Below are 72089 nucleotides of genomic sequence, written 5' to 3'. Positions count from 1 at the left end.
TTCAATGTAGAGCAGTCCTTTAGCCGGATCTAGAGGAATGACTTTGCGGAGCGACTTCTTCTCAAAGATCATTGTCCACTTCTTTAAATTAATAACCCCATTCATGTTAGTGGCTCAGTCTATTCCTAACAACATAGGATAAGGGCTACTTTCATCCACGATTTCTATTACTTCAAAGTCTATCTGGGTGCTCGCACCTTCTATATCTACTGTAATTCCTTGTAGCCTTCCCATGGGCAGGATCTTCTGTTGGTTCGCCATCCGCAATTAAATAGGAGACCATTGTATTGTGGGCTTACCCATGCACTCCCAAGTTTGTTTAAGTAGTGCATTTACATCTGAGCCCAAATCCAAAATGATATGATCCATCTCATAGTCGCCAATCTACGCCGTTAATCGCATTTCCCACCCGTCTATGATGCGCGTTTTCCTAATTTTTGGATAACGCGAGGTTCTCTCATCCCCGCATACCTATTTATCAATTCTTGCAAACCCTTAACCACCCTATTGTCGTGAAGCAATTTTATGCATGTCTCTAAAAAGGTAGTCAGCATCGAGGGATACCTGTACGACTCAGGTTGATTCCTACTACCTGGGGTAGAGACCTCCACGAAGCTCTCCCTATCTTCTAGATATGTCTCTTTGCCAACCCCTGCGTCTTCCTTGGTTAGGTTCCCCTTATCTTCCCCTGTGACCATCCACTTATGAGTACCATGTTTACTTTTTGGTCTTCGTCGCGGGGTTTAGACCTCATCATTTGTGTTGGAAATAATATTGAGAGGGGGGGGGGGGTGAATCAGTATTATCAAATCAATATAATTTTTTCATTTCCATATTCAGATTCATATACGCTACTTCAGTTAAGGAAAACCACGTGTATACGCAACTGTGTTTAATGCAACAAGCGTATATCCAGTAAACTTATGATTCAGTTAGTTGATCCTTAATGAGTGCATCAGAACATTATTAATCATATGAACAGTAAACAGGAGCAGTAAAACAGAACAGATCATCACACATAAGGAGCACACATGAACACCATGATATAAGGTGGAAACCCAATGTGGGTGAAAACCACTTGTTGCAAGTCGTCTCTATCTCATTTTAATAAGAAAATTCTTTTTACAATATTTCTGTACTGGTGCAGTCTTATACCAGCACGCAGGCTTCAACCTGCAGAAGGCTGCAACCTTCTCTCGTTCTCCAGCTTCTCCTGGAAGGGAGCTACAACCCCCTTAGCTCTTGTACTAGCTGGGGTACTAGTACGTAGGTGCTGACCTACAGAAGGCTTCAACCTTCTCTTTTCTTCCAGGGACCACGTTTCATAAATTTTCAGACTAGATACTCCTGAAGCACAACACCATAATCTGAAAGGCCACCTTTCATCCAATTTTCATACTGGACCCATCAATATCATGAAGCACAAAATCAATCAACACTAGCATTATCAATCTTAGAATCACTCAATACTGAATCACTGAAACCTTGTCAACAAACTGCAACCACCAGAACACAGAGCATAACACAGAACTCTGCAACAATATTCAGAACCAACTATATCATTAGAAATCATGCATACGCTACTTGGAAGAGCTAAACCAACGTGTATACACAAATTCACCAAAGTAAACCAACGTATATGTCAACAATTACTTACTGATAACTTCGCTGCACTTCCTGACTTCGGACATACCCATATCATTACATATACAAGGATAATACATATGTTAGCAACCAAATCTAGTCCATCAGATCACATAAAGATAAGTCATTATGATCCTGATCCATTATAGATCTCATCCATCAAAACTGAAGCTAAACATAATCAACCAATCTGAATATGTAGAATATTGACACCAGTAAACAGTCACCAGAACTCAGACTTTGCATCAACAACTAAAACCACTTGTAACTTCAAACATCATAGTTCATATTGTATACGCTACTTAGATGTATCTAACCTGCGTATGTACGCACTTTTATCAAAGTCAACTAGCGTATACATCTGTAAATATTCATTCATGATTTGCAGCTATTTCAATCTTAAGTTATACCTAGATCAGAACATTACATGCATCAATATACAAATCTAGAACAAGCATGATCAAACCATATAGAGATGATTCATTCCAAACCATTTGATCCCGATCTATTCTTAGATCTTGTTCTCCATCAATTGCTGAGATTCCTCCTTAGCTCAGATCAAGCAAAGCATCATGAACCCATAACCTGCATACTAGATCTCATACATCATCAGATATTCAAGATTTTCTGAATGCCTTTGCCTAGTGATCTTCTACTCCTTTTATAGTCTTAGGCATTACTCAATACCATGGTCCAAAACCATTTAGAACCAATACTAGGGACCCAATACCTGGGTTCAACACTTCGGACGCAATACCAAGGTCCAAAACCATAGGTCTAAATACCACGGACCCAAAAATAAGCTTTCCCACATGTACGCACTTTTCTGTGCATGAAAGTGTGTGTATATGCATATGCGACTTTTGATCAGCAATCCCGTGTGTATACATGCCTTTGTATATAGTTAACCTGCGCGTATAACTTGCATGTATACACTACTTGGTATATAGCGAGCCTGCGTATATACGCGACTTGGTATATAGTGAACCTGCGTGTGTACACGACTTGGTATATAGTGAACCTGCATATATACTTTTCTTTCTTCATTCTTTGTAGTCTGATCATCAATTCTATGCTACTTACCTACTACACTATGATTTTTCATCTGTGTGAGTTGCCATCAAGGACAACACTTGTATCATAATGCCAAAAATTTGCACGTTTTGTGTCATTGTAGGTTGTGCTGCCCTTTTTTCACGAATTTGTGCTATCAATGTGGGGCAGTCTATCAGCTCATGATTGAATTGTTCACAGTAAGTGCATGAGATTCTGGTCGGGTTGGTATAGTCCCAGGCATAGTGTCCTGGTCCTCTATAGTTGTAACAGATTAGCTGCCCGCGACCCCTTCCTATCCCCATTCCATCCTGTCCTCATCCAAGTCCCGGGAACCCACCGCGCGCTATCGTTGTGGCTAGATTTTGACCTCGTGCCTTAGTCTGCATTGTGTAGGTAGGTGACTGGTCCATCAATAATTGGTAACTGCGGTAGTATCTTTCCTCATGGCCCACCGACCTACAAAAATTGCAAAATAGTTGCTGGGGGGTCTGGTTGAATTTTGGCAGTAGATGACAGTTGTCCGTGTTGTGATTTCCTCGCACCTGACAAATTGTGCACCAGAGCGAGGTTGTGGCACTTGGCCCTACTTGTGCCTCTGGTCTCAAGGGTGTTGGTCCCCCCGTTGCCACATAGTTTACAAAGACCAGACAATGATATTTATCATGCCCCTATCTTTGACACTTGACACACCATACTTCTTCTCGGTATTTTGGGCGAGGTGCTTGTTCTTGTTTTAACTTCTTCATTTCCAAACACAAGTTTTGTATTTGCGATTGGATTTGCTGAACTCCCAACCTTGGATCCTCTATCATAGTTTCATGCAACCTCATCATTGTCTCTAATGCTTTAGCCTGGGTTGAGATCTTTTGGTGCGACAAATCTATCCTCAGATGTGGCGTCAACGATGCCACAAACCAAGTGCAGTGCTGTGCATCCGACAATGTCATGTTCGCCTCGTGGATTGTACCTTTCAGTCTTTGATCTAGATCCCACAGGGTTTCACCAGGCATCATCGCGATCTCCTTGAACCCTATGATGGACTGCGTTTCTGACTTTAGCTGGCTAAATTATTTCTTCAATTCGGCCTGGATCTCTGCTGTCCCTACATTCGGGTGATCGCTTGAGTAATTTATATACCATGTCATGCTCGGTCCTGCAGCGCACTAACTAAGGTGGCCTTTTTTATGTTATCATCTGTAACTCCGTGTGCTTCCCATACTGCCATTACCATGAACCAAAATTGTTCTGGATCTTTGTTTCCTGCTCCTTTAAATACTGGCAACTGGATCACGCTCGTCATTTTTAACCTCTGGTTTGCGCATCGGTGTATTATGAACTAGTACCACTCTTGATCCCCTCAATCCTCAAATTCTTTCTCCTTACGATTCCAACATTCCAACATCAGACATCCCTTAGGTAGATCTCGGTCCTGGAAACAGATCCATTTGTTGGCTTATATGGGCCTGACCTAGGTTCGGAAGAAGTATTTAGCCAAGAAAATCCTGTAGCTACCAGCCCTTTTGGCAACAGCCCACGGAGCGTGGACTGAGGTCTCACCCGAGGTAGTAGGGGAGGGTGTTGGAACCCGGTTTCCGCATCCTTGGGATGTCTTGATGTGGTCTGGAGGGTTTGCGTGCCGTGCTGTGGCTTCACGTCACTTTGCTTCCACGCAGATCCAAAATAGGGCTATTCCTTAATGCTTATTACTTAATGAGTTATTATAGATCAGATCTACTTGTTACAGTCTTTAAGCAAACATTTAATAAAGCTACCTAGTGCATGCATTTAGAAGAGATACAGATTCACATAAACTTAAGATATAAGCATAAACATATAGATCAAACAGATAAATCAACCATAAATTAACCAGATCCACAATATCTTAGTTTCAACATAGTATCTTAAAATCATCTTATCTTTATTCAACTTTTCACCAATACATCCAGATCTACCCTTCGCACTCAGCTGCAGGGGTCTGTGCACACAGCTGCAGACTCTACCAGGCCTTTGCGCACATAGCTGCAGAGCCTCTATCTACCCACCAACACCCTTGAATTAGACTTACAGATGCAGAATATACTATCCTTACAGATCCATAGCACTACGATTCATTCAAACCCAAAAAAACTGCCTTCTACCCTTAGAGCCTCGCTTTATTTATGCATTCCCATGGTCCGCGGACCATGGGTAGGCCGACTTACTTCCTATTATTCTATATTATTTCTTGGGTAGACAACCCTTTGCCTGGACCTTTTACATTTAGCGCTCTGCATATTTTAGAGTTTTACAATATTTGTATCCTAAATTATAGGCTCTTAGCCCCAAAACTATTATGCGGGACCTCCGCTACCTGACACTTGTCAAGCCTTGAGGCATCAGAAGGTGGTTTCCCATACTGCCGATCGCTTAGATCAATGACAAAGAACCACTTTGGGAACACTGCCCTTAATACCATAACCCAAAATGGAGTCGTGTTGAGGTTAGTTTCTTGAACCCGACGATTTCTGAGACACGATGGGAAAAAAAGGCCTTAGGGACCCTTTCTCTCTTCTCTTTGAGAGTGGGACACACGGAAACATTTCATTGGCTCATAGAAGATGTTGATGGTTGTTAACGTCAACATGACGCAATAGTACAGGGGACATGTGGTGGGAAGATTTGAATGTTTTGGGTGCCCTAATGGGTCAAATCCAAGTGACACATGTCACCACTCAGGAGGCACCATATGGCATTGGTGATTTCAACATGATGTCATCCTGTAGGTTAGGGCCTAGAAGGTTTGATTGGTGTGCATAGAGAAACCAATAGGTTGACTGGGTGTTGGGAAGATGTTGTGGGGAAAAGTATCCGACTCGGAATGACCCTATCCCTACTCTAAGGGTGATAGTTCCTTAGCAACAACTGAAAGTAAAGCTTTGATATTTTTCCTTTATGAAAGTACAGAGAAGGAAGAAAAGATTGACCAACCGATGTCTTTCGCTTTTGTCGATCCTGTCTTCTCTCTTTGCCTCTTGTTCCCAGCTCCTTGCTCCCTTTGCCGGCCCAGCTACACAAAGATCCTGCAAAAACAAGAGAGGGAAACTACAAGAAACATGTACTCATCACTGATGCATGGATTAGAATGAATCAAATATACAGATAAAAACAATACATCATTGCAATACAAGTATATAGGAGAACATCAAAGCTTTATTGATAGAAGAAAAAGGTTCTGAGAAGGTTACAACCATAAATGGCTCCAATCCAGCAGCACCTCCCCAGCAGCAAGAAATCTCCTCTTCCCCTCTATAAAAGCAATCACCCAATAGCTCTAACTGTAAACCAACAACACTTCCTTACTTTGCACAAAATTCCAACCTGCCTAGATCTCATAGAAGAGCTCTATATATAGGAGATTTGGAGAAAGGATGAGTCAGCTTGAGACTGACATGAAGCTGCCTTGTGTCCTCTCTCTCTTCAGTTAAACTTCAGTTCTTGAGTCCACTTGGAGATCCTTGCTTCCACATGGAGATCAAGTACCTCTTACTCATCATAGGGCGAATTCCTTGAACCAAGTGTCAGTTTGGAAGCTTCCTGGGCAGTTGACACCTTGCAGAATGACTGTGCCACTTGGCCAATCTCGCCCAGCGCAGGTAGCCTTCATTGGTTTTGACTTTCAGCGCAGGTACAAGGAGGAGCAGTTGACATTCAGCGCAGATGCTCAGTGGAGCAGCTGACATGATCCAAAAATAGCCTGTTTTTGAGTGTTTTCAGGTGGAGAACTGATAGGAAGTGCTGTGGTTTGCTGACCTTGTTCCTCTAGGGGTAAGAACAACATGTTTAGGGACTGAGGATCCCTGTAATTATTGACATTTCATGCTCCATGCTGCGAGGCACAAAAATGTCTATAACAGTTGCCCCCTAAAGTATGAGGTCGTTTATCGGGTGAAATGCTTTATCCAGAGGGTCCGAAGTTCATTCAAGTGCTGAGAGGTGCCCTGTAATACAATACAATACAATACATTATTTTTTCATTATGTTTTCATGATCTAGCTGAGGCGGGCATTCCCATGCTCAGCTTTATAAATACATTTTGGTACATAGAATAGACGATCGTCTGATGGTAGACTGATAATTCTCTGCTGAAATTATCATCCTGTGAATAGGATGATCATCTGCTGCAATGATGTACATGACAAATGCTTTTATATTTCCTGAATATATATCGCAGCCCGGATGGATGAAACTAGATGCGGGGTCTTCAAACTCGTTCGATCTTCACTCTAAGTACAAGTCGATCCATGTGAGAATTGCGCTGAAGTCGAACATGGAAAGACATCGCTTGATTACCGGTCAATGATGAAAACCGTTAACAAGCGCGAGAAGAATCACCGATAATGATAATGACCCTCAAGGTACTGCAGTACAATTCACGTGGCGTGAATAAAGGACTTGGCGTCGAACGCCACGCAAAATCTTCTGGTCGAAGGTCATTGATGTATACCTGTCGCCGGAAGTGAGAAACTTGCCATTGAGGCATGCAAGCTTCAAAGTACTGATGGGGTTGTTCCTAGATCAACTTCTTGGATAATGAGCTGAAGTCGACAAGAAGTGATCCGTCAAAGGAGGGCCTTAATGAATCCCACATCAATGACACGGAACGGAGCTAATGATTTTAGTGGAGGTGAAAACAAACTGTGACATATGATTCAGGGTGGCGATCATGAATGGATGAAGGATAATGTATGGCAGTGGATGGGACACGGTTGACACTTTCAGAATGACCTCTCTTGAACATATAACGACACTGATGCGATGGATCGGTAGCATTACCCCAAAATGTGGATGGTTTGGCGAAGACCATGGTGATGAGACCGGTGAATGAAACAACCCAACCCGATGTGGTACGAAAGAAAAGTGTCATGTTCAAGAGCGACTTGCTACCATTAAGCTTCGATGTTCTCCCAATTTTTCCCCAGTCATTTCTGACCAGTACCTCTTTATTTTTGTCAAGCTTGAGGAGGATAACATATGTTTGTTCTATAACCTGCCCTTCGGGCAAGCCCATCGCCATGATTTAACGAGCTTAGCGATAGGGAAACTTGTTCTCGTCTAAAGACAAGTTTGTCGCTATTTAATCATTTTAACGAGTCTAACGACAAGGAAAACTCGGTCCTTTTCATTTTTAGAGAGTCTGAAAAGGTACAGAAAGTTAACTCCATAATTCCTTTTTCGTCATCTAATCCCTTAAGTCAGAAAAAGTATAAAACAATACAGAAGGGATGGGTGTTCGGTACTTTTAACGAGCCGAACAAGAAAAGCGCTCGATATTTTTGTGTAATAATCCCTCAGGTCCAAAAAGATTAAAGTCTAAAAGAGGGATAGCTCTTCCGGTCCCTTTAACGAGCTGGAAGGCCAGAACTCGGCAAACTTTTCATATTTTACGAGTCAGAAAAGAGCTCAAAGATGACTCGTCTTTTGAGGAATGAGTGATAAACAGGGATAGCAACTGATTCCAGGTACAAATTGGAATTTTCCAATCACGGTAGTGTCACAAGGATGGCTAGGTGAAATCACTCTTCGCAGCTGTTCCTCAAAATGGGTAAACAATCATATGGGGGTGAACGACCGGCCAAATGACGGTGGAGGTGATGGATGAAAACACGACCAAGGATTTTAAGGCTGGTAACTTTACGATCGCAATGGTTATTTACCGGGATAGGTTCATTTTTTAATGAGCTTGAACTCTGGTGGAAACTTTTGCTCACGCTTTTCTATTTTTTAACGAGCATAAATTCCGCGGTAAAACTGCTCGATTATAAGTTTGCATGCCCCCAACATAATAATGCAAATCGAGGTGCATGCCCCCCAAGCTTCATTGCATCCACCTTGGTGGTTGGAATGAAGGTTTACCTTTGAGAAAGGGGAATTGTTTCATTTTTTTAATGAGGTTGACACAAGATAAGAACCGTCCTCGGAGCCCACTGTATTTACAGTATTTCCATTAGGGCGATGATCCATGCTGACAAAGTGTTTAGGAATCTTCCGAATCCATTAGACATAGAAGATCTCATATTGTAGGTTTCCACTGTGGCCACTTCGGCCAGATTACTTGCAGGCGGTAGGGCAAAAGTACCCATTAAGGCAGGGTCTTTCAGGAGACCTACTCCAATATTTTGAAGCGAATGATCGCTTCCATGGATCATTGGAATGCTTCCCGTAACTTGTGAACTGTCGGGGAGGAAAGTTTGTTGGTCGACGACTGTAATCCCTCCTTGAAAGGGAAATGTAATTTTCCTGAAGTAGGTCGACACGACTGCGGCCATGGCATATATCCAGGGCCTTCCTAGTAGGATGTTGTAATCGAGGTTTCCATCAATTACTTCAATATCGACTTCTACTGTTTTGCCCCCCAGTTCAACTTGTAAGTTACTTAAAATCCCGTAGGGAGTGTATGATCGTCCATCAAATGCTTTTAAGGTCGTTGACGATTTCGACAAGGGTGGTGAGCCTAAATTTTTCCAGCAACTCATCGACATAAGACATGTAGATGCCCCCTCATCAATAATTGTTCGATGAACAGTTTTGTTGAGGGCTTTCACTTGAATAAGGAAACCTAGTTGAGCTGGTAACTTAGGGTCATATCCTTTATGATCAAAGGCCACAAGATTGGAATCCATTGGGCCAATCCCACCTATTGCTGATAATAAAGTTTGTTCTTGGGAGGGGAAATTTTGTGGTACCTCAAGTGTCGACATAGCGGACGACGATTGGGCCAGGTCCTCTATTATATTATAATTCTGTGCTATTTTTGCACGAGGATTAAATGTCGATTTGTGTACTACTCCCTTTGGCAACTTTATCATTGGTTCAGGAATGATGGGTGGCACAACTTTGGTCAAAGCTGTCGTCGAACTACTAGGTTGTTCATTAGCCTTGTTATTCGACAGCCATGGATTCCCGTAATCTTTATTCCTTGTCAAAGCATTATTCTGCTGCTTTGAGGTAGACAACATAAGCACTTGGGATCGGGAAGCATTTTGATTAGCAACCAGATTTTGACCTGGATTAGGAAACGGATCAGTCAACACAGCTGAGGTTTTCGAACTCTTAAAGAATCTTTTAAGCTCAGCTTTGTATGGACAATCTGCTGTCCAATGATCCTCATCGCATATATGACACCCCGAAGGGGGTTTCCCTTTTCTCCCTTTCTTTTTCTTCTTGCCCCCTGGTTGCTTCAGTTGTTTGCCCTTGTCGTCCGACACGTCACTTACTTCCGAGGCAAGAAGTTCTTCATTTGCATTTTGATTCGAAGTCTTACAGGCTTTCTTAGACGAATCCCGTGTTGACTTTGCATTTGCAGTATCAATCACACCATCGCCGGCATGAGAGTCACTATTTGATCTAGGAGGGGGAGGAATTGAAAATTCCGATCTAGGGGTGTCAGGTATCTTGTCATAGAGCGTGCCAGACTGAGTATATACTAAGTCTAAATACTGGGCACGAGCAATAACTTGCTCCTCTGTTACGACGCCTCCCTTGGCCACATCTTCTGTTATAGCAGGAAGAAGCGACTTTATAAACCACTCAGCTAAAAGCTGATCTGGAACATAAGTCTTTACCATTCTGCGACGACGACGCCACTCATGTATATGATCTGATATATGTGTGGCCGTTGTCTGCTTGAAATTGGTTAAGATCTCGGTTCCAGTTTCGTACCTTATAGGTAACTGAAAGTGTGTTAAGAAAGTCGTGGCTAGGGAACTAAAATTGTCGAAAGAGGCTCTAGGTAATTCAATATACCATTTAGCCGCCGGACCAGTCAATGTCCTCTGGAAAAGGCGAAGCCTTATCGAATCATCATTCAAGGTATTCGACGAACACCACAGATGGAATGTCATCACATGATTCGACGGGTCTTCGCCAGGATTTCCATTGAATTTAGGAATGTCCGAAGGAAGTTTGTGAGGAATCGCTGGCCACCAATGGGCATAGGTGATTGGATCGTTCGTCAATCGATGTAAATCTGGTAATTCTAGAGTTGCCACGAATGGCAACTGCTGATTCAGGTTTGGCGAGGCGTACCCAGGATACGATGGAATCGCCTGAGCAATAGGCCTTTGCATACCAGCATAATGCAACTGATGTTAATATGACTGATATGGCTGGTGTGCTTGGCCACTGTAAAGTGGTTGATTTAACCCGTTCTGAATATAGGGTTGCCCACTATTCGCAAAGATCTATTGTTCAGATCCCTGGTACACCTGTTGAAACTGAGGTTGTTGGTATTGCACCATCCATGGTTGCGAAGCCATGTTTTGCTGTGTGATATTAACCGACGGACCAAGATGCGGGGTTATGGTTCCCGTTTGTGTCTGTGTCGTCCCGGCAGTTGGTGATTGTGGTTGTGTTGCAGGTTCAATGGGCTGTTGCATTACAACTTGGGGTTGACATACAACAGGCATCGATTGAACTTGCGACACGGTTACAATTGCTGGCGTCGTCGGGATACTAGACATAGGTACACACTGTTGCATGGAATATACAACTCTTGGTTGTTGGGGTAACATAGGTACCCAACCACTCGTCGTTACTTTAGTCAAACCTGAATGTTGTTGAAAACTGCCGTATGGGTTCCCCCCAGAAGGGGAAGTGAAAGGGCATATTGCCCCCCATATGGTAACAATCCGGAACTCAAGGGTATAGATTGCCTTTGAGGACTGGATGGCCCAAACTGATTTCCAAAGGGATCAATTTGTCTAGTTTCAACATAAGAATTACCGGGTATTATACCGGAAGAACAAACTGGAACAGACCAAGTTGTCGTAATAGTCCCTGGGTGGACTCCTTCTAGCTGATGAGAGCTAGTCGGGACAGCTGGTATGCCGGCAAACATCGTTGGAGTGACAGCAGGAGTTTCTGCTGTCGCTATGTCATTTGGCACAGTCCTAGATGTCGACGGTTTCTCAGACATTTTAAGTCTATCCAATAAACTTCCTAACGATTCTACAGGAACTTCCAGTGGCGATGGACAAACTTCTGATGCAGAAGGAAAAAGAGTGGCGCCTACTCCAAAATGAGTTGGAGTATTTGCTTGCTGGTCCTCTACGATTTCCTCTATTGCAATCAGACCAGGAGGAAGAGGAAGACCGTCAGGTCCGTAAAAGATTTCTGGTGCCGAAGAAGGGGTTGCTTCGACAGCGACAGTTGTTTGAGCAACAAGACTCTGTGGACCGGTTTCATATGGAACTGGTTCAGTTATGCAAGTACTTGTCCTCAGACTAGGATCAGTACAACTGTCCCTCTGTTGCTGTTGAACTTCTTCAATAGAGGCAGGGATTCCAGAAATATTAGGAGTGACCAGAATCTCAGATGTTGTCGGAACTGTTGTTCTAACTTTAATGGGAGATTTTGACCCGGTCAAGCGAGTTCGCTTCGTCCGTACTATTCTCGATTCCGGAGACAAAGACGGTTGACTCGCGAGTCTCCTCGAACGACGGAGTTTTAATTGACTTTCCTCCACGGTTGCGGATTACTTGATCAACTAAAATACAAAAAGGGGAATTATGTTTTCGTATTGAATGAATTTTATTAGACGCTTTTAGACACAACTTTGCTTTTTCATGTTTTAAGAGTCGAGAAAAAGCTAAAGATGACTCTAGTCGCCTTCGATGTATTAACGAGCCCGAAGTGACAAATGCTCGGTTGGACTTTTTCAGTTATAGAGTTTGAAAAAGGCCAAAAGAAACTGCTCTGGAGATCTAGGTAGAGGGTGTGCCAAACCTTTCGCGAAACCACAGAATACGTTTTACGGTACGGGTGGTCGATCTTTGTGAATGCTGTGTTCACTGCATCGCGATCAGTAGGGCGGCCGACACAGCTTCCTAAGGATAAAGGATAAATGCCTATAGGGGTCTCCCAATATACGCGATGGTACGCGGGAGCACAAGTCCGTATTAGTGTTATCGTCCCTCAGGAGGAATCACCCACCTTCGTAGAGATCGACAGTCACTACGTTTAACGACGCCGGAACACGTCTCTACCTAGACCTCTATTGTGAGCGTTATGTTACAAAGCGTTTTTAGATTCATTCAATATATTTTAAGTTGATCTTGTTTAGCAGTTTGTCTTTCAGGATCACCACGAGATGTATTGGTACAAATTCCTAAATGCAGCTAAAATGATAAGCAAGCTTTACAATCTTTTTAGCTTTGAAAATCCTAACTACTGAGGGGAGAGAAAAACATTATCTTTCCACACAGAGCACAAAGCACAAACTAATGCACTTTCCCCTAGATCAATCACGCAAACTTATCAAAAAATGCAAATGCAAGATGCATGTATTTCTTTTCTTTTCCCTTAATGTTGATGTAGACAAAAGGAAACTGTCATATAATTTTCGAATTCAATTTGAAGTGTAAACAAACAAGTTTTGTCTAAAATCAAAAGACGCCTTACAGGTACTTGTTTCGACACTAAAAATGTATGAATTCAAACCATAAAATGAAAAACAAACAAACTCAAACAGCCATGAACAGTAATAAAACTAGCTCTTAAGATCACGACGACACTTTTACAGTTCAAGATCTAAGAGGCCACATCTATACTGGTTTGCTTTTCACAATGGGAAACTGTAACTGAAACAAGAAATACTGAAAGAACAATCACAGTTTCATCACACAACTGAGGCGGAATAATTTCAAGGAAAGTTGGTTTACAGCAAGTACAAATGACAAGCAATCAACAGCAAAACAACAGTGAAAACAGGGCCAAGACTCAGTAGGAAACCTCAGCAAGACACTGGCTAACTGGTCCAGCGCAGGCTCTGGTCTGTCAAACTGACTTTCAGCGCAGTTCCCGAAGGGAGTACCTGCGCTGAAATGCAGACTGCCTTTGGGGAGCCTGCACTGAGACACGAGAGTTGCGTTTACAAGGGTTTCCGGGTCATAAAAAGCTCAAAAATTCACTGTTTTTGCTGAAATAAAAAGCTATAGGTCAAGTACAAGCTAAGGGATGATCAAGAGGATGAAAAGCTATCACAAAGAGCACAAGAGTCCTTGTGGATTAGCTCTTCAAATCATAAACTTGCTCAGAAACTGAGCCAGAGCAGCTGCCCTCTACTTTGCAACTGAAGGACTCAATTGCAGTTCGATTTGGTGCTCTCCTTGTTTATGAGATGAATAGCAAGAAACACAATAAACCAACAAGATACTAGCTCCCCAGTGGAGTCGCCAGTTTGTTGTGGGGAAAAGTATCCGACTCGGAATGACCCTATCCCTACTCTAAGGGTGATAGTTCCTTAACAACAACTGAAAGTAAAGCTTTGATATTTTTCCTTTATGAAAGTACAGAGAAGGAAGAAAAGATTGACCAACCGATGTCTTTCGCTTTTGTCGATCCTGTCTTCTCTCTTTGCCTCTTGTTCCCAGCTCCTTGCTCCCTTTGCCGGCCCAGCTACACAAAGATCCTGCAAAAACAAGAGAGGGAAACTACAAGAAACATGTACTCATAACTGATGCATGGATTAGAATGAATCAAATATACAGATAAAAACAATACATCATTGCAATACAAGTATATAGGAGAACATCAAAGCTTTATTGATAGAAGAAAAAGGTTCTGAGAAGGTTACAACCATAAATGGCTCCAATCCAGCAGCACCTCCCCAGCAGCAAGAAATCTCCTCTTCCCCTCTATAAAAGCAATCACCCAATAGCTCTAACTGTAAACCAACAACACTTCCTTACTTTGCACAAAATTCCAGCCTGCCTAGACCTCATAGAAGAGCTCTATATATAGGAGATTTGGAGAAAGGATGAGTCAGCTTGAGACTGACATGAAGCTGCCTTGTGTCCTCTCTCTCTTCAGTTAAACTTCAGTTCTTGAGTCCACTTGGAGATCCTTGCTTCCACATGGAGATCAAGTACCTCTTACTCATCATAGGGCGAATTCCTTGAACCAAGTGTCAGTTTGGAAGCTTCCTGGGCAGTTGACACCTTGCAGAATGACTGTGCCACTTGGCCAATCTCGCCCAGCGCAGGTAGCCTTCATTGGTTTTGACTTTCAGCGCAGGTACAAGGAGGAGTAGTTGACATTCAACACAGATGCTCAGTGGAGCAGCTGACATGATCCAAAAATAGCCTGTTTTTGAGTGTTTTCAGGTGGAGAACTGATAGGAAGTGCTGTGGTTTGCTGACCTTGTTCCTCTAGGGGTAAGAACAACATGTTTAGGGACTGAGGATCCCTGTAATTATTGACATTTCATGCTCCATGCTGCGAGGCACAAAAATGTCTATAACAAAAGACGTGGCTATTTTAGAGCATGGGCCAATGGAGATTATGTCGGGTGGACCACATGGGATGCATAAGCCCGCAAGGCTCACCCCAGTAGAAATAAACAGGTGCACATAGTTTTTTCTAGGAGGATAGCACTAAGACACGTCGGTGAGCCAACACACATGAAGTGACCAGTGAAAAAAGAGAGGGAGGACCCCATGAGACAACTAAGCCCGCTACAAAGAGACTAAAAGTTTGATCAGGAAGCGCAAAGGGAATGCTTCGCATAGTAAGCACTAGGACATGTCGGTTAGAAAACTCATCCTAGTAGGGCCTTTGATTAGTCGGTGAAAGCATAGGGCAGACCCCACGGGACAGTTAAGCTCGCCAAAAAGATCCTAAAGGAATTTAATGAGAAAGCATGTGAAAGTTTTGGTACTTGGGAGCTACGGGCTAAGCATCAAATAAAGGCATCTGAAATAGGTAAAAACTATGTGTGCGAGAGAAAATAACAAAGAGAATTCAACCCACGAAGGGCATAGAGCGGCTTAGCACCTATAGGCTTAACTGACGGTCACAAAACTAAGTCCTATGGTGGGCAAGAGGCTAAGCTCTATCATGAGAGGGGCTATAATAAAAAAGGTCCACAGAGTTACAGTTGGCACCTTGGGCCAAGCTTGGCACTTGTGCCATATTTGGAGGACCTCTACAGGATGGCTAACAGGCATTGAACGGGTCGATAACTGTGACTTTAGAATTGAGTCAATGCAATTGCTAAGATCTGTGGTTCAAGGTAGCAAGGATCACAATTCACAAGAGAAAATTAATGGATCTTGTCTAGAAACAAAATTATCCATCCTTGAGCCTTCTTGCACGACACAAAAAATTAAAGTGAAAAGAATGCTAATTGCAGAATCTTTTATCATGGACCGGGAGAGTCATGCCTAAAGTACAATCTAAGTTCTATGGGAAATTAATCAACATGGGGAGCCTTGTTGTAGTGTGTAGTTTGAATGAGAATTAATTCTAAGTATGGCAGAATCGCACGGGTGCCCATTCTCATGTTTAATGTAACTGCAACGGCTAGGAAATTTGATGTAACAACAACATGGACAGCCATGATGAGTACACTCCTTGAAAAACTTTGATTAACAACAGAGGCAACATCGATCACTGTGTGACAGTGGAACAAAAGTCAGGATTTCCATTGAGAAATTGAGGGACAACATAATTATTGAGAGAGAGATGAGTGGAGAGCTCGGTGTGTGAGCGCATTGCTAAGGAGAGGCCAAGTGTGCCCGCACCAAAGAATAGGATCGGGAGTAGAAATTTCTATGTGAGGGTTGTTGAGAAGATGTTGTGTGAGCTTGTGTTGCAAAGAAGAGGCTGAGAGTGCTGGTGCTTCTATGTGAGGCCGAGAGAGCTTGTGTTGCAAAGAAGAGGCCGAGAGTGCTGGTGCTTCTATGTGAGGCCAAGAGAGGGTCGAGAGTAGAAGTATGATGTTGTAGTATGGATAGAGTGTTGCGTGGGCTATTTATGAGTTATTACTTCTGAGCAGAATAGAGGGCTAAAGAAAAAGTAGAACAAAGAACGAATATCAGGTAGAGTGGCTTCCATGTATAGTGAACATTAGTTCCTTATTGAGTGTGGGTTGGAGCCTGCATATAGGAAGTTGGTTCTTCCATATTAGTGGGTGTCTGAGGAAGGTTTGGGGGTTGGTGCCTCCTGAAAGTTGGTGCTTGCATAAATCCAAGGAGATGCAAGTTGGTTCTTGCAACAAATTCATGAAATTGGTGCTTCTAGTAAGCTGACTGAGTGTCTACAAAATGAGGGAGTTGGTGCTTCCTGCTAATGGGTGTTAGAAAAAAATCAAAGGGAGTTGGTGCTTCTCGTGAGTGATGGATCACAAAAAAATTGATGTAATAGAGTAGGTTCTCTTATTATTACATCAATAACAAAACAAGATTTGGTGGTCTTTCTCCCAGAAGGGTTTCCACGTAAAACCTTTGTATCCAATGTGTATTTTACTCATGGTGTGTACGTTCATGTGTGTTATCGGGAAATCTAGTGTCTATGCAGAGCTGCTAGTCCCACTAAGGCTGGTAGCTACCTTAGAAACAAACAAACTAAAACCACTTTCGTTTTCCCTTATGAGAAGTAGATAAGAGGGGAAAGAAGGAGACCAACCTCTGTCTTGTGCTTGGTTCCTTGCTTGATTCCTCTCCCTTCTGATAGATCTTTTCCACTTGCTTCCTCATCTACCCAGCTTCAAAGAGCACCTGTAGAATCAAAGCAGCATAACACTATCCAAGAACATAGATCTACTATCATAAACAATATAGGAACAGAGATATATTGACCACACAAATGCATATATCATCAATTATACAAGAATGTGGAGGAAAAATTGAATAGATTTATTAATAATCAAGAATAACAAAGAGGATTACAACCAATTGTTCTGACCCAGCATCATCCTCTCAGCAACAAATCCCTTGTTCACCTCATGAAAAGCTTAGATCACCCAACACTATGATGTTACACCAAGAAACCAGCAGCACTTCCTTACAAGATACAAAATTCCAGCCTCTATTCTATGGGATGAGGGATCCATATATAGATGTTTGCAAGGGGGTGAGTCAGCTTTTGAGATCTGATTAGTGTCCTCTCTCTGATAGTCCTTGATTCCACTTGGAGATTGATGATCTCTTACTCATCCCTGGGCGAATGTAGAGAGGCAAGTGTCACAGGAGAAGTTTTTGGAAGATTCCATGATCCTCCACCTTGCAGATTGACCCTACCATTTGTCCACTCTCACCCATCACACCCCATAGAATGGATTTTTAGTATGCATCGCACCTCCCATGTGTATTTAGGTGGGATTCAACGCACTTTGACCATGGAGCAGGTGAGATGGTCTAGTTTTGACCAGTTCTGAGTAGTTTTTCATGGAGAACTTCTGGGAGAAGATGTAATCAGTTGACCTTGTTCTTTTAGAGGTTGGAACAACACTTTTAGGGACTTAAGAGCCCTTGGTTTATGGACATTTATGATTGGGGTTGCAGTGCCCAAAAATGTCTATAACAGTTGCCCCCTAAAGCATGAGGTTGTTAATCTGTTGATGTCGGGTGAAATGCTTTATCATAAGGATTTGAAGTTTTTTCGAGCTGGAAGGCGACCTGTAATAAGATACCATACAATAAATTATCTTCATAATATTTTCATGATCTAGTTGAGGCAGGCATTCCCATGCTCAGCTTTATAAATTCATTTTCATGTACATAAGACAGACAATCGTCTGAGTGCAGACCGATGATTCTGGTAGAGCCATCATCCTTTGGATTGGATGATTATCTGTGCAATAATGATGTAAATTTGATGTCTTTTATTTTCCTGAATATATATCACAGCCCAGATGGATGAAACTAGATCCGGGGTCTTCAATCTCGTTCGATCTTCACTCAAAGTACAAGTCGATACATGTGAGAGATGTTCTGACGTCGAACATGGAAAGACATCACCTGATTACCAACCAATGATGTAAGCTGTTAACAGGCGCGAGAGGAATCACCAATAATGATGATGACCCTCAAGGTACTACAGTACAATTCACGTGGTGTGAATAAGGGACTTGGCATCGAAAACCACGCAAAATCTTTTGGTCGAAGGCCATTGATGTAAACCTGTCGTCGGAAGTGAGAAACTTGCCATTGAGGCATGCAAGCTTCAAAGTACTGAAAGGGTTGTTCCTAGATCGACTTGCTGGATAATGAGCTGATGTCGACAAGAAGCAATCCATCATAGGAGGTTCTTAGTGAATCCCACATCAATGACACAGAACGGAGCAAATGATTTTAATGGAGGTGAAAACGATCTGATGATATAAGGTTCAGGGTGGCGGTCATGAAATGATGGAGTGTAAATGTATTGCAGTGGATGAGAAACAGGTGAATTCTTTGAGCGACTTCTCTTGAACATATCGGCGACACTGACATGATGGATTGGTAGCATTAACCCTAAATATGGATGGTGTGATGGACCCACGGTGATATGAACAGTGAACGGAACAACCCAACCCGACTCGGATGCGGACTGAAAGTGTCATGTTCAAGAGCGACTTGCTACCAATAAAGTTTCTTCAAGTTTTCTTCCAAATTTTTCCCCAGTCATTGCTGACCAATACCTCTTTATTTTTTTCAAGCTTGAGGAGGATAACATATGCTTGTTCTATAATTTTCCCTTCGGGCAAACCCATCGCTATGTTTTAACGAGCCTAGAGATAGTGAAACTCATTCTTGTCTGTATGGAAAAGTTTGTCACTATTCAGTTTTAACGAGTTTAACGATAAGGATAACTCGGTCCTTTTCAATTTTAGAGAGTCTGAAAAAGGGACGTAAAGAAAACTCTGATAATCCTTTTTCGTCATATAATCCCTTGAGTCCGAAAAAGTATAAAACAATACAAAAGGGATGAATTTTCGGTACTTTTAACGAGCCGAACAAAACAAGCGCTTGATCTTTTTGTGTAATAATCCCTCAAGTCCAAAAGGATTAAAATCTAAAGGAGGGATAACACTTCCGGTCACTTTAACGAGCTGGAGAGGCCAATTGCTCGACAATCTTTTCATATTTTACGAGTCTGTTGAAAAGAGCTTAAAGGATATTCGTTTTTTGAGGAACGAATGATAAATTCGGGTAGCAGCTAATTCCAGGTAAGGTTTGGAATTTTCCAATCATGGCAGTGTCACAAGGATGGCTAACAGGATCACTCTTCATAGTTGTTCCTCAAAAATGGTAAACAATCAAATGGAGGTGAATGATCGGCCAATACAGAGTGGAGGTGATGATGAGAACATGACCAAGGCTTCAAAGGCTGATGATAATACATTCACAATGGTTATTTACCAGAAAATGGTTCATTTTTTAATGAGATTAAACTCTGGGGGAACATTTGCTCATTGCTTATATTTATGTTTTAACGAGCTTGAATTATACGTTAAAACTGCTCGATCTAGTCGTATAATAAGGATGTCTCATTTAAAAATGGCATTTTTTCAAAGCCTTGCCCCGCATCCTTTCTTTATGCAAGTTAGGAAACGACCAATCCTATGAGTTTAAAGGGTTAGAGGACCTACAAATTTAAAAACATAAATGGTCGCTCTTCACTTGCATGCCAAAAGGTTTGCATGCCCCCAGGTATAGTGAAGTAGAGTTTCCAGGTTACCCCTCAATTTGCAGACAAAACATTTGTTTTATCAGGAAAGGCCTACCTTTTAACAGAGGTATCTTATTCCGGTCTAACCTCATTTTCCTAAATGGACGGGTGTGTCAACCAATCATATATCCTTCGTGGAAACCTACCCTATACCCAAGGTTTTCCTGTCGAAACAGGCCAGGGTGCATGCCCCCCTGGGTTTCAGTCATATCCTCCAAATCACTCGTGCTCATCAAGAGGACGGATTGGGGATTGATGAGACATTCCTTGCATGAAAAGACCATTCAGGGATGGTATATGACTATTTTCTATGTGTGAACCAGGGAATGAAAGCTGGTCTATGAGCTTGACCACTCTTCCTTCATGCGGAAAACACATTATTGTAAAGAGTGAGGAGACAATGGCTACCATGCAATAAATATAGTCACGTCTAAGGAGTAGATTATAATCTAGGGGTCCTTGGACTACCATTTTGTTCATGTGAAAGGTTTTCCTTCTCAATGCTATTGGCACATTGGGAAGGATCCCTAACGGTCGACTGGTTCCTTTGTCAAAGCCTGTTAGATTTCTCATTTCAGGCAAAAGCGGTGGCAAACCAAGTGCTTTCCAAGCAGTTGAGGAAAGGATACTCACAAAAGCCCCTTCATCTATGATGGTACTGGCCATGACCATTTTGTATATTTGAGCAATGATTTGAAATGGTATACTAGTCGATAAGCGGGGTCTACCTAGTAGATTCCAATCGAAGGAAATAACTAGGTTGCTTGGAGGTGGAACCAAATAGACGGCCGGATATGACACTGTCGAACTTCCTTCCCGCGGTAAAGGAATGGGTAGACTGCCCCCATGTTCATCGGAGTTTGGGCTTATGAAGAGAATTTGGATGGTGTCATTCTTGTCCTCTCTGGTGACTGTATCATCTGAAGATGGATCCTCTGAAGGTAAGACCGGGTCAACTGCCGCCTCGACCTTCTGACTTTCGTCTAGTGTGGATTCAGATGGTTTATCTTCAATGATAGATGCTTTGGCCGACCACAATGGCATGTTAGCCGGATTTTCAACTAGTGATGGACTCGGCAAGAGCTTCTCATATCCAGGTGGAAGTCGTAACGGTGAAACCAGACAGTTGTCCAATACTCTTTTAGCCTCGTCTAAGAAGGGACAACGGTGGATGGTGTGATCGCCTTCACATAGTTTACAAGGAAATTTACATTTTTCTTTTTGTCCAGGGGCTTCACTTTCACTAGTTGACGGTGTATTTTCAACATGATCATCAGAGGTTGATGACACCGGATTGTGCAAACGAGGAGACCAGTCCCTTAAGATCCAAGGGATGCAAGGACAATCTCGATGATAGTGGTCTCCTTTGCAAATGACACATGGCAATTTAGGCCTGGATGGTGTAGTGTGTAGATTTTCGCTAGACAATGCTTGGTTTCCCTTTTTCGCCTTTGGCTCCTTCTTCTTCTCAGTTACTTGATTTTTGGCTTTACCATCTTGATCAAGCGAAGAGGAAGGAGGAGAGGGAGAACTAGACGAAGTAGAAGGTTGGGGGGTAACTTTGGTATCATTTAGTTGCTGACTTGATTGTTCAGGAATCACGGTGTTCTCAACGACGGAGGTCAAGAAGAGCCATACGGGCAAGACGATTGTCAATCCTGGAAGTGACAATGTGGCCATATGGGGTGCACCAACATCTCCCCAAGACGAGAATGGACTAGGATTTCCTCCAAGGGGAAATCCTTGCTTGGTAGACTCCATTTTTCTCAACCTAAGACCAATGTAGGAAAGGTGATGTTTGTTCCGATTAAAATAAATTTTAGATGCTTTGGCACAACTTGTTTTTTCAATTTTTAAGAGTTGAGAAAAAACAAACGATGACTCTAGTCACCTTCGATTTTTAATGAGCTTGAAGTGACAAGTGCTCAGATGGACCTTTTCCTTTAAGGAGTCTGAAAAGGAACAAAAGAGACTGCTTTGGAAACCTAGACAGAGGGATTACCAAACCAATCGCAAAACTGTAGAATACTTTTTACGGTACGACAGTCAATCTTCTCGAATGTTGTGTTCAGTGCATTGCGATTGATAGCGGGCAGACACGACTTCCTATGGATAAAGGATAAAGCCTATTGTGGTCTCCCAATATATACTCGACGGTACGTGGGAGCACAAGTCCGTATTGGCACTTATCGTCTCAAAGTGGAGGAATCACCCAACCAGCAATGAAAACAACAGTTACTAGGCTTTATGACGCCGGAATATGTCTCTAGCCTAGACTTCTAAATGTTGCGTTAGGTTCCAAAGCGTTTTAGATTCATTAAATTTATTTTACAGTTTATCTTGCTTAAGAAATTTTCCTTTCAGGTTCACCACGTGATGTAGATATACTATTCCTAAAATGCAATCTAAGATGATAAACAATCGTTTAATCTTCTTTTTGCAATGAAAATCCTAGCTACTAAGGAAAGAGAGATGATATTCTTTCAACATAGAGCAGAGAGCACACACTATATGAATTGTCCTAAATCAAACCAACAAACAATCTAAATGCAAATGCACATGCATGTATTTCTTTTCAGCCTTCTTAATGTGTGAATAATAAAAAGAAAGCTAAGCGCAAATCTGAATTATTTTTCAAAGCAACATTACTAACAAGTTTATTTTCAAGACAAAATGAAGACAATGACGACACTTTGCGATTTGGAATTGAAAACTTTCTTTCGACACTTGAAAAACTACTAATTCAAATCAAATACAAGAGTAACAGTGTAATCGACTATCAAGAACAATCGGATTCTCTTCTATGACTGAAAACGACACTTGCGACACTTTCAAATCAAGACACGACAGTTCAATTACGCTATTTCTTTGTAAAAGAGAACTAAAAATGGCTCAAAATACATAAATTTTTTTACAGTTCTTTGCAAAATGGAGGTGGAATAATGGCAAGGAAGGGGGTTTCAATAGAGGTATACTGACTACAGACAACAAAACTCCTGAATAGAGCTGAAAAGAATGAACACAGAAACCAAAATCTAAGAGCAGAAGAGGTCTTGTATGATCAGCGCACCTGTAACACAGGGAAAGTGAGATGCAGTGCACCTACCACACTCGGGAAGTGTGATGCATCCAGATTCCAAAGAAGAGACAGTGCAATGGTCCAGGGACGAGACTTCAACTGGGTTTCGGGTCACAGTTTGCAGCTTAGTTAAGGGATTTAGGCCGAGCAAGTGGTAATCAGTAAATAAATAACAGGGGTATATCTAAGGAGGTTACTAGAGCCACCACAAGGGCAATTAGAGAGCTTGTAAATCGATTGTTCAATTTATAAACAAAACCCAGAGATAGACTGAAGCAACATTGATCTACTTTGCACTTGCATAGAAAATGCAGTTCGAAGGCTAGCTGGCTTGACTTCAGGCTCCGTCTGTAAGTTTATAAAGCAAACAAAATATAGACAAACAAACAATCTATTCGCTCCCCAGTGGAGTCGCCATTTTGTTATCGGGCAATCTAGTGTCTATGCAGAGCTGCTAGTCCCACTAAGGCTGGTAGCTACCTTAGAAACAAACAAACTAAAACCACTTTCATTTTCCTTTATGAGAAGTAGATAAGAGGGGAAAGAAGGAGACCAACCTCTATCTTGCACTTGGTTCCTTGCTTGATTCCTCTCCCTTCTAATAGATCTTTGCCACTCACTTCCTCATCTACCCAGCTTCAAAGAGCACCTGTAGAATCAAAGCCGCATAACACTATCCAAGAACATAGATCTACTATCATAAACAATATAGGACCAGAGATATATTGACCACACAAATGCATATATCATCAATCATACAAGAATGTGGAGGAAAACTTGAATAACTTTATTAATAATAAAGAATAGCAAAGAGGATTACAACCAATTGTTCTGACCCAGCATCATCCACTCAGCAAGAAAGCCCTTGTTCACCTCATGAAAAGCTTAGATCAACCAACACTATGATGTTACAACAAGAAACCAGCAACACTTCCTTACAAGATACAAAATTCTAGCCTCTGGATCTCTGGGATGAGGGATCCATATATAGATGTTTGCAAGGGGGGTGAGTCATATTTTGAGATTTTATTAGTGTCCTCTCTCTGATAGTCCTTGATTCCACTTGGAGATTGATGATCTCTTACTCATCCCTGGGCGAATGCAGAGAGGCAAGTGTCACAGGAGAAGTTTCTGGAAGATTCCATGATCCTTCACCTTGCAGATTGACCCTGCCATTTGTCCACTCTCGCCCATCACACCCCATAGAAGGGATTTTCAGTATGCATCGCACCTCCCGTGTGTATTTAGGTGGGATGCAGCGCACTTTTACCATGGAGCAGGTGAGATGGTCCAATTTTGACCAGTTCTGAGTAGTTTTTCATGGAGAACTTCTCGGAGAAGATGTAATCAGCTAACCTTGTTCTTTTAGAGGTTGGAAAAACACTTTTAGGGACTTAAGAGCCCTTGATTTATGGACATTTATGATTGGGGTTGCAGTGCCCAAAAATGTCTATAACAATGTGGTGATTTGTGTTGTTGTTAACTATGTATTGTTGCTAGTGACATGAATGATTGCCATGTTTGAAAGAGGAAATATAAATTTGCAGAAAAATGTTGAATTAGCCTTTAATATAGATTCACCCCCCCTCTCAGTATAAATATTATTTCCAGCAATTGGTGTCAGAGCAATGTTCCTTCAAGAACAATTTAACCACTCAAAGGTAGATCAAAGGGATACAATGGCTAATCAAGTTTGGCTAACAATAGAAAGAGTTCCATTTCTAATCGGATCAAACTTTGATCTCTGGAAGATTATAATGGAAGCCTATTTGATGGTAATCAATTTAAAAAATTGGCTATCTATGATATATGGAGAGAGGAACGAGTTCAATACATAAGCCAAGGAAATCATCTTGAAAGGGATTTCAAAGACAAATGTTGATAAAGTAGGGCATTGTGAGACAACTAAGGAAATGTTGGACATATTGCAATGTCTACATAGAGGAGAGAGCTATGTAACAATAAAGGAGATTGAAGAACCTTGCTACTCAAGTAGTGAACCAGAGCATGTAGCTATTGGTAATAAGAAGAAAAGGAGGAGGAAGAAGAAGGAATATCAAAGGAAAGATGCCAAAAATATTGAATATCTTTCCTTCAGTTAGAAAATTGTGGATCTTCACTCCAAGGATGGTGAAGAAAGAGGTTTGGATAAGATGCCATGTTTCTCTGAAGGTAAGATAATTTTTTTGTGATAACTATAAAGAAATAGATAATTTAATTTCTAGATGTACATATTACTTTTCTAAAGAAAAATATAGTCATACATATAGGTGTTGTGAAGGGATATATATTTTTGTAGCAATAGCCAATGAGGGTATCTCATAGGAACAAGAGAGACCCCATGTGTGTTAATCCATAGGATAAAATAAGAGTACCCATGGTAGTGATGAAGATGTGATAATTATCAGACCCATGGAAGATCCTATGGTCACAAAGAGGAATCTAGATCTATGTGGTGACTCAACTAGAACCTTTGACAATGAAGAGAAGGATCTGAATGAAAGGATCTACTTTAGAAAGATGTTGATATCTACTCTAAAGGAGATCGAGAACCCATCAAAGGAAAATATCAAGCAAGAGGAGCAATTGAAAATTTATGAGCTTGAGAATGAAAAGTTGATCAAAACAATAGTTCATCTTAATGTTCAACATCAAAAGGCTACCATACTAAATGGGATGTTAACCAATCAACCAAGTGAGAAGTTATCTTACTGTGAGAGACTACAAACTGAAGTAGTCTCATTGAGACATGACTTAGAAAAGACAAATAAAGAGTTGTCTCAATATCAAAAGCTTGAGAAAAGCAATAAGGCCTTAGATGAAATGTTTTCTAAGCAAAGATCCCCTCACATCAAGCCTGGTTTAGGTTTCAAAGAATAAAAAATATCTGAGAAGGCAAAGGCTTAAAGGTCAACTATCCAAGTAAGGGAAGTTGGAGGTTCCAAAAACAACAAGGGAAAAGAGGTTGTTGGACAACAACAACCACAATAGAAGAAAATTCAAAAACAGAATGGCAAGCAACAACAAAAAGAAGGGTCGCAAAGGAGAGCGAAGTACTAGCAAGGAAGAATGCATGACAAACATGGAAGGAATAGGAAGGACCAATAGAGGTCCTTTCCCCCTCAAGGACAAAGCCTTCAAAGAAAAGGTTACTTCTATTATCAAAATCATTTTCATGTGAATTATTTTTCTTTTAGTAATTTTGGACATAAAGCCATATATTTTAGATGGGATGCCAGAAAATAAGATGTGTTGGGTAGAAGCAACCCAAGAATGCACAAAGATGCCAGGAGAAGGCATGTTGGCAGTAGCAGAGGCCTTGAAAATAATGTTGGAAGAAATGGAAGTTTCTCTACCCCATTCTTAATCCATGTCAACTGCTACAACTATGAAAATTTTGGGAACGAGGCAATAGATTACAAATATAATAGAACAAAGTCCTCTTCTTAGATGATGCAACAAAATGAAGCTAGCAAACCATTAAGGATGAGAATAAATAGAATACTAGAGGATTATGAGCATGACTTCAATGCTCTATTACAAAGGAAGAAAAAATTCAACAAGAATATTTGGGTGAAGAAAGAGGAGTTCTCTCTAGCCATGCACATCCAAGAAAAGGCCCAAACATGGGCAAAGGAGAAGTTGGAAATAAATGCTGCTAACATGATTCAGCCAGAGAAGGTATGGATGAAGAAGGAGGATGATATTCTTAGGGGGATAGATCCTCTCTTTCTCTTCATTAAAGGAAGATAATTGCCTCAAGGGAGACCGAATAATTTAGATGCAAGCAACGAAAGAAAAAAAACATAAGTGCATATGAATGATTAGAGGTATGACTTTGTCTCTTGTTGATTACAATAATGAATTGGTTTATTCCAAGTGTATAAACATAGAAAGAGAAAGGAGAGAGTAGGCAACAGAGTTGCAGGGAGAGTACACAACAATATTAAATTTTGTGGTGAGAGAAGAAGATGAGTTGCAGCATTAGTGTGGAATTAAAAAAATCCGACAGACAAGTCAAGTCCACAAGATTTGTCCCCACGCAGATGAAAGGAAGTGGATGAAGGAGATCAGAGAGAATTGGCTCAGGGGGAGCTACCTTAGTAGTAGTAGCAGGAAACATTTTTCAATCTCAAGAAGAAATATTGCTTAGAAAATGAAAGGTTTGCATCTTGGGTGAAATAACCTTATTTCATTTAAGTTGTGAATTTGATTTTTCCTAGCATTCTTGTGTTCATAAAGCACAATGGGTATAAGCTTTGAATGTCCCTTAGCTTTCAATTGGTATCGATATGTAAATTGGTGGTCTATGTTCATATGGAGTAGCCTTTTGTGTAAATGGACATTTCTTTTTTGAGAAAGAGCTATAATAGGTTGCCTAGTATAACATCCAATTTGTATCGTTTTCTTGGTGTATTTGGTATTATTTAAGAAAAAATCCATATTTGAAGTAGCATGATCTCAAGGGGAGTAGAGTTAGTTAATGGAAATTCTTAAGTGAAGCGATCGCAATCTTAGCAACAACAACAACAACGAAGATCAAGCTGAAATTCATCACTAATGATTGGTATTTGTAGCAACCATAGTACCATGAGAAATTTTAATTGGTATTGAATTTTTTTTAACTGGTACAAAAGTTGCATTGGCAGAGAAAGAATTCAGCTAGCAGCCTAAGGCATTCAAAACTAGAGAAATTAAAAGAAGAGGAAGTATATGTTCAGGGGGAGAATATCACATATGTCCAATTTATATAACAACAGTAACAACAAGAATACTCAAAGACATGTTTTGCTAATGAACAATTGTTGGAGATGTCTTTGTTTATAATGGTTGTAGATGAGCATGGATGACAAATTTCGAATGCACCATCATGAAGATATCAACCCTTGTCTAGAAGTATGTAGAGTAGAATGCACATTTGCAGCCAGAGCCTCAATCAGTGATTGAAAGTAGAGAAGCATAGACTTGTATCCCATTGATGTCAAAGGGGGAGAGAACCTTATTGGAGAAGCAGTGATGACCCATGCATAGGAGACTAAGCCATTAGTGGCTCATGCTAGGAGAAGTGTGGAAGAAACATAAGGATTGGCCATCAATGTGGAGAAGTGATGAGGTGTTTCCATCAATGCCAAAGGGGGAGATCGTTGGACAGTTGGCATTGCCTGGATGGCCATTGGAAATGAGTGTGTTGGCATTGATGTCAACAACCATGGGAGAGATATGTTGGATAGTTAGAATTTTTTGAAAGTTGGAAAGCGTGTTGGAATTGATTTCAACTAGATTAGCATTGAGGTTGGCGGCAAAAAATGTTGGCATAAGCTTAGAGGGACTTCCATTGTTGTTGTAGTATCTTGTAGAGAATCATCACAATAGCAGGCTTATTGAAGAAGCCATAAAAAATTATTGTGATGGTTGGGAGTCCCAATATTTGAAGGATATTATTCATTAAGAGATCAACTTAGATACTCTTGGATATGGCACAGTTGGATAATGCTCAAAAAGAGCTTTCCAACGGCATGTGGAAGTCTACAAATGGCATCCTGGACCAATATTTATTTCCAGTCAAAGTTGAGTTGCCCCAAATTCAAAGTGGCAGAGCTAAAAATGGTTGGAAGGTGCCTTGGTGCATGTTAGTTTAGTGTTTTTCCAAATTTAGCAGTGACAAATTTAGTAGAGTAGCCAAAAAGGAGGATTGGGCTAACTTGGTTTGAGAGCAGAGCAACTTGAGGCTTCCCATTGGCCATAGGAGGACCTCACCAGGACAACCCATCCTGATGGACTTTCCTCAGTGGATTGAAAAGAACACACAAAGTGAAACCACCAGGTGGTGGATGTCTGGACATGATGATAGAGCGACAACCGATAGGAGAATAGGAAGGGCTTTGGGCAGACCCCACACTACGCATCATCTTGCAAGGCTCATCCCAAAGGATTGCAAAGGGGGGACAAAATGGAAGCACCGAGAGATAGGCTTTGGGCCACGTGGCGACATTCTGGCTGGCCTTGATATGGAAATCTTGTCAAGCCTTGAGGCTTCGAAAGTAAGTTTCCCATATCACCGATCTGATGAGCCTCATAAATGGGTAATTATATGGGTTCATTTTACCTCCTAACCTAGTTAAATAAACCATTCTCTTAGCATATTGTATAATTTTCTGATTATATTTATGCTTATAGGGTGAGTTGAGTTAGTTATTATGCCATGTGGTCTAACATGTATTTAATGCAGATTATTGATGGATTTTGAGGTCAAGTTCAAGGATCTAGTGGTCAAAATACAAAAATAACTCGAAGTAGATAGAGGAGAGGAATTATAGGAGGGAATCCCCCTCATTTATTGCTCCTCACTTCGAATTCCCCTTCATTCAGCTTGGAGTACACGCAGCCGAATCATGCACTAGAAGGCAACAGAGAAAGTGGAAGATGATTGATAGTTATCTCGAGTTTTGGGAGCCAAGCCTCCTTGATTTTATGGAAGCTATTGGTAGCTTAAGATGTATAAGTAGAGAGGCCTAGGGCCTCACTAGGGTTAACTTTTTTTTTGCTTGTGTAAACTCTGCTCAAATTTCGAGCTTACTATTTTATGACAGTTTTATGTAATCTTACTATTTTTTGATAATGAAGGTGGAATCCTTTTTGAGCTAGCACTGAGTTACATCAGAGGGCTGAAGCTCTCGGGTTAGGGTCCAATCCAAGTAGCCAAGCTTTTCTTTACTTGTATTTGTATGCTTTACTTCAATTTGTAGATTAGTTTGTTGTTAGATGTATTTCTCTTATGGTTAAGAATAGGTTTCTTTTGATGATTTAGTAGCTTGCTTCCATTTGTGCTTTCTGTAGCATGTTAAGTAGTGATCTGAGAAGATTCAAAAGGCTAGAAACAGTGCCTTGGCCTCTCTTCCTCCCTCTGGGACCATGATTTGAGGAAAAGACTCTCTTTCTGCCCCAAAAACACAGATTTTCCTCATTCCTAGGACTTCTAGTGTTTGCAGCTCTCTAGTAGGTTGATAGTCCAGTTTTGCTTTGTTTTAGATATTCTTTATCATGTTCACTCCTTGATTTGAAATAGTCATTTTTAATGCTTTCCTTTCTTACAACATTTCCCAGCATTTCCTTCTATACATCATAGTTTAGGCCATTTTAATGCAAAACTCTGTTTTTCCTAGGATGCACTCATTTCATTGGTTGCTTGATTTTCTTGGTTGACTGTCAGTTTCTATGCAGCAGATCTCTTCCAGTAGTAGGCTAGCTTACCATCAATCACACCCTCCATCTGATCCATGTCCTATAGGTCTCCCAAACCTCACCTCAATTCTTCCCTAGTTTCCTTCATTTTTCATAAAACTTCTTCCTCTCTCCTCGAGCAAACCCAATCATCTTTCTCTCTCCTGGTGATTCATGGTAGACCTTAGGTGCCCTAAAACCTCATTCAAACCTTCATCCACCTTTTCCACCCATTCTCACACCCTCAAAACAATGAAAATTGCTCTCGGCCTCCTCATGTAGGCCTCATGTAGTTTCCATGTTTTCCTCATGTAGTTTTCCTGTGTCCTCCTATAGTTTTTCCTGTAGGATTTCTTTTGAATTCCGAGTGTGGGAAAAGCCTCTAGAAGGCCACCTAAGACCTCCTAGGACCCATCCACACCATCCTAAATCCTCCCAAGCTCCAAAACCACCCTCTAACGGCACTTGTTCGCTGCCACACTCACACACAATAAATTAGATGCATGTTAAATTCACATAAAAATCCAAAAATATGTTTTTTGCTTATTTACTTCCAGAAATAGCATGGTTAGATGTTGTTTACTTCCTTGATTAGGTAATGGCATTTCTTTCATGGTTTTCATGGTGTTTTTGGCAAAAGTAGAATTAGCTTGTTAATTAGGGTTTACTAGGTTTTGCTTTACATCCTAGTCTTTCTCCTTTCTGCAGTTAGAATGACATCTGTAGAGTAATCTTTCTTTCCTTTCATCACACATAGAGATTCTTCTGAAATCTATAGAAGTTGGCTTGAGCTCCTAGTCATCTTGCGCTCACTGACCAAGTGACAACATGCAGCGAGAACTAGTACTTGTGCATATAGCATCGATGCTTCCAAGTTTGTTACAAACTACTGGGTTGATAAAAGTAAAGTTGGTAGCCCAGGAGTTGCAGCAATTTCGCTGCAATACTGGCGCCCACCACTTTTTGGCACCGTTGCTGGGGAAGCATCAGAATATTATGTGATTACTTCTTTCTTCTATTTCCTATTGCAACATTATGTTAATAGTTTATTTAAGCAAAAGTAGACTAGTCATTTCTTTTCTTTCAGTTCTGCATTTCCTTGCTTTCCTTTTCAATTTTGCAAATTTCCATTCAACAAGTTCATTTCAGCTAGTTGCAATTTGTTTTGTTCAATCACAATTTTAGTTTCTGCAGGTACTTTCAGTGTGGGAAAAAAGAAAAAAAAGGCAACCAAATTTTTTTTCCTTTCATGCCTCATAGGAGTAGAGATAACTTAGGAAATATTTTTCCGAACACCCCCACTGCTTCACACAGCCAACCTTCTCTCTTCTTCGGCGACTGCAATCAAGAATAACCCTTAGGTGAACATCCAGACATATTTGAAGAACCTATAGGGGAAGAAGAAGAAGAAAACATTCCTCTGGAGCCAATGGATGAAACCAAAAATGCTAGGGGAAATGGAGAGGGAATAGAGGGTACCTTCCCCATTCAGAAGACCACCACCGGGTTCACACCCTATGAATTGGTCTATGGGAAGAAGGCTTTGATGTCATTAGAGTTTGAATTCAATACACTAAGGATGGCAACTCAGCTGGACCTAGACCTTAGCTATGCACATAAGGAGAGATTACTTCAGCTTAATGGATTTGATGAATACAGATTGCAAGCCCTTCTCCATACATAGGTAGTTCATCTTCAAAGAAAGATATGGCATGACAGAAATATCAGGGAGAATTAATTCCAAGATGGATATTGGGCAATACTCTATGATTCAAGATACAAGGATTTCAAATGCAAGCTGAGGACAAGATGGATGGGACCCTACACTATGGAGAAATGCAATTACAATGGTTCAGTTTTGATCAGAACCATTGATGATGAAGCCATCCCCATGCTTGTCAATGGAAATTGGTTGAAAGTCTACAAGAAACCCCTCTCCAAGCAATAGTTTATTGAATATTTGAATAAAATAGTGATGGTAGTGGAGCATGTATTAGCTTCCACTTCACCCACTCATTGAAGAAAAAAGAGAAAAAATAAGGACTCAAGTGAAAACCTCCATGAGGCGCTTGAGTCCCATCATTGGGTTGAAAACCTCTTTTAAGGTGGCCCAGTAATGTTAAAAAAATAGGGGAAAAGAATAAGATCCCTAGGTGAAAACCTCCCTTGGAGGCACCTAGGGTAGGAAATTAAGGTGAATACCTCTATGAGGTGCCTTAGTTGTTTTAAAAAAAAAAAGAGAGAAAAAATATTTTTTTATTGCATTGCAGGTTTGTAGGAGGACTACAGGGAGCAGAAGAAGGTGCCAAGGGGACCCTGACATTCATACCAGCATCCATCTCATCTTCTCCACACCTTCCTCCATCATTTTTGGCATCTCTTTCACCCCACTATACCTCTTCTTCCAAAACTGTGTTTTCTACAGGAGGCTCTGTTTTTTCTACACGAGGCTCATGTAGGAATTACAGAGAGCCAAAAGTGTCTAGAGGAGGCAGTTTGATGGACAAGAAAAGCTTCATGAGGAACCTATAATTCCTCTTACCATATTCAAACCTCCTTGCCATCATTTCCAAGCCTGCATCACACTCTAAGGATCATTATTTTTTTTTCTTCCCTTTCCAAAAAAAACACAGAAAAATAGTTTTTTAGTTTTGAAAAAAAAACAAAAATAAAAGGAGGAAAATGCACCATTAACTTTACCTGAAGCTTACCTACTATCCCTCCATCATTCATCTCCACATCTAGCATCATTATCGAGCTCCAAGAATAGGGAAATAGCTGAAGTTTCAAGGGGAGAAGCAGCTATAGGAGCTCTTGTAGGAATTCCTGTAGCAGCTGATCCCATAGAAGTCCAGCACCAACAGCAAGGGACAACACATTTTAAGGTTGAAAAGGCCCATGCAGCTTAGCTCTAGCAAAAGAAGAACATGCAAAAACACACAACAAAACATCATCAAGTAGAGACAAAATGTGTTAAATTATGTTATGTTCTATGCTTATAACAATTTACTTCTTTTTCTTATTATATTCCACAGATTAGCAATCACATGTACATAAAGTAAAGTGCAGATAGAACATTAAACAATCGACAGAAAAAAAGCCATGAAAAGAGACACAAGATGTGGCGACTAGCCAGGGACAAACCCCACAATGTGTGGGGAAACCCTTTGATCAAATCTTCTTTTATATTCAATAATTCAACAGAGAGAAATAGTACAATAAATCTGATTTATATCAGTAGTAGCAAACCTTAGATCAACAACATCAGAATTAGCGGCTTCATCAAAACTAGGGCAGTCGATATCTCACAAACCGACCGCTTGATTGGCTTGATTCCACCACAAAACGTTGTAGCCTTTAGAGGAGGTTCAGATGAACCTACAGTGTAGAATAGAAGAGGAGGTTTGATGGTCCACACTGGTCAAACTTTGGATCTGTAGTTGCAGCTTTAGTTTCAACAACTTCCTTCAAACTAGGGCAATCGATATCTCATAAACCGTCCGTCGGATCAACTTGATTCCACCACCAAAAGTTGTAGCCTTCAGATGAGGTACAGATGAACCTACAATGTAGTTTATAAGAGGAGGTTTGATGGTCCACGTTGGTCAAACTTTGTATTTGCAATTGCAGCTTCAGTTTCAACAGCTTCCTTCAAACTAGGGCAGTCGATATCTCGCAAACCATCCGTCGGATCGACTTGATTCCACCACCAAAAGTTGCAGCCTTTAGAGGAGTTTCAGATGAACCTACAACGCAAATCAGAAGAGTAGGTTTGATGGTCCATGATGGTCAAAGTTTGGATCTGCAGTTACAGCTTCAGTTTCAGTAGCTTCCGGCTTCACATGTGTGAGAGAGAGACCCTTTTCTGCGCAGTAGAGAAGAGACTCTTTTCTACGCAGTAGAGAGAGAGAGATGTGATGAGATGAGTGAGTGCAAATGAGGAAAATTCCTCTTGTATTTATACACAACTGATTATGTTTGAATAGATGTGACTGTTGGGCTTCTGAGCCTACATGAGTTGCAGGTCGGCTTGATAATAATTCCATAATCAAAATAAATTCATATCTCCATGAATACTTATCGGAATCAGATGATATTTATATAAATCCTACACCTCTGGATGAGAGGAATCTAATAAAAATATTATCAACCATGAATAAGATGACCCACATGAATTTTGGCCCTAGTTGCCAATTTTAACACTCCCTCTTAACTAGGGAGAACTTCATCTGCAATCTGTCTGTCGGTCGCTATTATTCATCCATCAAATGCACTACCTTGTATAGCCTAACCCTTGCCCTGATCTACTCTATTCTACATGTTCTGCTTTGTCTTGTTCTGCCTTCTACTGATTTTGTACTGCTCTACTCTGTTCTTCTTTGTTTTGTTCTGCTCTACTTTTATCTGAATTATGAAGAAGAAGAAATGATCAAGGATGTATCATACTGACTCAAAGTCAGTCTCAGAGTATGTACCACTGGTCCCATACCAGTCTCAACCAACCCAAAGTCAACGTCATAGTGAGTACAACTCCTACCACTGGTCCCAGACCAGTAACATCCTCCACTAACTCAAAGTCAGTCTCAGAGTGTGTACCACTGGTCCCAGACCAGTAACAACTGACCCGAAGTTAGTGTCATAGACTGTACCACTCCTAACATTGGTCCTAGACCAGTATCACTGATCCCAGATCAATGGAGGTCATCCTAGAATAGGGAGTGTGGTAGATACAACGATGCGTCCGTCGGTACTACTATGGTCCCCAACTTCATTTCCCTGCTCATTGATCAGATGAGAGGTACTTCCAATGAGTCCCAGACTGCATGGGTAGGATGTATCAACATGAGAACTTAATCAATTCCGTCCTCATAGGAGAACACATAAATCCTACTACAATTTCCATGGAGAACACATCAATCCAGGCCTCACAGGAGAACACATCAATCCTGCTACAATCGCCATGGAGAACACATCAATCCAGGCCTCATAGGGGAACACATCAATCCTTCTACAATCACCATGGAGAACACATCAATCCAGGTCTCACAGGAGAACTAATCATCATGCTACACAACAGAGTGAATCATCGTGTTCCACAAGAGAGCGAATCATCTTGTCCCATAAGAGAGCGAATCATCTTGTTCCAGTGCACATCACCAGGGGAGGGTGAGTCACCCTATGGTCGTATGTTGCTCCAGTAAGAACCATAAGCCCTCAGAGCTCTGAGAGCTCAATGTATGAAACATGCAATACCCTTGTACAAGGGTTTCTTGATGACTCCAAGTCATTTGGGAAAATCACAGATTAGATCTTTCCTTGGGGCTTTGACAAGGTGTATCAACTTGTACATCATCTTAATGTGATGGAGCCTCCTTGCTCATCGACTTACCATATCCCAAATCATGTCTATCTACTGGAGCAATCGACGAATATGGGATTCCCCAACCAGGCAGCTTCATACAAGATCATACTCGTAGATATGTATCTAGTCTCGGCGGTTCTTATGGAAATCGAATTCTGCTTCCTGCTCATCCATTATATCGAAGAAAAATCCAAAGAGAAACATCACTAAAAGTGCTCTAGTGATCCTCCACACTACCTGCATAATCAACATTCAAATAATTATGCAGTTTCATATTTCTCGCAGTGCATCTCAATCCATGAGAGATTATGTCCTGAAGACATCTCAGAAGATTCTTGGCACCAATCTAGTGAGGCTCAACCCAATATGGGCTCACAATGCTAATTGCAAAACATATGTTCAGATGGAGGTTCACCAAGAACATCAACACGAATGAGTTTTTGAAACTTAGAGGCATTTCCAAAATCTGGTCCGACATCACTACCACATAACTTTTGAAAGTTAAGATCCTTGAGGTAGTCATAGGCTTACAGTCCATCATACCAAATATTTTCAGAATCTTCACCACATCTTTTCCTTGAGATAGGAAAATTTTCCTTGGTTTCTACCACACTTCAAGTCCTTGGTTCTTCATTTCAAATTCAGAAGCCAACTCCCTCTTACATTTGTGAATGAGAGGGTATGCACCTGTTAGAAAGAGGTCATCCACATATAACACCAGTATGAGAGGCTTGTCATCTTCAACCTTAAGGTAAAGGTTAGGATCAACTTCACTCCTAGTAAATCCCAACTTCATCAAGTAGCTATCGATCCTCTCATACCATGCTCGGGGTGGTTGCTTAAGCCCATAGAGAGCCTTCTTCAACTTGCATACATGAGATTTTCAATCATAAATCTCAAATCCTTCAGGTTTCTCCACATAGAATTCTTCTTTGATCGAACCATATAAGAACGTGGTCTTGACATCAATCTAATGTAGGTTCCATCCTTGTGAAGCCACAAGGGCTATGATCAAGTGGATGGTCGTATATCTGGCAACAGGTGCAAATATCACATCATAGTCTATACCTTCCTTCTCGGAGAAACCAAGAGCAACAAAACGGGCCTTATACTATTTCGTACTTCCATCTGCTGCAACTTTATCTTGTAAAGCCATTTTGAAGTAACAATTATCTTGTCCTGGGGTCTGGGAACTACTTCCCAGACATCATTCTCCATAATAGACTCATATTCTTGGCATAGCATCCTTCCATACTTAATGCTTGACAACATCTAAGAATGATGAAGGTTCATTTTGTATGATCGTGCTCATGATGGTTAGGTATCCCTTATACTTGTTTGGTTTCTTAGTTTCACGGAAGGTTCCTCGGGGTGAAGCATGTACTTCAGTATCATCAAGTATCCCCCTAAGCCATGAAGGCCTCTTCCTAGAAAAGGGAGGCTCAGGTGGATAAATAGGATCCATGGGTTCCTCCACATTAGACATTGTTATATCATCTACCCATAGAGACAGCTTCCATAATCGTATGGTTCTTCCTTTCCACCACACTATTACACAAAAATATCGTCACCATGATTATTTGTAGTCAGTATGGGTCTATCATCACTTGTACTGACCTGCTAAGCAAGTCTCAGACCTCAGCTCTTCAAGTCAAGCTTTGAAAATGAGAGAAAGACATTGAAAATCAACAAAGCTCTGGTTCCACACTTTCTCTCGCTATTGCCTGCGGTCCTGCACCTCATGTTTACAAAATCTGTGGACCTGCCCGCTCTGTCCCTAAAGGTGTGGGTGCGGACCCTTGTGAAAGTCAAAAAGGCACAAGTTTATTCTAAAAAACTCACTTTGGGTTAATCCTAGATGATTCTAGAAGGAATTTTGACATGGATTGGCTGCTCTTAGGTGGTTCATGCATCCCAAAAGAGAAGGAGCTAATCCCTTGATGAGAGGAGCTATCCCTTTGAAGGAGGGCTTTATCCCTTTGAAGGAGGACCTAGTAACTTCCCTCCATTGCACTATAAATTCAGGCATTGGGCTGGTTGCTAGAGAGGTTGGAAGCTGAACATTTTTGAGGGTAAATGCTGGTGAAATTAAGACTTCCTAGTTGAGCTTGAGAGGAGAGATCACATACCTTTTTTGGCTTCATTGGGAAGAGAGTGAAACTTGTCAAAGTAGAGGAGACTTCTTGCTGGACCCTGGGAGGAGCTTGTACAGCGTCAAGGCACAGGTTGTAAAGTTCTTCTTTGATTTGAATTAATACAATCAGATTCATTTTTCTCAACAAATTGTCTCATGTCATTTGTTTCATGAATTCCTTGACTTTCATGTTAAATATGTTTTATGATATTGGCTTTTCTGGTGCTATTTATTCGCGACAAGGGAGCTCATTTGGATCGAAGGAGCGAGGCTTCCATAAACTTGCATTGGACCTAAGGTAGGCCTAAAACACTTGTTTGCCTTTGTTTATAAATGCATATTTAGAGAAAGATAGTTTGTGATTGGTTTGCTTGTCATTAGGTCTTCTTTAGATTCTAGGAAGGTCTATCTTGTCCGCAAGATCGACTCATTCCGTGTGACAAAATGGTGACTCCGCTGGGGACTTAATTTTTTCCTTGTTTTTACTTTGACCTGAGAAATTGTGTTTTTGTTTATGTTTTTGGCTTGTTGTGTGTGGAATTGGGTAGAAATTGTAGATCCAGGGTTATTTTTTGTTTTTCATAACTTTGGGAGAGGACCGCACCCTAGCCTTTTGACACAGTGCGTACTTATCCACACATTTGCTTTTAGCATAGAGCGGTACCGCACCTGTGTTAACTGTGGGCCTGCGGACCCTGTCAAAATTTTGAAAAACCTAAGATTTCCTCTGTTAGTCAGCTTAGTTTTTGTTTAGAAGTTATTATCCACTGCCCAGACCTGCATATAACCTGTCAGAAGCTTTCCTTCGGTTGATTTCGTTGGTGTTAGGGTTTTAGGTGAAATTCCTAGGAGTTTTTCTTGTTGGGTTTGTTTTTCATTTTGGTCTTGTAGTAGCTCTGAGCTTAGAAGCTATAGGGACCTCAAATCACCTTGTTTTTTGCCAGCCTTCTTATGAGTCTGACCATTTATGAAGTCTATCCTTGTTGAGGAATCCACTTTTTGTTTTCTCTTTACAAAACTTCGAAAAGCTTGTGTTTAAAAGTTTGGATTTTCATTTTTAAAAAGAAAACAAAATTGGTTGTTTTTGACTGATTTGTGATTCTGCATAAATTGGTCCTTAGTTTACATCTAGCTAAGTAAAACATCCTTAAAAAAGACATCTTGTAGGCTTTGACTTCAAACAGGTTTTTATAATTTATAGATCTCAAAGTTAGTCGTTTTCATAGTTTTGAGTGTTTTACAAAAATACAACTAAATCTCTTTTGGAAAAAGTTTGTTTTTGTAGTGGTTGAGTGCTTTGAAAAGAAAAGGGAAATTTTTGTGAAAATAACTAGTGGTCTTGTTTTGAGTGCATTGGAAAGGACAAAAGCTCTTCTTTTAATTTGTTTGTTAAGAAAGATTTGTGTTTACAAAGTATTTTCATTCTCAAACTCTTTCCTAGCTAGAAGTTCATCGAAGGGAAAAGATTGTTTAAATCATCTTAAGTGCATTTTTAGTGATTTTGAGTCGAGTCTTCATACCATGAGTTTCATCTCCGCACCTTTTGACTTAAACAAAAACCAATAAAAATAACGCTTAAAGTAAAATTCATCTAGTAACATTTTTATTTCTAGGGCTCTGATACACCAACATAGCTTAGGCTAGTGTCTTGGAGTAGGAGAGTAATTAACTCTCCAAGACAGTAAAAACAAACAAGTAGCTGTATCTTGTGGTAGGGAAGAAATCTGATTGTTGCATTTATGCTCTGGGAAAGCTCCTCTTAAAGGAGAAGCATGAGATCGTGTCCGAACCAGTGTGGGAATCAATTCTTCCTCATTGGGAACGACGCCAGATATTCACGTATTAAAAACGGTAAACCTCATATTAACCATTGTCGAGGAGCCTGGGGTCACTTGTTGGTAAACCTTGGATTATGTCAAGGAGCCTTCAAGGGGATTGAGCTTGCTACTTTGCCCTTGCATGCGTATCGGATCGTACACTGTTCCCCCAAGTATATTTGTTTCAATTGGTAGCCTTAGTGACCATATTCTTTAGGATTCTTCCTAAGGTGACAGTGGTGGGAAGATCCCACTGTACCTGGAGCAGATGCCAGCTAGACTCACTTGGATTTTCTTGGGGGTTCTCTTGACTCGAGACGGTTAAGTGGAGGAACTTGTGCCAGTCTATTCATTAAGCAGGTTGTCGGGGTAACTGTTCCAACCGCCATTTCTATAATGAACTCTGCGACGTTATATTTCATCACCAACTAGTGTTTTTAGTATGGAAATTTACTGTTTGTGTGTGTTTGATCTCCTAGATTCTTTAGGCGTGTGATTCAAATTTGTTTGTTTCTTTAGAAACTTTAGGTGGTTTTCATTGAGATTTTACTTTGTTTGCATGTGAAGTAGTTAAAAGTTTTTAACCATGGCTGAATTACCGAGGAAGTCCCGTAGACTTCGGGGCCAACCCCCTGAGTTTTCATCGAGCGAGCCTGAAGGGTTGAAAGTCCTCGTAACTCCTAGAGACAGTAGAGTTGGGTCACCTAAAGAAGGAGAGTCTTCTATGGTGGTACATCCTGATTTTCAAGCTTTAGTAGCAGATTATAATCCACAATCAGTGTCTGTTTCCAAAGTTACTGGTAGCTTTTCATCTACTAGTGATATAGGTGAGGAACCTGAAATATCCAAACCTGAAAGTGAATTTGCTGCTACTCCGACATCGAGGTTTGCTTCTCCAGCTTCTAGTGGTCCTGGTTCACCTAGGGTAGAAAGAATAATTACCCAAAATCTTCCTTCTGGACTTATAGCTGTCGAAGAACTTGCTACTCCAGAAGAAGAAGTAGGCATCCCTATCCCTGAAAATCAACCTGCTATTGAGCTAAGGGAGCGTGAATCAATTTTTTACAGTCCACCTAGGAGTAGTGCTTGGTATCTTTCTTTGACTAATTTCTTAGAAAACCTAGGGTTAAGTTTTTCACCACCTCGAGTTCCTTATCACCCAACACCTAGAGGTTATTATCCTCCGTTAAATATGTCAAGATAGTTGTCCATGTTTACTCAATCGCCCGAATCCTTTTTTTACGGTGGTCCTTCTGTTCCCTCTGGGTATTAGTCACTTTCTGGTACTTTTTCGGGAGCATCTCCTCAACCCATTGAGCAAGGGTTATTAACTGGAAGCAATGGTACTAAGCTGTTGAGCATAGAAGATATTCTCATGATGTTAGGTTCTATTCCCAATCCTCAAACTCAAGGTGGCCAGTTACCGCCTGGGGGGCAGCCTCAAAATCCTCAATTATCGACTGGGGGGCAACCTCAAGGTACCCAATTTGCGCCTGGGGGGCAACCTTAAGGACAGTACATACCTACGGGATAGTACGTTCCTCACGGTCAACCCCAGACTCAATATGTACCCCAAGGTCAACCCCAGTATCAATTTATACCTCAAGGTCAACCCCAGTATCAGTACGTGCCCCAAGGGTATCAACCCCAAGGTCAGTACTCGAACCCAGGTTTCCAACCACCCTCCATTCAATCACATGTTCAAGGAACGGGAAATGTACCTTTGAATTATCAATCCTACCCTCAACCCGGTTATGGTCCTCAATATTCTCAACCTGTTATGGGTCTGTACCCCGGAATGAATTTAGTGTGGGATCCATCGCAAACTCAACATGTGTTGCAGCCAAATGTACAGTTGTCATCTCAAACTGGACAACCCTTAGTTTCTGGTGCACCCCAACAACCTGTCTAATCTACTATTCAAACTTCTGTACCTTCGGTAGTTTCTCAGCCTGGGCCTAGTACGCCTCGTACTCCGCCTCAAACGACTGCTGCAACTGCCACAACATCTGTTCAATCTACCCCACCTACTTCTGGAGTATCGACAGCTCCGGTTTCTACTGTTCCTGTATCTACTCCTCAGACATATTTACCTCCGTCTGGATCCATGATTCAAACTTCAGTTCAGATGCCTGTAGGACAACCTGGTTCAAGTACGGTTGTCACAAGTCAACCACAATTTACTTATCAACCGTACCAGGGACAGTACCAATTTGGTCCTGCTGTGCAGCAGCCAGTCTATCAGTATCAACCGTACCCTAGGTACACATATCAACAACCTCAACAACCCCAGTACGGTCCGGTTAATCCTGGTTTTCTGGGAGGATACAATATCCCAAATGCAATTCCTATTCCTATTTATCCTGGATATCCTCCTCCTGGGGCTGGTCTCATGACCCAGAGTTTTAGGGACCCTAATCGTCAGTTACTGTTTATCGCAACTTTGGATTTTCCTGACTTGTCAAGCCTAATGAACGATCCCATTAATTATCTTTCGTTTTGGACGCCAATGCTGAATAGGTTGCCTAGTGATATTCCTAAGTTCGAAGGCAAATCAGGAGAGGACCCGTTGAACCATGTGATGACTTATCACCTCTGGTGTGCGTCTAACTCCATTTCAAATGATTCAATCCGTCAAAGACTTTTCCAGCGCACTCTAATTGGTCTTGCGGCCAAGTGGTACATTGAGTTACCACAAGGCACTTTTTATAATTTTAGTCAGTTAGCTACCTCGTTTTTAACTCATTTTCAGTTGCCAGTAAGATATGACAATGGCACGGAATTACTAACTTCATTAAAGCAATCGACGTCCACTTACATTTCAGATCATATTCATGAATGTAGATGTCGACGACGTTTAGTGAAGGTTTTTATTCCGGATCAGATCTTGGCTGAATAGTTTGTAACGTCTTTGTTGCCAAAGATCACTGAAGATGTAGCTAAAGCCGGAGTTGTTACTAAGGAGCAAGTAATTGCTCAAGCACAGTCACTTGACTTGGTTTATACTCAGTCAGGTACGTTACACGAGAAAATCCGCAATCTTCCCAAGCAAAATCAAATCGCTGCAGCTCCTTCAGGGTCTCATGCCACTGATGGTATGATTGGTACGGTTAACACTAAAAGTAAGAATAAGTCTTCCAAGAATTCTTCTCCTATCATAACCTTGCCTGATTCCCCGACAAGAGATTCTTCCGCAGAGATTTCCACCGATATTCACGTTGTAGAGTCATCTACAGCCAAATTAAAATCCGGTGGCAAGAAGAAAGGGAAGAAGAAAAATAAAACGGACAAAAATTCAAAGGAGAAACCTGAAAAATCAGAATCCAATGATGAAAAATGCAAACCTCGTTATCCTTGTATGATTTGTGACGACAAACATTTTACAAGAGACTGACCTCATCGTGCAGAGGTTGCGAAGATTTTCAAAGGTTCCCAAACGCCTGCTGTCTTGAAGGATCCTTTTCCAAGTCAAGACAGTAAGATGATAGGTTCTTCCTCGAGTTCCAATGAAGAACCCATACTGATGATGTCCCATGTTAGGATTGCGACTCGATCGCATGATTATGGTAGTAAAAGTCCTGTTGATGGTAAAGAAGCAGAATCTTCTCATTCTAACCCATCAACCTCAGCTCCCGGTTCCGATCCACTACAGATCGAGAAACCTAATCCAGACTTGGTAATCAAACTGCCCGCCAAGGGTATACTTCGAAAGTGAGCTTTCAATCCACATGCAAGAGTGGCTCAGAACTATAACATTGTTGAGGATTTAGCTGTTTCACCCTCAGCAATATCGGCTTTGGAAGTGCTGCAATCATGTCCAGCACAGCGTAAATTACTTTTGTCAACTATAGGAGCTGTTGACGTTCAGGACTCAAACCTAATAATTTTCGATCTAGAAAATAGTACACTGTGCTTACCTCATCAAATGGCTTTCCAGATTCCAGTGATAGTAAAAAATAGACCTATTCATCGGACTGTGATTGATGAGGGAGCCTCAACGTGTATTATGTCGATACAGTGTTGGAGATCGCTTGGTTCTCCTTCACTAAACCAATCCCTGACGATTCTAAAGGCCTTTGATGGCCGTGGGTTACATCCTTTTGGAATTATATAGGATTTGCCTATAGGGGTTGAAGAAAAAACCGTTAATCTAGATGTGGCGGTGGTTGATGCCCCTCTAGATTACAACCTTCTCTTGGGTCATAGTTGGTCTTATGCTATGACAGCTGTCATTTCATCGGTCTTTCGGGTTACAAAGTTTCCTCATAATGGAAAGATCATAACAATAGACCAGCTGGCTTACTTTTCAACCGACCTAGCCTCTTCTGAAAGTATTCAACATGTCGAAAAAATGACTATCTCGTATAAGGATGTTGGAGTAGGACTAGTTAAAGATGCCGGTTTACTGGGAACTTTTCCTTTTCCTCCGATCAACGCATCATCTTCATTTGCAACCATTCATATTATTACGTCAGACACCTTTGTTTATGATGATCCTTGGATCGTTCCTTCTGAATATGAGATAGACTCATTGGGTGATGTCATGCCTTTGAGTCCATATGAAATTGCGTATGAGGCCGTGCAATCGTTTACCGACCCATATTCAACCGAAATTGACTTAATGAATGTGGTACGTGAAGAATCACTTTTCACATTAAGCTCGGATTCAATCATGTTTTCTGAACTTGTTCACTCTGATGAGCAAATTCGTGAAATCCTATGTGTAGATGATTTACCATGGGAAGATCTCCACCACAAATCTTCATTTTTACCCGAGAATGATCATTTTGAAAATGATTTTTCATCAATTTTTACGAATGAATATGTCAAGGAACCTCAGAATCCAATGAAACATCTTAATTCAGAGTTAAATTTGGGAAACATCTCTCGAACTATTCCTATTGACATTTCGGTTAAGCTTGGAATTGTTGAGAACATTCATATAGGTGCCTCATGTACAGAAAACGAAATTCAAATATATAAGGCCCTATTTCAATAATTCCGCGACGCGTTTGCCTGGTCCTATGAGGAAATGCCAGGAATTGATCCCGCAATTGTTGTTCATGAAATCAAGACTTACCCGGATACTAAACCTGTCCGACAACGTTTGCGTCATATTCACCCAAGAAAAGATGCTGCTATTAGAGCAGAAGTTGAAAAATTACTTAAAGCAGGTTTCATTTATCCGATCTCGTTAACGGACTGGGTATCAGATATTGTTCCGGTTAACAAAAAGAAAGGAACAATAAGAATATGTATCGATTATAGGGACATTAATCGAGCCTGTCTAAAGGACAATTACCCAACTCCCTATATCGATCAAATCATTGATGATTGTGCCGGCAACGAAATATTCTCCTTCATGGATGGTTTTTCCAGATACAATCAAATCAATATTCTACCTGCCGATCAACCAAAAACGGCTTTCATTTGTCCATGGGGGACATTTGCTTATTGCAAATTACCTTTTGGGCTTAAGAATGCCAGAGCAACTTTTCAAAGGGCCATGTCTTATGCGTTTCATGACATCAAGCACATTGTGCAACCCTATCTCGATGATTTGCCTACTCATTCATTACATCGAGCTGATCACCTCGTCCATTTACGAGCAATCTTTATGAGGTGTAGGCATTATCGGATTCGGTTGAATCCACACAAATATTTTTTCTGTATAGAAACGAGTCGATTGCTGGGGTTTGTAGTTTCGAAAGCTGGCATTCGCGTTGATCCCTTAAAGGTCGAAGCTATTGTCAAATTGCCTCCTCCTTCGAGTCTTCGCCAACTCCAAAGTTTGCAAGGGAAAGCAAACTTTTTACGATGATTCATTCCTAACTACGCCGAGGTTACAAAGGGTTTTACCCGGTTGTTGAAACATAATACTCCATTCTATTGGGATGAGATAGCTCAGAAATATTTTGATGCCCTAAAACACGCGTTGACCCATGCACCGTTATTGCATCCTCCCAACTACAACCAGGATTACTTCTTGTATCTCGCCACCTCTCATTCCACAATTGGAATGGTCTTAGTTCAGGAAGATGAATTCGGTACTGAACATGTGATATATTACCTTAGTCGAACGTTAAATCCAACTGAGCTAAAATACTCACATGTGGAGAAATTGGCATTGGCAGCTGTTCAAGTTGTCCAACGTTTTCGTCACTACATTTTACTACGTAAAACTTGTTGGCATTATGATGCATATGTTGTACTTGATGGCAACACTCTCATAGAAGATCATCTCACTTATATACATTCAGATGAATCTACATAAGAGATATCAGATGTGACATATTACAGGATAGCTCAAAGGAATCAAATGGCAAGCTCTTTGTAAGCAGAGGTTCAAATATTGTTGAAATTATGAAGGACGCAGGTACACCTTACAGAAAGTGCGTCCCCGCAGGTATACCGTGCAGAACCCGCGTCCAGAGACGCAGGCCAGCCGTTCAGGAGGTGCGTCCGCCCAGTGCACACATTTCAAGGCAGAGAAAAGCACGTGGGGGTTTCTTGTGTGGTATCTAGCCGACGGTTTTGTGTTTCTATGGTGTCGGCTCGTGGTATTGTTCCATGTTTTGGGGAGAAGCTTGCCTATATAAAGCAAAGGAGTTCATTTGGATTAGGCACCATCTTTGTTGAATATCTTTTGGTGAGATCTAGTCTAGATCTATGAAGGCGAATCTTCTAATGGACTATGATCGCTATGGCGCACGATCAGATCTGTAGATCTGACTGTTTGGGTTAGTCTTGAAGTCTCTATATCTTTCATATCTAAAGAGACGCAGGTGCAGTAAGGGTTCAGGTGCGTCCGGGACGCAGGAGCGAATCGGTTCAGGTGCGCTGGACGCAGGCGCAGAAGGGTTCAGGTGCGCCGGGACGCAGGCAGTTCAGTAGACTCAGTGCGAGGGACGCAGGCTAGCAGTTGAGTAGGATGCGTCCGGGACGCAGGCTAGCAGTTGAGCAGGGTGCGTCCAGGGACTCAGGTCAGCAGTTGAGCAGGGTGAGTCCAGGGACTCAGGCTAGCAGTTGAACAGGGTGAGTCCGGACTCAGGCTGGCAGTTGAGCAGGGTGCTTCCTTCTCTTAAAATCTTTGTTTATCATTGTTGTGTTCTGGGTTTGGTCCTATTATTGTTGATCTAGTTAATTCAGTTGATTGGGTGTTTCAGAAGGTTGTTTGAGCTTCAATGTTGTTGCTGGGTCCAGTATGAAAATTGATGAAACGTGGTACTTAGAGGGAGAAGATTGTAGGCCGGCACCTACGTACTAGTATCTAAGCTAGTACAAGAGCTAAAAGAAATCTTTGGAGCATTGTAGCAGGTAGTAGCCTGCGTACTAGTAAATGGATCGGCTAGTACAAGAGCAAAGGGGGTTGTAGCTCCCGTACTGGTATAAGGCTGCACCAGTACAAATATTGTAAAAGAATTTTTCTTATTAAGAAGAAGATTGAGATGACTTGCAGCAGGTGGTTTTTCTCCCGCATTGGGTTTCCACCTTACATCATTGTGTTCATATGTGTGCCTTATGTGTGATGATCTACTTTATGTTACTGCATCTGTTAACTGATAATATGGTTGATAATGTCCTAATGCACTCATAGAAGATCGATTAACTTAATCTTAAGAAGTTGTGGAAGTAGCATATATGAATCTGATTATGGAATTGAAAAAGTTTTATTAATGTGATAATACTGATTCACCCCCCCCTCTCAGTATTATTTCCAACAAAACTACAGTAATTTGTTATTGCAACCCTATTATCTACATTTTGACCAAGCAACTGCTAGGGGGAAAGTACTCTAAATGGATTGTTATCCTGCAGGAGTTTGACTTAGAATTTGAAAAATCTAAGTCTAAGAAATCTTTAGTTTTTGCAGAGTTAATGTGTGATTTCCCGTGTGCTGACACGGAAACTGTGGCGGAAGAGCCCATTGCGGATGAATCCTTGTCTCTAATCATCACTTTAGATCCATGGTATGGGGATATCATCGTTTATCTCCAGACCCAATCCTTTCGGCCAGAAATTTCAAGGTCAGAACGTCGGAAAATATGATTCCAGTCCCAACAATTCAGGATTATTGGAGATACTCTTTATCGCCATGGGGCGGACTCTGTTTTTCGACGTTGTTTAACTCACGAGGAAGCTGAAAGGGTTCTAAATGACTGTCACTCTGGAGTGTGTGGCGGTCATATGTCTGGGTATGCCACAACCCAAAAGATATTGCACGCTGGCTACTTCTGGCCGTCTTTGTTTAAATATTGTATTACTGCGGTCTGAAAATGCCACAACTGCCAAATTTTTGGTTGAAAGATGCATGCTCCACCTGCTCCTCTCCACCCTATAATTTCCGTTGGTCCTTTTTCCAAATGGGATATCGATTTTATTACATGTAACCCTCACTCGGCCGGGGGGCATGCGTATATCATCCTTGCGGTAGATTATTTTACCAAGTGGGCTGAGGCGATGCCTACATTTGAGGAAGACGGCAAGACAGCTGCAATTTTCATGTTTAATCATATAATTGCTAGGTTTGGTGTCCCACAAGCGATTATCACTGATCATGGGCGTCATTTTCGAAACGTTATGATGACCGAACTTACAGGCCAGCTTGGTTTGCGTCACGATAGTTCAACTCCTTATTATCCACAAGCTAATGGTCTGGTTGAATCCATCAACAAAGTATTAGTCATCATGATCCAACGAATCATTGGGATTCATCGGTTGAATTGGCATAACATTTTATTTTCAGTGCTTTGAGCGTATCGAACTTCAGTAAAAACATCAACAGGGTTCACTCCTTTCCAACTAGTTTATGGTCTGGAAGCTGTGTTACCCATTGAATGCGAAATCCCGTCATTTCAAATGGCCATCAAGTTACTTCCAGCCACTTCCGAAGAGGAAAAAGGTTTGTTATACTTGGCTCAATTAGATGAGAATCGATGTGATGCTGCATTGGTGATCGAGACTCACGCAAAACGTATGAAAGCTCAGTATGATCGAAATGTGACCCCTCGAAATTTTTCGGAAGGAGATCTAGTCTTAGTTTATGATCAAGCTAATGATAAATTAGGCACTAGAAAATTCGTTCCTATGTGGCATGGTCCCTATGTTGTCAAGCGAAAGCTAGAAAAAGGGGCCTATGAATTGGTAGACTTTGACGGGGACTCTTTGGGTAAACCCAGAAATGGTCTTTACTTGAAGAGGTATTATGCTTAAAGGATGGGTATGGAGATTTTTAGTTAGGATAGTTTTTCTTTCTAGCTAGTGTGTTTTAGTTTAAAAAGTGTGCTTAGCTTAGAGAGTGTTTTTCATCATTATTCCTGCTTATCTTGGTTTTACTCTTGATATTGCAGATGTCGATGCCTCTCCAAACATACATTGGTTTCGCTGATGGTGCTTGTCGTAATACACGGAACATTTCTTCCGTAGCTTGGGTTATCTATTCGCCCTATGACGAGTTGGTATCTATGCATGGGGTAAGCCTCGATCAAACAACAAACAACATTGCTGAGTATAGTGCAATGATTGAGTTATTATCTGAATCTATTTCATTTGGGATTCGGAGTTTGATAGTGAGGTTAGATTCCGAACTCGTCGTACTACAGCTTAATAGAGTGTATGCCATTAGAAATCCAGTGTTATTGAGATTATTTTTGAGAGTGCATCTCTTGGAATGTGAATTTGATTATATTGAATATCATCATATTCTAAGATCTTTAAATACATTAGCAGATACAATTGCTTCTCGAATGTTAAGTAGACATTTGAAATAATCATACATGTAAATTTAAAACCATTCCATAACATGATTTACAAGATAAGCCAGTAATAGTGATATATATATATATATAGGAGTGTGTCAAAAATACATTGTCCTCGATCATAGGTTGAAAAACACCTTATGATCGGAAAAAATGATAAGTACAAAAAACAAAATGTCATATGTGCCCACAATAGGCGATCATCCTATCACTGGTGATGATCTCGATAAGAAACCACTGCACGGGCCACCTTGCAAAGGAACCTCCTAAAAGGTCCTGAGACCCCAATCACATAGCGCTGAAGTCGACGAGGAATGTCATCTATGGTGGTCTCCGAAATATCTCCTGTCAAGCGCTCTAGATGACTCTCCAACTCGGCCAAAATCTCTGCTGATTCGTCCTGTGGGGCTGGCGCGACTACAAATGGTTGTTTCCTCTCATAAGGCCAGAGAGCGGCTGGTCGCTGTGGACCCACATCTGCATTTGAAACTTTTACTATCAGTTTTGGGATGATAGAAAAAAAAAAAAATAAAAAAAAATAGGAAAAATGTTGAAAATGATTTTACCTGAGTCATCCCATTGCTCTCCTGGTGGAATAGCCATGTTTGGGTCACCACGAAAATCTACCACAGCGTAAGGGAAGTCTTGAATAGAGAAAACCTGGTTTTCCAACCACTGGAAATACTCAGGTTTGAATCGAACAACCTCTGTCCCCTCATCCGTATGACGGGCCATAACTGCGACCCATCGCATCAGTTTGTGCTCTCGAGGAAGCCTAGCTCCAATAGTAAGGTGCTGTGGGATCAACATGGGAACCCTCTCCAAACCAAAGCTCACAACCAAAGCCCCATAACCAAAGGTCTTTAGCTGTCCGTTCTTGGCTCTGGTCAGTTGGCCTTTCACATTTGCCAACACAGCATCGCACCAGTTGAAGATGGTGCCTCGAAAGTAGTCAACTGCCATCCGCATCTGGGATCCGGTGGCAATATGTAATGCGGCACTCCCGCAAATTCTGGTGACAGTAAACGCGATCACCATGAGTTCAGGAAGGGATATGGTTTTTATGTCTATCCCTTTGTCTCTAGCCTGGCTGTTGCAGAACTCTAGCCAGAGGCTATCGACAGACTAGCCACCTAGCCTAGTCCCGAATAGAGTCAAGTCTTTACCTCTCTTAGGCAAACCAGTCAAGAAATATATGTCTGCCAGCTCGATTTCGAGCTAGTGGCCACCAATGAAGAAGCACTGGTCATGTATGCTCCATATGTCAACCAGCCACTGTAAGAAATCCACCTGGACCCTCATACCAGGTATGGCCCAGAATTTGTACAAGCTGCAGGCCTTCAATGCATCGATCGAAGGTTGGTGATTCAACGTGGCTAGATCCACGTCCTCATGCTCTCGTTCACGCCAATTAAGCATTATGTACTCTCTGCATCAAGTAAAAAGACAAATTAGAATGCTAGAAATTAATTTGTTTGGGCCAAATTTGAGAATTTTTGGGTTAAAAACCCTTGCGGTGGGGACTGCACCCTTTGGGTTAGACACAGTGTGTGGGTCCGCACCTTGCCTACGTGGAAGGTGCGGACCCCTGACTTTTTCCCCATTGAGAAAAAGTCGAGGTCTGTGGGTTGGCGGTGTTACGCCTGCGGCCCCCGCGCGTGGGTTTTAAGCCTAAAAACCCTCCAAAAAATGAAATAAAAGCCTAAAACAAGAAATGAAACGGTTAAAAATGAAGAGTAGGATGATGTGGATTACCTGGAGAAGACGGCGTTCAATTCCGATGGTTGGATTTTCCGCAATCTTCATGGGAAATTTTCTGGAAAAAAGCACTATTTTCTCACCCAAAACTCAAATGGTAAAAATGAATTGACGAAAGCCCTTTTTATAAGTTTTTTGAGTAAATAAATTGTAGATTTGTTTATGTTTCTCTTTGGAAAGGTATTTTTGCAACATTTTTATCCATTTCAAACAGGTATGAGTAATTCTTGCGTTTTGTTCAGGATAACGGATTATTCAGGCGAAATCTATCATTTTCGACGAAAAAACATTTAGAGTCATCTTTAAGCTCTTTTCTGACTCCTAAAACATGAAAAGGTCACCGAGTTTTTCTTTTAAACTCGTTAAAACGGAACTAAAAGACGGTCCACTTACAGCTCTTTGCTGACCGTAAAAACATAAAAATATTGCTAGATTTTTGTCATTTCAAATTCGATATTGGTTATAAAACGACGTGTTGTTGATCTCTTTTTTACTTTTTCGGATCAGGGGCACTAATTACGAAAATTACTCCTTGGTCGTAAAGATCAAACGGTTCTCTCAAGTATTATTTTATACTTTTCGGGCTTGGGAGACACAAATTTAAGAAAAAGGTCAGCCTTGGAGTCTTCTTAAGTTTTTTTAGACTCTCTAAAATTGAAAAATGCCGAGTTTCTCCTATACTGAACTCGTTAAAATTTCACAGTAAAGGACCTGTTCAATTACAAACAGGAACGAACCACTCCTTCTTAGGTTTCGAATTTAAACTAAGTTGGACTCATCCAAAGGATGAGCTTATAATCAAGCAAATGTTATCCTCCTCAAGCTTGTTAAAAATAAAGAGGTACTTGCCAGAAATGGTGGGGGAAAAAAGAGAAAAACGAGCTTGTTTGTCATACTTTGTAACCACTCTTGAACATGACACTTTTATTCACCTGGGTTGGGAAATCCTTTGCCTAACAGTTGATCAAACCACATTGAAAGTCTTCAGCTGGTTTGTAGGTATTAACTTTGGGTCAATTGTCACCAAGCCATCTGTTGTGTCGTTATGTGTTCAAAAGGTCAATGCCAATAAGCCATTCATCTGCAAAATATCTGTCATCCATCTTGACCATCCCTGAGTCAGTCCTTGCAACTAAATTTCTTCAACTTGATCTATGATTTCGTGTTGTGGGCTTGCCTGCGACGGATCGCTTTCTATCGACTTCAGCTCATTATCTAGAAAGATGATCTAGAAATCGTCATTACCTTGGGATCTGCATGCCTCAATGGCAGGTTTCTCGCCTTTGACGACAGCTTGCATCATTGACCTTCGATCAAAGGATTCCGTGACATGTTCGATATCAACACATTTATTCACATCTCATGGATTGTACTGGGTACTTTGAGAGCCATTGAAATCACTGGTGGTTTCTCTTACACTTGTTAACAGTTTACATCATTGACTGGTAATCAAGTGGTTTCTACCATGTTCGACTTCAACACATTCATTCACATGGATAGAATCGTACTGTTTCAAGAAGTAGAAATGAAGATCTTGGATCTAGTTTCCATAATCCAGGCTGCGAGGAATTTTGTATTCATTATATAATGGACTATTCATAAATAGATGGCTGCATCCATAGTGTGTCCACATGAGTCTATACTTGTGATGTATTACAAGATCATTCCTATATCAGAGCAATAGTTAGTTTTCTAAGTCAGTTTTGATCTGAGTATGGGAATGCCTACCTCAGCGATGATATGATCTCATATATATATATATATCTTGCATTGAATGTTTTTACAGGTTCCAACCGGTCTCTCCACAAGATGATCCTCGAAATGATAAAGTACTTCACTCTTCCTAAATGATAAATGAAATCCTCATCTACTACAGACTTCGCACTTTAGAGGGCAATCTGTTACACAAAAATATCATCACCATGATTATTTGCAGTTAGTATGGGTCTATCATCACTTGTATTGACCTCCTAAGCAAGTCTCAGACCTCAGCTCTTCAAGTCAAGCTTTGAAAATAAGAGAAAGACATTGAAAATCAACAAAGCTTTGGTTCCGCACTTTATCTCACTATTGCCTGTGGTCATGCACCTCCTGTTTACAAAAACTGCGGACCTGCTCGCTCCGTCCCTAAAGCTGTGGGTGTGGACCCTTGTGAAAGTAAAAAAGGCACAAGTTTATTCTAAAAAACTCACTTTGGGTTAATTCTAGATGATTCTAGAAGGAATTTTGACGTGGATTGGCCGCTTTTAGGTGGTTCATGCATCCCAAAAGAGAAGGAGCTAATCCCTTGATGAGAGGAGCTATCCCTTTGAAGGAGGGTTTTATCCCTTTGAAGAAGGACCTAGTAACTTCCCTCCATTGCACTATAAATTCAGGCATTGCTCTGGTTGCTAGAGAGGTTGGAAGCTGAACATTTTTGAGGGTAAATGCTGGTGAAATTAAGACTTCCTAGTTGAGCTTGAGAGGAGAGATCACATACCTTTTTTGGCTTCATTGGGAAGAGAGTGAAACTTGTCAAAGTAGAGGAGACTTCTTGTTGGACCCTGGGAGGAGCTTGTACAACGTCAAGGCATAGGTTGTAAAGTTCTTCTTTGATTTGAATTAATACAATCAGATTCATTTTTCTCAACAAATTGTCTCATGTCATTTGTTTCATGAATTCCTTGACTTTCATGTTAAATATGTTTTATGATATTGACTTTTTAGGTGCTATTTAATTTGTTTTCTTGTTTGTGTTTGCAGATTCGCGACAAGGGAGCTCATTTGGATCGAAGGAGCGAGGCTTCCACAAACTTGCGTTGGACCTAAGGTAGGCCTAAAACAATTGTTTTCCTTTGTTTATAAATGCATATTTAGAGAAAGATAGTTTGTGATTGTTTTGCTTGTCATTAGGTCTTCTTTAGATTCTAGGAAGGTCTATCTTGTCTGCAAGATTGACTCATTCCGTGTGACACACACCATTCTGCTTAGGAGTATGTGGTGTAGTAGTCTCCCTCTTAATGCTAGCCTTAGATATGCCTAAGTGAATCAACTGTAATATATCGGAGGTCTTGCTTTGGCTTGAGGGGAATGGTCCCCTTTTGAGCTTTCCTTCGACACATCCTGGACATACACCTTCTTTCTCTACTCGGAATTCGGGCATCCCTGTTACCATATGTCTTACATCGGGTATATTTTTTTAATGAAGGTGGGCAAACCTCCAATGTCAAATTTCGGACTGAAGAGATGTGTCGTAAGACATGACAACTACCTGACTTTCATTGACCTGATGTAATGAGTCAACATGAAACCCAAGAGTAAAGGTGTCTTTCACATTATTTTTCGATACACGTACCTTGCCATCGCTGAAGGTTACCTTGTAGCCTTTGTCTTCCATTGTCGAAAAGGACACCAGGTTCTTTTTGAAGTCAGGTACATATAATACATCCTATAAGTGGATTGTATTACTTGGAATTTCTAGCCTTCTTGAATGGTTGTCATCTTCCTTGATTTCCAACATTCCTTTTACCTTTGCTATTGAATTTTCCATCCCTTCGATTAGCATGAGAGGATTTTGATCATCGTCATGGTCAGAGTCCTTTCTATCAGTGCATTCCCTTGCATAGTGACCCGCTTTACTGGAAATGTAACATCGTTCTTTTCTTCCACCCTTAGGTCCAACCTTTCTTTTCGATTTAGACTCAGAATTATTTCTTTTCTTAGCATGAGAATAAAAAGCAGCAAGAGGACTTTTAAGCAAGGGCATTTCTTGCTCTTCTACCCTTGTTTCTTCTTGAATGCATGTAGCCATTAATTCCTCGAAACCAAGAATTACATTATTGTTCAGAAGAGTAGTCCTGAACACATACCATTCGGATGGTAATCCTCCAAGAGTTGTGAGTGCCATTTCACAGTCTATTGTAGATTTCCTTGGAGGTGTCTAGTTCAGAGATGTAGGCCACCAAGTGCTTGTTGATAGAGTCCCGGATGATATTCTTTATTTTGACTTCTCTGTTTGTTCCAAGCAGCAACGGATGCATTTGATGGAGGCTCAAAAATATTGCCTCTTACATGGTCCAACACTCCTTGATCTTCTAGGGTTAGATCGATAGACATCTTCCATCTGTGATAGTCAACTTTCTCACGGAGCTTGTCTTTGGAAGGAAAGAGTGTTGGGGACCCCATAGTTCTTTTAGGATAGCCTTGCCAATCTTCTCTTCGGTGATTACTCTTGCTCTTGCTAGGGATTTGTCTTCAACTCAGCTCGAATACCATGTTAAATTATGGTATGTTTGTTATCGGGAAAACTAGTGTCTATTCAGAGCTGCTAGTCCCACTAAGATGGGTAGCTATCTTAGAAACAAACAGACCAAAGTCATTTGTGTTTTCCTTTATGACAGATAGATGAGAGAGAAGTAGAGAGCACCAACCTCAGTCTTTCGCTAGTTTCCTTGCTTGTTTCCTCTCTCCTTTGATGAAGCTTTCGCCGCTCTTTTTCTTGCTTGTCCCACTTCAAAGAACACTTCTAGAGTCAAGGCAGCAAAATACCATCAAAGCATAGAGATCTATAACCATAAATAATGTAGGATAAAATGTACATTAACCATATAAATGCATACATAAACAAGATTAAGAGATATACAAGCATATGAAGGAAAACTCAAATAGATTTATTGATAGAAGTAGTAGAAGATAGGATTACAACCCATTGGTATGACCTAGCGCCATCTTCCCAGCATGAAAGCCCTCTTCACCTCATACAAAGTAAGATCACCCAACGATGTCTTCAAAGAGAAACGAACAACACTTCCTTGCAAATTACAAAATTCTAGCCCCTGGATCTCTGGGATGAGGGATCCATATATAGATGTTTGCAGGGGGGTGAATCAGCTTCTGGGATTTTGATTAGTGTCATCTCTCTAATAGTTCTTGGTTCCACTTGGATATTTCATGATCTCTTACTCATCCCTGGGCGAATTCAGAGAGGCAAGTGTCAAATGAGCAGCTTCTAGAAGATTCTTAGGGTCTCCACCTAGCAAACTGCTTCTGCCATTTGTCTTCTCTCACTCATCGCACCCTACAGAAGGGATTTCTAGTATCCATTGCACTTTTTTCATGTGGAAGGTGAGATGCATTGCATCCTTAGCACTGAGTAGTCTGTATGGTACAGTTTTGACCAGTTCTGAGTAGTTTTTCATGGAGAACTTCTGGGAGATGATGTAATCAGCTGAACTTGCTCCTTTAGGGTACGAAACAACACTTTTAGGGACTTAGAAGCCCTTGGTTTATGGACATATGTGATTGGGGTTGCAGTGCCCAAATATGTCTATAACAGTTGCCCCCTAAAGCATGAGGTCATAAATTTTTTTGATGTCGGGTGAAATGCTTTATCATGAGGATACGAGGTTTTTCGAACTGGAAGGTGACGTGTAATAAGATACAATACAATACATTATCTTCATAATATTTTCATGATCTAGCTGAGGCGGGCATTCCCATGCTCAGCTTTATAAATTCATTTTCATGTACATGGGACAAAACACTGTCTGTGTAGCAGACTGATGATTCTAGTAGAGCCATCATCCTATGGTTTGGATGATTATCTGTGCAGCAATGTTGTACATCTGATGTCTTTATTTTCCTAAATATATTGCAGTGTAGATGGATGAAACTAGATACGGGGTCTTCAAAACTCGTTCAATATTCGCCCGAAGTACAAGTCCGTCCATGTGAAAAGATGTTCTGATGTCGAACATGGAAAGACATTGCCTGATTACCAACCAATGATGTAAGCTGTTAACCAGCGTGAGAGGAATCACCGATGATGATGATGACCCTCAAGGTATTGTAGTACAATTCAGGTGGTGTGAATACATGAGCCGATGTCGAACACCATGCAAAATATTTCGGTCGACGGCCATTAACGTAAACCTGTCGCTGGAAGTGAGAAACTTGCCATTGAGGCATGCAAGCTTCAAAGTACTGAAAGGGTTGTTCCTAGGTCGACTTCTTGGATAATGAGGTGATGTCGATAAGAAGTGACCCATCGTAGGAGGGCATTAATGAATCCCACATCTATGACACAGAATGGAGCAAATGATTTTGTGGAGGTGAAAACGATCTGATGATACAAGGTTCAGGGTGGCGGTCATGAAAGAATGAAGCATGAAGATATTTCAGCGGATGAGACACATGCTGGGTCGGTGAATTCTTTGAGCGACTTCTCTTGAACATATCAGCGACACTAAAATGGATTGGTAGCGTTAACCCCCAAAAGTGGATTGTACGGTGTGTTATCACTTAGAACTCAAAATCTGATGTATATAATTTTCTATCCTAGCCCCATGACAAAGGTCCTTGTTAGTTTAATTTCGTTTTATATTTTCTTCCCCTAGGATTTGGAGTTTTAAAGAGTTTCTTAACTCAAGTCATTCTCAACTCCCATTGGTTCTCCTCCACTCATCAGTGTTCTATAGCCACATCTTGTCTTATCCGAGTCACCATGTCTTTTAGTAATTTCCCAGCATAATTCCCATTCGCCAGTTTCGCAGCGCAATCATGATTAGGCAGTTTCGCAGCCAATCATGATTAAGCAGTTTCGCAGCGCATCATTATTAATCAGTTTCGCAGTGCATCATTAAAATTTAAAACTAACAGCGCTGCGAAATCATGGATTTGTACTTCCGCAACGAATCTTTCCTGAAATATCAAGTCCGTTAGGTGAGTCATCAACCATGTCTTCTCATGTCAGTTCATATATCTCCCATATCACGTTTTAACGCTCATCGCCACCATCACCACCACTAGAGCTGTTGATATGCATGTATTATCATTCCCAAGAAATTTCACCGTGCATAAGCCTTAATGATGGCCGTAAGTGTCTTGCATGAATGACAAATCTGCAAGATTATGTCTTGAAAGGTTTTAAGCGGAAAGATTCAAAATTCAAGCGAGGCTGAATTCAAAAAGAAGCTGAATCACAACTCCAACCGGAGCTGGTAGTCTTTGTGTGCGAAGATTTAGAAGAATCCATGGAGAAAAAAGAGCACAGATCCGGTAAACCTCTAAGGACTGAACCCGAGGGCCTGGATATAACGCTGAGAGATGAAGGGGTGAAGAAAGCGTTTAAAAATGCCGGGTGCTGGAACTTTTGCAAAAAGTTACAAGGAGGACATGCGCATGTAACTAAAGAATTTGCACTAAACTTCACTGGTTTGAATTCAAAGGTAGCTATGCTAGAAGTGCAAGTTTCTCCAGAAGCAATATCTACTGTGACAGAGATCCCAAGAGGACAAGAGGAATGGTTTAAAAATTTCAAATTTGACATGAATCCTTGTAAGGAGTTTTTAAAGGATGCATATATAAATGAAGATTTGAGTAGGGGAGTGCCCAGGAATTATGTCCAAGAACATTATGCTCTCTTACTCACCTGCATACAAAAATATTTGACTTGTGAGGGAAGGGATAACAAGGTTTATTCTTACCATTTCAAACTGCTTTTGCATTTCACTGGGAATGTCTCCATAGACCTACCTTTTTATTTGTTCCGTAGCTTGAGTAAGATGCGTGATAAGGTACAGCTGAGAAAAGAGGATTCTGAAATCTCTTTGTTTCATCATGGTTTGATCAAGTTACTAGTTTTAGATGGCCTCCAGAAGATAGACAGAGACTGGAATTCTTTTATTTTTATGGATAGATTCCAAAGCAAGACTGGCCTCACTCCACAACCGGCCAGAGATTTTACAATAGCTGAGCTCCAAAAAGAGGCAAGAGCTAAAAGGGTTCCAAAGTCACAACTAAGAAAACCAGTGAAGCCTCTCATCATCCAAGATCAACCTCAGCAAATAACTAAGGAAAAGGCTTAGGGTAAAAAGGATGTACCAGAAACAAGCACATCTGAAGCAGTCTCAAGGGTAAGAACAAGAAGTCAAATAATGAAGGAAAAAGGTAAAGCTGTAGCAATTGAAGAGAGCCCAGTGTCCAAGGCAAATTTGAATGATTCATTATAGGCCATTGAATTTGAGCAGTCTCTACCAGTCCAAATTGAATTGATGCAGTCAGAGCAGGAAAGCACCAAGAAATCCAAGGCCTCAAAAAGGCTTAGATTTGATGTGCCAGCTGAAGAGTTCATTTTCAAACCTAGAAGACCCATAACAAGAAGATTCTAGCAAGTAAAGGAAGCAATGCCGAGAACAGAGGAAACAGGGGAAGAGATACAAAAAGACACGGGCAAAACAACCATTGCATCTCAAGTAGATAATATAGCAGCCATACAGAGACAATTAGAGTCAGCCAAGTATGAGATTGCTAAATTGAAGAAGGCCGCTAGAAAGCATGCAGCCATACATGTAAAATATTATAAAACCTTATGGGAAGGAAATGAAGCTGTAAAGGCTCAGTTGAATTCAGTGGTTGATGGCCATGAACAATTTCACACCTGGACAGTACCAGCCATCAAAGAAGCCAGGTATATCAGAAGGATTAATATGCAACTGAGAGCTGGGAATAGAGCTATGAGGAAACAAATTGAAGATTTGAAGACACAGCTGAGCCAGCTGCCTGCTAAATGAGTTTTTTTTTCACTTCAAGTAAGGTTTTGTTTCAAACTTTTGACAAATTTGCTTAATCTTATTTCTCTGAGGAAATATAAATCCCTATTCGACATGTGGAAAGTCGAAGGGAGTTTTTGGCAATCAAACACTCAGTTGATAAAGATCTCGGGTCAAAGGCAAACTGTTTCAAATAATTCAGCAGTTTCGTAGCGCGCTACGAAATTGCTGAAGATGTTGTTTTTAACGCAAATCAAGTAGTTTGAATTATAAGCGGGAATTTTGAAAGGGAAACGGCTAAAGGGTGTACAAGACATCAGCTGGAGCAAACAACAACCAATCAGATCAAGACAGATGGATGTTTAAAAGGATTGAATATTCAAAACCAATTTTGAATTTTTGTCATAAAGCCCCTTTATCACAGTTCAAAATATATCAAACGATTTGCCTGCAAGGAATTTTTGCCTATACACATGTTCATGAAAAGAGCTTACAACGCATCAAGGATGTGGCAGTCTTCCACATCTTAGGTAATTAAAAGCTAAAGAACATGCTTCTGAGCATTCGAAGATTTTGGAAAAAACTGAAGCCGAGAAGCAAGGGTAACCTACAAATATCTCTGAGCAGTTAAAAAGTTTCAACATTCCAGGTCAAAATGGGGCATTAAATACCCATCTCAGCCATTTCAGCCAAACTGAAAGAAGACCAGGTGTCAAAGAACGAGGAGAAGCCATCATGCATACAATAGGGAGTTAGAGTCATAGTACATTTAGAACTCTAAAAAAGCTCCAGTCAGCACTTTATTGTATTAATTAGTTAATTAAATAGTTTATAGGTGTCATTAGAGGTAGTTATCAAATTCCCCTCATGCTGGAGGAGGAATCTCGATCAGGTAGAATAAGAATTCTATATATAGCTGAAACAGCAATGTAATGTGGGTTGGAAAACTTTATAACAGAGCATTGTATTTGGGCTTATGTAAGACAGAGTTCAGTAATATAATTTGGCTTTTACTTCTCAGGATTCATGAAGGATTTCCATGTTCAGAACGTGTGATCTTGTCCTTTCCTAAATTTTTTATAGTTTTATAAATGTATAATCACTCAGAATTCACTGATTGTGCTCTGATTTCCTGTATGCATTTATAGACTGTGGTTTCATATGAGTTATGTTCTGAATACTCAAATGCTGAATGCCCTGACTTCTATGTAAAGTCAAGATCCTTGTTTATTGAGATGTTGTTGACTCCATAGACCCAATGGAAACTTGTTTAATGTTTTTCCAGCATCTATATTTGTCACAGTTATTTCACAAAGAGTTAGTCATCTTATCTTAATCAAAATCATTAACCCATCTAGAGAGAGCCCTCTCAGGTTGAGGAGGCTAAGCCTCAGCCTAAAGTAGGTTTGAAATAGTTACTTGAAGTCTTCCTGGTCTGCAGCCTTCCAGGGCCTGATTTTGAGATAACATTTTGGTGCATCTGCCGGGAGTCTGAAGATTACTCATTCCCGAAATTATGAAGCTGAACTTCTGAAGGTAGCAGGAGCTCATAGGGTTTTCGAGGCTGCATTCTACCTTGGTGACTCCATACAATCTTAAAGTTAAAAAAGGTGGCGTCGAGAGGAAGATATACAAGGAGTAATCCTGACCCAAATCCACCTACTCCTGTGGATAATCTGAACACCATCTCAAGGAGCAGGCAAAGATTTCCTGATATACCAGGTACTTCATCTGTATCAAAATCTCTGTTCCCTGAATTTTCTAGAAGTCTTGAAGATAAAATTGTTGATGATAAAATTCATGAGGTATTGTTGAGGTCTGAAAATGAAGAAGAACTTATTGAAATTATTTTATATTTACAAAAAACAGGCATTGATACTTCATCTTTAGTGTCACAAAGGATAAGGAAGAGTTTTGGGAGGTTGTTACTTCAGAATTATTATTAGAGGAAGAAGACTTGAATCAACTCAAAGAACTTGATCCTTTTGAGGTTTTGCTCAAGTCCAAAACTGGTTTACCTCTCCCAAATTGGAGTTCTTTTGTCAGTGGTTTGCAAAGTCCCAATAGTCCTTTTCGGACTAATACTTTATCTTCTGCCTCTGCTAGTCCTAATAGTCCTCAGACACTATCTCATACTAGTTCTGGTTCCACTGGTCATACAATACCTGTTGTTACTGCTCCTCCATTCATTATGGCTATACCTGCTAGGTATGCTCCTTTAGCTCTCCTTGCTGTTTTACATGATCTTCCTAGTAAATATGCTGCCATAATTCCAACATGGGGAGGAGATGAAGATATTACAGCAGAGGAACACGTGGATAGGTTCAATGATTTTGTTGACAGGGAAGAAGTGGATGATGAAGATGTAAAACTAAGATTGTTTGCTCAAAATTTCATTGGGGAAGTCAGAAAATGGTTTAAAGCCCTTAGAGCCGGAAGCATTCATAGTTGGGCTGAATTTGAAGACAGCTTTCTAAGGAAATGGGGAAATAGAACCAACCCTGTCCAAGCCCTTACTGAATACAACAATCTTAGGAGATCTCCAGAGGAAACTGTCCAAAACTTCTCTAAGAGGTTTAATAAAATATATAATTCTATTCCAGCTCATTTGAAACCTCCTGGAGCTTTGGCACAGTTGAGATATGCTGAATCATTTGATTCAGATTTCTCTCTTTTACTCAGAGAAAGAGAGTCTGCCACTCTTGCTGACATGCAAAATGATGCAATTAAGGTAGAGGTGAATATGCTTGCTGCTAAGAAATCAAAGATGGCAAAGACTAAGCTGAAGGAAGAAGAGAAGCCTTCCACTTCTGCTCAAGAAGACAAGTTTGAAACAATGATGAAAACTATGGAGAAATTGATGGACCGACTAGCTCTTGGGAATGCTTCTGCTCCTCCAGCACAGCAAGGACCTCAATTCAGGAACCCTCAGTTTAGAAGACCTCAGAATCAGCAAAGGCCAAGAGACAACAGAAATCAGCAGGCAGATCCTCCAGTGGGACCTCCCTTCCAACAAAATTTGGTAGATGAAGAGGAAGAAGATGAACCTGAAGTCCCTGAGGAATCAATTCATTGTTTTTATGAAGAAGTGTCAGGGATTTTCTTGACCAAGGAGGAACATGATGAGTCCAGCATGATAAAATCGAGAGAAGAGCCTTCAGATTTTTTAAAGGGCTATCAGCACGCTATCTTTGAGATGCAAAAGCAGTACAATCTTAGGAACAAAGATGTTCCTATTACAACAAATAAAGCACAACTCAAGAAGAATATCTCAAAGACAACTGATGATAAAAAGGAAAAATCAAAGGTAGTTGAAGGTAAAGATGATTCTCCGCTTGACAAAAAGGATATTCAAATTTCTTCTCCTCCCAAAGAAATTGACAAGACTACTTCTGTTTTTAATATTGAGAATGAGATTGCAAAAATTAAAATATCAGTCCCTTTTAATGAAATTCTCAAGGTAGACAAATACAGAAGCAAAATTGTTTAAATTCTTAATTCACAACCAGGGGTGGCTGATATCCTAAATGTACAAGAAGATAATCCTATTATCTGTTTGGGTCCAAGACTTGAGGATGAACAAAATGAAGAGTTTCCCCATTTCTACATAAGCATTACCATTCATGATATGACTCTACATAATGCTATGTTAGATTCGGGGGCATCACATAATCTCATGCCTAAGGTAATCATGGAAAGACTGGGGTTAGAGGTAACTAGGCCATATAAGGATTTATTTTCCTTTGATTCAAAAAGAGTCCATTGCATTGGTTTGATAAAAGATGTTGTTGTGGGGCTCACCCAAATTCCATCAAAAACAACTGTTATGGACATTGTTGTTGCAGACATTCCACCAAAGTTTGGGATGCTTCTTTCAAGGTCATGGGCAGCAAAAATCAAGGGCACAATGCAGATGGATCTTACATATGCTACCATCCCAGTGTTTGGTGAACAAAGGAGGTTGTATCGTGAAACAAGGATGGCCTACATGGTAAGCAGCAAAGAAAAGCCTCATAATTTTCCTATTTACTCATGTGATACTGGTCTTGGATCAGCTATCCTTTTCAATGAAGCAGTTGGAAGAGAATCACAAGATAAACCTGCGGAAAATCAGTGTCAAGAAGGGCAGCAAGGAGATGAAAGAGACAGCATGGGCTGCTGGTCATTATACTTTGATGGATCAGCAGGAAAAGAAGGGGCAGGAGCTGGGATTTGGATCACTAGTCCAACTGAAGAAAGTAAGTTTCTCTCATACAAATTAAACTTTGATTGTACCAACAATATGGCTGAGTACGAATCTCTGGTTTTAGGTTTGGAAACCTTGATAAAGTCGAAAGCTAAAAACATTGTTGTTTGTGGAGATTCTGAACTGGTAATTAAACAAGTAGAAGGTACATATCAAACTAAGGATGCAAGGATGAGAGCATACAGAAATTTAGTGTTGGAGATGTTGGAAAAATTTCAAACCTATTCTTTCAGCATCAAAACCAGAGATCAAAACTCTATTGCAGATTCTCTTGCTATTTCAGCCAGTCTCTTTATTATTCCTAAGCATTCTTCTGAAAGCTATGAAGTGGAGGTTTGCCATAGACCAGTCATACCGGATAATATCACAAATTGGAAAGTTTTTGAAGATGATTAGCATGTAAGGAACTTCATTGAATTAAAAGAAGAGTTTGAGCATAATCAGATAGATCAGCAGAATATGTTAATAGAATCAAAAGAAGGTTCTGAAGTCTTACAGTTACAAAATAACTTAACTCCTAAATGTTGTAGGGAAAAGTATCCGATTCGGATGACCCTATCCCACTCTAAGGGTGATAGTACCTCAGCAACAACTGTAAAGAAAACTACTTAAGGTTTACTTCTTTATGAAAGCAAGAGAGAGTGGAGAAATGCACTAACCATTGCCTTGCGCTTAATGTCGAATCCAGACTCTTCTCCTTGCTGCTTGCTCCCAGCTCCTTGCTCTTTTGCTGGCCCAGCTACAATGAGATCCTGCAAAATAACAAAGAAGGAAACTACAAGAAGCATGCAATCATAACTGATTCAAGGATTAGCATAAATCAAATATACAATTATCACAACACATCATTGAAACAAGTGCATATAGAAGAACCTCAATAGCTTTTATTAATAGAAGAAGTAAAGTTCTGAGAGAGTTACAACCATTGAAGGCCCCAATCCAGCAACACCTCCCAGCAGAAAGAATTTCTCCTCTTCACCTCCTTCAAGCAATCACCCAATAGTTCTATAGTGAAACCAACAACATATCATTACTTTGCACAAAATTCTAGCCGCTTGAGCTCATAGGGGAGAGCTCAATATATAGATGAATTGAGAAAGGATGAGTCAGCTTGCAACTGATGTGTAGCTGCCTTGTGTCCTCTCTCTCTTCAATTGATCTTCAGTTCTTGAGTCCACTTGGAGAACCTTGCTTCCACTTGGAGAAACAGAGCCTCTGACTCATCACAAGGCGAAATCCCTGATCCAAGTGTCATTTTTGGAAGATTCCAGAGCAATGACTCAGTGTGCCACTTGTCCCATCTCGCTCAGCGCAGGTGGCCTTTGTTCTACCTGCTTTGCAACGCAGGTACACCATGGAGGAGTTGAGTTTCAGCGCATAAGCCTAGTGGAGCACCTGCTTTGATTTCAGGATTGCTTGTTTTTGAGTGTTTTCAAGTGGAGAACTGATCTGAGAGCTGTTGGTTTGCTGACCTTGTTCCTCTAGGGGTAGGAACATCATGTTTAGGGACTTTGGATCCCTTGGATTATTGACAATTCATGCCCGATGCTGCCAGGCACAAAATTGTCTATAACAAATGCCCCCTAAAGTATGAGGTCGTTTATCGGGTGAAATGCTTTATTAGGAGGATCCGAAGTTCATTCAATCTGCTGAGAAGTGTCCTGTAATAAGATACAATACAATACATTATTTTTCATTCTTTTTCATGATCTAGATGAGGCGGGCATTCCCATGCTCAGCTTTATAAATTCATTTTGGTACATAGCACAGACGATCGTCTGATGATAGACTGATAATTCTCTGCTGAAATTATCATCCTTTGAGAAGGATGATCATCTGCTGCAATGATGTACATATCAAATGTCTTTATATCCTGAATATATATCGCAGCCCGGATGGATGAAACTAGATCCGGGGTCTTCAATCTCTTCCGATCTTCACTTGATGCACAAGTCGATCCATGTGAGAATTTCTTGAAGTCGAACATGGAAAGACATCGCTTGATTACCGGTCAATGATGTAAACCGTTAACAAGCACGAGAGGAATCACCGATAAGGATGATGACCCTCAAGGTACGGCAGTACAATTCACGTGGTGGGAATAAAGGACTTGGCGTCGACCACCATGCAAAATTTTCCGGTCGAAGGTCATTGATGTATACCTGTCGCCGGAAGTGAGAAGCTTGCCATTGAGGCATGCAAGCTTCAAAGTACTGAAGGGGTTGTTCCTAGATCAACTCCTTGGATAATGAGCTGATGTCGACAAGGGGCGATCCGTCAAAGGAGGGCCTTAATGAATCCCTCATCAGTGACACGGAACGGAGCTAGTGATTGTGATGAGGTGAAAACAAACTGTGATGTATGATTCAGGGTGTCGGACATGAAATGGATGAAGGACAATGTATGGCAGTGGATGGGACACGGTTGACTCTTTGCAGAACAACATCTCTTGAACATATAACGACACTGATGTGATGGATTGGTAGCATTACCCCAAATGTGGATGGTGTGGCGAGGACCATGGTGATGAGACCGGTGAATGAGACAACCCAACCCGATGTGATACGGAGGACAAAGTGTCATGTTCAAGAGCGACTTGCTACCATTAAAGCTGTGAGGTTCTCCCAATTTTTCCCCAGTCATTGTTGACCAGTACCTCTTTATTTTTATCAAGCTTGAGGAGGATAACATATGCTTGTTCTATAACCTGCCCTTCGGGCAAGCCCATCGCTACGTTTTAACGAGCCTAGCGATAGGGAAACTCGTTCTCGTCTAAAGACAAGTTTGTCGCTATTTAATGAATTTAACGAGTCTAACGACAAGGATAACTCGGTCCTTTTAATTTTTAGAGAGTCTGAAAAGGTACATAAAGTCAACTCCAGAATTCTTTTTTTGTCATCTAATCCCTTAAGTCCGAAAAACTATAAAACAATACAAAAGGGATGAATTTTTCGATTGCTTTAACGAGCTGAACAAAACAAGCGCTCGATATTTTTGTGCAATAATCCCTCAGGTCCAAAAAGATTAAAATCTAGAGGAGGGATAGCTCTTCCGGTCATTTAACGAGCTGGAAGGCCAAAACTCGGCAAACTTTTTATATTTTACGAGTCAGGAGAAAAGAGCTCAAAGAAGACTCGTCTTTTGAGGAACGAGTGCTAAACAGGGATAGCAGCAGATTCCAGGTACAGGTTGGAATTTTCCAATCACGGCAGTGTCACAAGGATGGCTAAGTGAAATCACTCTTCGCAGTTGTTCTTCAAAATGGGTAAACAAACATATGGAGATGAACGATTGGCCAAATGAACGGATGGAGGTGAGACTGCAAGAACACGACCAAGGGCTTTAATATGGCTGTCAAGGGTTACATTCACCAAGGTTATTTTACCGGTTCATTTTTTCTGGGTGAGCTTGAACTCTAGGGGAAGATTGCTCACAACTTATGTTTATTTTTTAACGAGCATGAACTATGTGCTAAAACTGCTCAGAGATAAGTTTGCATGCCCCCAGTATAATAATGCAAATCGAGGTGCATGCTCCCCAAGCTTCATTGCATCCAACTCGGTGGTTGGAATGAAGGTTTACCTCGGGGATTTGTTTCATTTTTTAATGAGCTTGATACAAGATAGGAACTATCCTCGACTCCTTGTTTCATTTTTTAACGAGGTTGACACAAGATAAGAACCGTCCTCGGAGCCCACTGTATTTACAGTATTTCTATTAGGGCGATGATCCATGCCGACAAAATATTTAGGAATCTTCCAAATCCAACCAAAAGATTGGATTAGATTTCATTTTGTAGGTTTCCACCGTGGCCACTCTCGCCAGATTATTTGGAGGCGGTAGGGCGAAAGTACCCATTAAGGCAGGGTCTTTTAGGAGGCCTACTCCGATATTTTGGAGCGAATGATTCCTTCCATGGATCATTGGAATGCTTCCTGTAACTTGTGGACTGCCGGGGAGAAAAGTTTGTTGGTCAATGATTGTAATTCCTCCTTGGAAGGGAAATGCAATCTTCCTGAAGTAGGTCGACACAACTGCGGCCATGGCATAGATCCATGGTCTTCCAAGTAGGATGTTGTAATCAAGGTTTCCATCAATTACTTCAACATCAATTCCTACTGTTTTGCCCCCCAGTTCAACTTGCAAGTTACTTAAAATCTCGTATGGAGTATATGATCGTCCATCAAATGCTTTTAACGTCGTTGACGATTTCGACAAGGGTGGTGAGCCTAAATCTTTCCAGCAACTCATCGACATAAGACATGTAGATGCCCCCTCATCAATAATTGTTCGATGAACAGTTTTGTTGAGGGCTTTCACTTGAATAAGGAAAGCTAGTTGAGCTGGTAACTGAGGGTCATATCCTTTATGATCAAAGGCCACAAGATTGGAATCCATTGGGCCAATCCCACCTACTGCTGATAGTAAAGCTTGCTCTTGGGAGAGGCAATTTTGTGGTACCTCAAGTGTCGACATAGTGGACGGCGATTGGGCCAGGTCCTTTACTATATTATAATTCTGTGCTCCTTTGGCACGAGGATTAAATATCGATTTGTGTACTACTCCCTTTGGCGACTTTATCATTGGCTCAGGAATGATGGGCGGCACAACTTCGGTCAAAGTTGTTGTTGAACTACTAGGTCGTTCATTAACCTTGTTGTTCGACAGCTTTGGATTCTCGTAATCTTTATTCCTTGTCAAAGCATTATTCTGTTGCTTTGAGGTAGACAACATAAGCACTTGGGATCGGGAAGCATTTTGATTAGCAACCATATTTTGACCTGGATTAGGAAACGGATCAGTCAATACTGCTGGGGTTTTTGAACTCTTGAAGAGTTTCTTAACTTCAGCTATATGTGGACAATATTTCGTCCAATGATCCTCATCGCATATATGACACCCTGCCGGGGGTTTCCTTTTTCTCCCTGTCTTTTTCTTCTTGCCCCCTGGCTGCTTCAGTTGTTTGCCCTTGTCGGTCGACATGTCATTTACTTCTGAGGCAAGAAGTTTTTCATTTGCATTTTGACTATAAATTTTGTGCTTGCCAATCACGCCCTCGCCGGCGTGAGAGTCATTGTTTGATTTAGGAGGAGGAGGAATTGAGAATTCCGGTCTAGGGGCGTTAGGTATTTTGTCGTAGAGCGTGCCGGACTGAGTATAGACTAAGTCCAGATATTGCGCACGAGCGATAACTTGCTCTTCCGTTACGACTCCTCCCTTTGCCACATCTTCCGTTATAGCAGGAAGTAACGACTTGATAAACCATTCAGCTAATAGCTGATCAGGAACGTATGTTTTTACCATCCTACGACAACGTCGCCACTCATGTATATGATCAGATATGTGGGTGGCAGTCGTCTGTTTGAAATTGGTAAGGAGTTCTGTTCCCGTTTCATACCTTATTGGTAATTGAAAATGGGTTAAAAAGGTTGTGGCTAAGGTACTGAAGTTGTCGAATGAAGCTCTAGGCAATTCAATGTACCATTTTGCCGCTGGACCCATTAACGTCCTCTGAAAGAGGTGAAGTCTTATCGAATCATCATTCAGGGTGTTCGATGAACACCATAGATGGAATGTCATCACATGATTTGACGGATCTTCACCCGGATTTCCATTAAATTTAGGAATGTCTGATGGAAGTTTATGCGGAATCGCTGGCCACCAAGGGGCATAAGCAATTGGATCATTCGTCAGCCGGTTTAGATCTGGTAATTCTAGAGTTTCTACAAAGGGCAACTGTTGATTCAGGTTAGGCGAAGCATATCCAGGATGAGATGGAATCGCCTGAGCAGTGGGTCTTTGCATACCAGCATAATGTTGGCAACTTTGACAAGGTTGATGGGCATAACCATTATAGTATGGTTGCCCATTACTTACAAAGACTTGTTGCTCAGGTCCTTGACATGATTGCTGGAATGGCGGTTGTTGAGTTTGAACCAGCTCTGGTTGTTGGACCATTTGCTGATGCCCAATACTAGATGATTGACCAAGATGAGGAGTCACAGTACTTGTTTGATCCTGAGTCGCTCCGGATAAGGAGGCACTGACCTGAGGTTGCGATTGAGATGTCGAGACAAGAGGCTGTTGTATGGCAACCTGAGAAACTTGGGGTTGACATACAGTAGGCAGCGCTTGTACTTGCGACGCAATCACCATACCAGGTATAGTGGAAACATTAGACACAGGGTGGACTGGTTGCATTGAATATGCAACTCTTGGTTGCTGAGGCAGTATTGGTACCCAACCGCTGGATGTAATTCCAGTTTGACCTGAATTTTGTTGTAAACTCCCATATGGTTGTTATCTAGGGGGGAACAATGAAAAGGCATACTGTCCTCCATATGGTGGCAATCCAGTACTTAAAGGGTAGATTGGCCTTTGAAGACACGTTGGATTGATTTGTTGAGTTTCAACATAAGAAATACCAGATGATAATCTGGACGAAGAAATAGGAACTAACCATGTCATCGTCCCTGATGGGACTTCGGCTTGTTGTTGACAATTTGCCGGGACAGATGGTATACCAGCGAACATCGTTAGAGTAGCAGCAGGAGGCTCTGCTGCTGCTGTGTCGGACGACACAGTCCTAGATGTCGACGATTGTTCAGACATATCTAGTCTATCCAAAAGATTTCTTAGCGATTCTACAGGAACTTCCACTTGTGGTGGACTAACTTCGAAGATCAACGAGGGAAGGGTGATGATTATTCCGCTTAAAATAAATTTTATAACGACGCTTTAGACACAACTTGCTTTTTCAGTTTTAAAGAGTCGAGAAAAAGCTAAAGATGACTCTAGTCTCCTTCGATGTTTTAACGAGCCCGAAGTGACAAATGTGTTATAGACATTTTTGTGCCTCGCAACATGGAGCATGAAATGTCAATAATTACAGGGATCCTTAGTCCCTAAACATGTTGTTCTTACCCCTAAAAGAACAAGGTCATCAAACAACAGCACTTCCAATCAGTTCTCCACCTGAAAACACTTCAAAACAGGCTTATTTTGGATCATGTCAGCTGCTCCACTGAGCTTCTGCGCTGGAATGCAACTGTCCCTCCTTGTACCTGCACTGGAAGTCAATATTAATGAAGGCTACCTGCGCTGGGCGAGATTGGCCAAGTGGCACAGTCATCCTGCAAGGTGTCAACTGCCCAGGAAGCTTCCAAACTGACACTTGGTTCATGAGATTCGCCCTGTGATGAGTAAGAGGTACTTGATCACCATGTGTAAACAAGGATCTCCAAGTGGACTCAAGAACTGAAGATTAACTGAAGAGGGAGAGGACACAAGGCAGCTTCATGTCAGTCTCAAGCTGACTCATCCTCTCTTCTTCTATCCTATATATAGAGCTCTTCTATGAGGTCTAAGGGGGCTGGAATTTTGTGTAAAGCAAGGAGGTGCTGTTGGTTTACAGTTAGAGCTATTGGGTGATTGTTTTACTAGAGGTGAAGAGGAGAGTTCTTGCTGCTGGGGAGGTGCTGCTGGATTGGAGCCATCATTGGTTGTAACCTTCTCAGAACCCTGTTACTTCTATCAATAAAGTTTTGCATGTTCTCCTATATACTTGTATTACATTGATGGATTGTATTTACTTGTATATTTGATTCACTCTAATCCATGCATCAGTTATGAGTACATGTATCTTGTAGTTTCCTCTCTTGTTTTGTGCAGGATCTGTGTGTAGCTGGACCGGCAAAGAGAGCAAGGAGCTGGGAACAGGAGACAAAGAGAGAGGACAAGGATCGACTAAGCGAAAGACACCAGGTTGGTTAATCTTTTCATCCTTCTCTCTGTACTTTCATAAAGGAAAACATCAAAGCTTTACTTTCAGTTGTTGCTAAAGACTGTCACCTTTAGAGTAGGGATAGGGTCATCCGCATCGGATACTTTTCCCCACAACAAACTGGCGACTCTGCTGGGGAGCCTAGTATCTTGTTGGTGTTTGTAGTATTTTGCTATTCGTTTCTTGAAGAAAAGAGTACCAAATCGAAAAGCTTTTGACTATATCAAAAGCGAA

Source organism: Pinus tabuliformis, chromosome Q (genome assembly GCF_031772625.1).
Source record: "Pinus tabuliformis cultivar Carrire ecotype Pingquan chromosome Q, CPIR1, whole genome shotgun sequence".
Classification (NCBI taxonomy): Eukaryota; Viridiplantae; Streptophyta; class Pinopsida; order Pinales; family Pinaceae; genus Pinus; species Pinus tabuliformis.
The sequence above is the reverse complement of the archived record's forward strand: the minus strand, read 5'-3'. Positions refer to the sequence as shown.